This window comes from Numida meleagris, chromosome 1 (genome assembly GCF_002078875.1).
Source record: "Numida meleagris isolate 19003 breed g44 Domestic line chromosome 1, NumMel1.0, whole genome shotgun sequence".
NCBI lineage: Eukaryota > Metazoa > Chordata > Aves > Galliformes > Numididae > Numida > Numida meleagris.
In genome coordinates, this window is record NC_034409.1 from 136,860,847 (window position 1) to 136,932,578 (window position 71,732).

The window sequence follows — 71,732 nt, forward strand, 5'->3', positions numbered from 1 at the left end:
GATTTTGAAGTACGTTTCCCCAGAGTAAAGCACCTGCCAAAGGCCTGACCTTGCAATTGGTGACCAGAAGCCCCGGGCCACCTTTGCGTGCTGCAGGTTCAGTCATCAGCAGATGCGAGCAAAGCCAGTGGTATCTTCTCCAGATCACAGACCACTTTGGTCACAAGCAAGACCAAGGCTGCAAGCCTCCCTGCCTCTTCCCAGCCCAGAGAGAAGACGATGTACTGGCCTTGAAATTTTCTTACTAGCTGGGAGGTGTTTGATTGTATACAGCTGGCATTTTAAACACCACAGAGCAGGCAGAAGTAAGCTTCCGACAGATCAGCAGCTGTTAACCAAAACCAAAAGATGACACCCTTAAATGTGACAGAGACTTTTCTCACATGCCATTCTGACCCACTATGTACGTGCTCTTGCCATACACTCGCAGGCAGGAAATAAAGCTATTTCAACCTCCACCCTGATGGGAAGGAGCTAATCTGCTCAAGACGACACTCGTGAAGAAATGTTTAAAATATACTCAGTAATACTAATATACTTCCTCATTCACTTGGGAACGGTCTTCCTCTGTACCAAACAACCATGAACTGGGTAGGACAGAGAAAGCCAACAACCAAGCACATAAACAGCTAACCTTCTAGTTCTGAGAAACGATGCCAGACGCATCTGTAGGAAGATGAAGGAGACCCAGCAGAAGAACCTGCAGAACTGGAGATATGTACACTATTCAGCATCTGTGTGGGACACTGGTTGGGAAGCTCTAGGAGCAGTATGAAGTGTTAGCCCCTCCTCCTTACTGCAGGCAGAAGAGACACCCCGCACCTCATTAGCACTCCTTCGTGCACTTTGTATTGTACAAAGGGAGTTCATCTTCCCATTCCACCTGTGCTAGCTATGAAAAAGAACTATAGAAGACAAATGAAGGAGAAAACTTCCTCCTGCAGCTTCTAGGTAAAGCAGCAAGGTCTGCGATGCTGCTTGTTAGTACATGAAAGCTCACATTAGAATTCACAGTAACAAAGTCTCCATATTAGCAGTACATATCCGCAGTGATTTTAATAGCACAGCTTCTGACTCTTACAATGTAGGATCTGACATAAGAAGACAGTAATTTCTTTATTAGCTACAAATATAAATTATACCTGGATTTTCTTTTTTTTTTTTAAGATTAAAAAAAGTACCATGCATTCTGTCTTCCAAAGTCAGAATCACAAGGGAAAAGATGATAACCATTTGAAAGCTGCATAGATTATACAAATAGATCATTTCCACGTAACATGAAATGGCGAGTCATTAAAAGTAAGACTTCTCCGAAACTGTTCAAATGATTGTCACTGCCAAATGTTCCAACACAAGTTGCATCCGGAGCCCTTGGAAAGTGGTACATCCTCCTCCATCATTTCACTCCCGTTCTCATACACAGAGTTTCCCAGAAACATTTAATGCGCAGGAGACTCCGTGGCGTATTTTTGTTTTGGGGTTGTTGTTGGGTTTTTTTATTTGTTTTTCCTTCCACATAAGCCATTACAGTCTATTTATTCTTTGCTTTCTCCTTTCTGGTGCGCTGCAAGCACTGCACTTGTTACCCCTCTGTTTGCCTCCCCCTTTTTCTGCCACGTAACTGTTCAAGCACAACAACCAGATTTTGTCCTTTTGGCCGGTTTGTAGTCAGTAATGTCTACAGTCTGCGGTGGCCCCTCAGCTTTCTGCCGTACGATTATTGGTACAACCATGTCAAACACAGTTTCAAAGAGGTAGTCCACCTTATATCCTGTTTTTGCACTGGTCTCAAAGCACATTTTCTCAGCTGCTGGAACATCCTTCTCATCCAGCATTTTGTATTTCAGTATCTTCTTATAGAGCGCAATGGCATCTTCCATGCGGACTTGCTTTCGCACCTTCGAGCTGCAGCCAGCAACGGCCTTCTCAGGTCTGTTCTCATCAGGCGGCGAAGCACAGTCATCGCTGAGGTCCACTTTATTCCCAACGATAGCAAAGATGCAGTCAGCACTGGCACTGTCCGTCAGCGCCAGGAACCTGTCCTCCAGCTCCACCAGGCTCTGCAGGCTGTTCACGTCATATGTCAGGATGACGGCGGCTGCTCCTCTGCAGTACATAGATCCCAGGCCATGGAACTGCTCCCGTCCTGGCAAAGGTTTAAATGCAACATAAGTTAGCGTACAGGAAGCTGCATTACTGAACAAGTTTAAAAGTTTCGGAAAACTTAAGCTAATTTCACACGATGGTTAGTTTTTTTCCACTTTCTTTTCCTTAAGAATGCAACAGTGGCACAGAGCAGCTCAGCTCAATGCACACTAATTCAGAGCAAGAAATCTGTAAAGACGAGCAATAATGAAAGAGTGGCAAAGCAATCACAGTTGCAAGAAGAAAAAGAAAAACAAAAAAAATTGCGTATTAGTTCATGTCCCATGAATGACCGCCTTGCTCACATCCACATGTCCCATTTCATCTATCCAGCCATTTATAAACACAAAGTAAGTTCTGTTGTGTTGAACTCTGCTAGAATTCTTAACTAAACTTGATATATGCTTTCCAAGCACATAGAGTTTGAAAACTTGGATCAAAATTAGCAATTCACTTCTCGGATTTTGAGAGTTGGTGGCAGCCTTGGCTGCAGCAACAACGAGATAGTGGAGTTCAGGATCTTGCGGTCTCGTTTAATATCTTCATCAATTACCTGTATGAAGGGACAGAGCATACCCTCTGCAAGTTTGCTGATGATACAGAGCAAGGAGGCATGGCTGAATGGCAGCACAGCCTTCTGGTGTGTCAGCAAGACTAGACAGTTGGGCAAAGAGGAACTTAATGAGGTCCAATAAGGCAAGTGTTGAGTCCTACACCTGGGAGGAATAACCCCACAAATCCATACAAGTTAGGGGCTGACCTGCTGGAAAAGAGCTCTGCAGAAAAGGACTTGAGTGTCCCGGTGTACAACAGGTTGGCCATGAGCCAGCAGCGTGCCCTTGAGACCAAGAAGGCCAATGGGATCCTGGGATGCATTACAAAGAGCACGGCCAGAAGGCTGAGGGAGGTGATCCTCCCCCTCTACTCTGTGCTGGTGAGGCCACATCTGGAGCACTGTGTCCAGTTCCAGGCTCCCTGGTTCAAGAAAGATGGGGAACTGCTGGAGAGAGCCCAGTGGGAGTCTACAAGGGCCTTGAACATCTCTCTTATGAGGAAAGGCTGAGAGACCTGGGGCTGTTCAGCCCAGAGCAGAGGAGGCAGAGGGGATCTTATCAACACTTACAAATATCTAAAAGGCAGTGGTGAAGTGGAGGGGGCTAGGCTCTTTTCAGTGATGCCCAGCGACAGGACAAAGGGCAACAGGCACAAACAGGAACACAGGAAGTTCCATCAGAATGTGAAAGAGAACTTCTTCCTTCTGAGGGTGACAGAGCACTGGAACAGTCCAGAGAGGCTGTGGAGTCTCCTTCTCTGGAGATACTCAAAACCTGCCTGGACATTTTCTGTGCAACCTGCTCTAGGGAACCTGCTTTAGCAGAGGCTTGGACTAGATGATCTCCAGAGGTTCCTCCCAACTCCTACAGTTCTGTGATTGTGATTTTGCAAGCAGTTTAGACCTGTGCTACTCATCCCCATTTCTTACATACACTGGCTTTAAAGGAAGAGACTGCTGGTCTTTAGTATATGGCATGGTATATATCTGTCCCACCATAAGTACTTGTACTTTTTTAGTGCATTAAATGCAACAAAATGAATCCTAATTTCACTTTAACCATAATTTACTTTTCAATTTACTTGTCTTGATCATCACTCAATAACTGATAATTAATAGCAAAATGTTTCTTCCTCCTCATCATTCAGTGAGTATCTTAACAGCACTTCCAGCTAAGCCTTGCTGGTCTCCTTCAGAGCTGTTTCTTGGAAGACAAAACTGGGAAGGAATCAGTGTTCATCAGTAGTTGCAAAGGGACTATGGGAATGAGAGGCAAGACAGTGTTTTCCTTTCCTACAGGGAACTGCAACTTTCCCTATACATCAACAGCATATGGAATTTTGCTCCAGCACCTTCACTTTTCTTCCCAAAACTTGATGAAGAAAAAGATCAAATGCACCATATTTCAAACAGCCATCAGGGCCAACCTTCGGTCACTACCACACAGAACTGTGACTAAACAAAGAAAAGGAGACAGCCAAGAACATGGCTCCAACTACACTCTTTCAAACATTAATCATCATAATGGATCGACTCTTTTCACACAACCTCTTCGCACAGATGAGGATGCTCAGAAATATGAAAGCCTTTGTGTGAGTAAAAACAGTGGAATCTTTCAGGCTGGTGAATGACCAAAAAAGAGTATAAATGGATGTCTATAAATTCATGTGTAGGCGCTATTACTTTCTCTTAATGCAGAAAATGAGGATATCTCAGGGAAAAAAAAAAAAAAAAGCATACATGTAGTTAAATACTTTAAAATACTTCCTTACACAGTGAATAATAGGAAATTACTGTCATATGATATTTCAGCGGTCAACAGTTCAATGAACGGCGTTCAGGAAAGCGTTAGGCTTTCCTGAGGTTATAAGTTTCTCCATAAGTTTATGGAGAACTGCATCTAGGCAATTTTGTGTAACTTCAAATTTGTTTTCCTCCAGCAAAAAGAAGTTCTTTAACCCAGAACGTGGAAAGCAGAAAAGAGGCTGAAAAAGAAAACGAAAGAGATGCTCTTGCTTGGTAAGGGCGAGGCAGATGGGGGGTGTAGGGGAGGTCACTGCTCTCCCACTCTTCACTCGAATCCCACGTCCACATTTGTGCTTTCAGTCGCACTACAGCTGAGTCTTTAGAAGCCTCCTATTTTTCAGCAGAAGTCTCTGCCGTGACCTACTTTGTTTTCCTCAAAATCCCGATTATACTGTGGTCTGGAAGCCACAATGGAACATACATTCTCCCTGTTCTCCCACTTGAGATGCCTAAGCTATAAAATCCAGCCCCCAAAATCATTTGCTACAGCAACTGAATAGTAGAACAATACTATTGCTTGTTTTATACAATTTGTATGCTAATCTTATCTTGTACAGCATAATATAAACTATGACACAATTACATTCTAACTACAAACTGACTGTTTCTACAACTAGCATATTGTTGAAAAGGGGGGGGGGGAAGCAAAAGGAAGAATTTGCTTTGCATAAGGGATTAATTATATCAGAGGAATTATGGGCAGTCTTTCTCACTCACCCACACAACACAATCTACATAAACATGCAGAAAAATGTGTAACTCATTTCTGCTGCACAGTCTCCTCGTACACATGGCTTGCAGCACTCAAGGGCTGGAACACTCTTGTAGGCAGAACATCCCCAGAACCGCCCAAAGCATTTAAATTAGTGTCTTAGCTATTCTCAAGGTGTCAGTCAGTATAATAAAAGTCAAAATAGCATCAGACATAATGCGAAAAATCTTAATGCACAGAGTCACAGAATCGTAGGGCTTGGAAGAGACTTCTGAGAATCATCAAGTCCAATCCCCTGCTAAAGCAGTCAGCCACCCCTTCTTAGGGCTGGTTATTTCTTGGTCTGGAACCAACAGGTCCCACTCCAACATGTCTTTTTACACAGTCAACTCACTTAAACAGTAAACACCGACTCCAAGAATTAAGCAATTTCACCACTGCAAAGAAAGAAGAGCAAGAGAGAAGACTGGTGGAATGATATCAAATAATTACAATCAAAGGAATTGCAAGTACAACCAAATCAACCACAACGGAATAATAACAGGGAAACTTTTAAAGCCAAGCAACCAAAATTAATTTCCATTTTTCGTTTTCATTTTCACATTTTGCCTTATTTACAGCAGTTTAACAACCCCTGTAGGCATATTATTATCTGAAGCAGCATTTGTATTTCAGAGGCTCTTCCAGCAAGTACACGTGGTGGAGGCATCACACACCCACGACCAACACAGCCAAGGAGCACTTTCAAAATCCAAACTGACTTCAGTACCACAAAGTTCATAAGGAATCTGTGGGAGAAAGAAGGGAAAAGCAGACCTCGAAGGAGGCCAGGCTGAGAAATAAGCAAGGCTCAATTTGAAGACTGCTAAGAGCTGAGGTAGAGGCCCAGGCTTAGCCAGCCAGCCTCTCACAGCACCCTGCCTGCTGCTCCTTGGGTGAGAGCCTAAGCAGCCTCTGAAGTGCTGCTGATGTTTGAGAGGGCAGAAGATATCCTCCAGACAGATCTGAAGCCGTTTCTCATCTACCACCTCTTCAAAGGCTTTCACTGCACCTTCTAAAGCAATGCAACTTCCCACACATACTCCCAAGAAATCCTCCACTGGAAGAACAAGTTTGAAATCTCTCAGTGTTAAGCACACAGAAGAATGCAAAGCAGTCTGTTACCTTAGGTCTTGAGGGAATAAAACACCACAAAAAAAAAGTGATGTTGTTATTCTGATGGCAAAGTCTGGAAGGAGCCTGAGTTTCTGAAGTAAATACGTAGAGTGGAAAAGTAGGCAAACGTGAGAGGCAGAAGCACATTAGTACTGTATCTAAAATTAACAAGAGTGCAAAACTGTCAAGAAAGTTTTGGGGACGGTCCACAGAATCAGATCTCTTCCAGGGCTTTTCACTGTAGTTTAAGCAGGATTATAATCTAAACAGAAGTTGAGAGGAATTAACACAAACATAAGGTATCCATTAGGTTTTCCCTTTTGATTTCTAATTCTTTTTTCAAAGAGGGTCTGAATCCGAGCATGTACAAAGTGAGACAGGAATTGTGCCCTAAGGAGATAACCAAGACAGGAAAAAAGAAAAAAAAAAAAAAAAAAAGAAAGTATGATACCCACAAGACAGCTCAGAGAACAGCACCAGAAAGAAATGAGGATTCAGCTGCAGTGAGAAGAAGGTTCAAAGGGTGACCCTGACGCCAGTGAGTTGCTTCTGCAGGACCATCCGTGTGATCACAAGTCTAGACAAAAAAGATCCTTCTTTACAAAACACATTTCCTTTTGTTTGCAGATAGAGCAGTAAAGTTATGACCCTTTAAATGACATTAGGGGAAACAATTTGGCTAGAAACCGAGATTTCTGTTTGTGCACGTACACTAAGCTATATGCAGACTATCAAAAAACAAGCAATAATGTCCTTGAAGGTTTCAGGAAAATTCCCCTGTCAACAAGCGACCTGAGCTGTAGAGTTCTAACACTGATGAAGTTAAAGTTCTTCACTTCTCGTTCAATACTGAAATTTATTCCTTCTAGGCAGTTTTATCACATTTCCCTTGAAGTCGGGAACTTTATTAAGACGAACTGGACTGTGCTTGTGGTTACCTGGGATAAAAGTAAAGCTCTCCATCACAAAGGATTAGCATGGAGGACATAAGTAGGAATTAGTGGAAACAAATGAGTCTGAAAACAGTGGATAGCTCAATTTTTACATACCCAAAAGCTGTTTGAATACATGATTTCCCGATCCATTTGAAATGCCAACATTTGGTTTTGCTCCCAGACAAAATACCCTATAGAATAAAAGTCTTTGGGGGAAAAAAAAAAAACAAAAAAACAATCGGAACAAAAACATGAAGCCACTGAATGTTGAGTAACCAGAACATTCATTTAAGCTCCACCTTTACCTAGCAGAATACATTCACAGTGTTATATTATAGAACATAATTGTGCGTATGGAAGCTTCAGAACACAACACAACAGACCTCACACTCTACTGAAAATCAAGATGCATTTATTTTGTTACTACTCATTGCTCAGAAGTTAATCAACATTCAAGGTGTGAACTGTGTCCTACTTCAGGAGCTACTATTTAAGTTATTAAGTTGAAGTATGGATACCTCAGCCAAAAAAGAACATAATTTAAACACGGGAAATTACAGATCTTAATACCCAAAGGGTCTCACTTTCATCTTGCAAAGTAGAAAGAGTTACGTGGGGAAGAAGAAAAGAACAGCCGCGTTGGTTGCGTGAACAAAGAACAAAGGAAAATTATTCAATACATCTCTGAAGAAAACCCACCAAAACCAAACAGCCAAGAAAGAGATCTCAACGTAGAATGACTGGGACAAGCCTACTGCATCTCCAAATGTAACTTACTCTAATTGCTAAAGTCAGATATTTGTCTCATATTAAAGGAAGACTTAAGAAGACAAGAAGAGTCGCCCTTATACCTTAAATCTCTACATGGGTTGGACTCAATGATCCTTATTGGTCCCTTCCAACTTGGGATATTCTACGATTCTATGCTCTATGTTTTTGACTTAAAGACAAACATCAAATTCTGAAAGAGTCTGAGGTTACAAATATCCTGCAAACATCCCCACTCTATAAATACAAATCATTTTAGGCCTGTAAAGCTCTCTTTCTGCACAACAGCCATTGGGTGTGAGCAAGAAAGCCACATGAGCAGGAGCAACCACTCACCTCTTACTTCGGCAAGACAAGAAATTGGGATCATGATATCTGGGTGATCTCAGTGTCAAAATCTTGAAGGAAGACAAAACTGCCCTGGCTCTACTCAGATGATGAAATGGTATGTTAATCATAGTGCATATACAACACTCCTTTAGCGTGTGAATTCTAAAAGACACCTTTCTAGTTTACAACTATAAAAAAAAAAAAAAAACACTTCTCTTTCTGCAAGAGAGTAACCGCTCAGGCACTGTTTTTGGTGTCTGGTCTTTACTAAGTTATTTTCACACTTAAATGACTTAGGAGACAAGGTTCAGCATCAGAAACCATACAGTCAGCACATGGGAGTTTGCAGCCGCTGTCACCCTGAGGTATTCATAGACGACAAGTTTGTGATGTTCAAGGTGTGACTGGGTCTGAGCAATAGCTCAGAGATGGGGGAAAAGGCTCCCTCACTGTAACCTGGGCCTTGTTAATGGATCTGCTGCAAAAGAGGAGGCCGGACAGCCCTGAGTGCATGGGACATTGCCCTCACATCAAGTATCAGCACAGCAGCCTGGAGATGCTGCCAAGGAAAATGCTGCTCCTGGTTGCTGCAGGAAGGATTTGTGCAGCCACTTCGGAGCTTACAGGTGTAGCGTTCCTTACCTCGGCACCACAGACACACCAAAAATAATTCTTGCTGGCTGACTATATTCAAAAGAATCGTTAAGAAAATGAATGGTAAGTTTTGGTTCGCTATTTGCCTGCTGTTTGCAGGCTATATGAAAAGAAAATTGCAATATCTGTATAAAAGCAATAACTCCTCCATGCTTCAGAGATGCCCATGCTCAGATGAAATACTGATGAACTCATTCATGAATCTTTACGTTAAAAAGTATGTGAAAGTGATAGGTGTACAACTGCATTCTGTTTTTCTCTTAATTGCTTACAGATTACATTTTCATTATTCTGCAAAGAGGTTAGGATCAGCTGAGATGTAGTGACTACTTGCATCTATTACTAATAAGGAGATAGAATAATTGAATAAGTGCTATTTATTGCTACAGTAACAGTAAACAAAATGATTCAAGGGAAAGAACACCTCTCCTATGAGGACCAGCTGAGAGAGCTAGGGGTGTTCAGTACATTCTATAACTAAATAATATTAATTCATTTAATCAAAAACGGCTATAACCTGATTTCTTTGCCTACTTCTTCCTCCTCCCCTTTAAATATAATAACTAAAAATAACTGGTACACCATAAATAACTTCTGCAGCACATGTTTCAGAAGAGATGGTCAAATACGAAACAGGTACAAGATTTTGCCCTAAAATTGTAGCCATGTCACATACCTTCTAGAACGGGAACATTCTCTTAAGAGGATTAATAATTTTATAATATTAACATTTCTTATATTTCTTTAGAGATTCAGGTTCACTCCTAGCCTTTTACAAAGGAAAGTCACCTTACCAGCAAGCTAAAACAAACAATAGCAGCAACTGTGCTTAATTTGTTTCTCTTCTTACGGTTTCCATGCAGTAAAAGTGCTCGTAACTGTATTTTGGCTTTGTTTCCTTTTTTACTACATGCACACAGAGTGATAATAGCACAGCCACTCCCATGACAGCCCTCACCAGCTGGGGAACTGTCACCTCCATCCTTCTGAGGACAGCACTTCCTCCTCAAGACTGAAATGTGCCAACTGGTCAAGCAGTTTCAATCAACTGATTAATGGCTACTAAAACATCAACTCGATTAGCATTTCAGAAGTGATACTGTGCCACATAATTCACATAAAACAATTATTTCAAAGAAGTTCACTTAAATGGCCCTTTTATTGTTAGGGCAAATAACACAGTGGAAAGGACGTGGAAAACCACATCCACATAGTGCACCCTGAGTCGCATGCCCTAAGGAGCCAGTTAATAATCTACCAGATCATCTGAGTTTCGGCTGAAGATGATGTCTTGTTGCAACAAAAAGGCACGCACAAAAATCCACTTAATAAAAATATCAAAAAAGAAAAAAATGTTAACTTTTGCTACAGGGTTAGTTTTATTTAGTACCCTCTGAGGTTATCTTTCTAGATGCTCACTAGCAGAAGCTCCAAAATAAATGCCTAGTCTAACATTTTTCTGTTATGCTAAAGAAATGACTCAAAAGACACGAGCTTAACTCACAGCACACCTTTGAAGAATCAACAACAGAAAATAATGGGTAAAAGTTTGCTCTGGATTGTTGCTAGGTTTTGGGGACTTTTCTGTTTTGGTTTTGTCATGGTTTCATGATTTTCGGTTATTGGTATTCCACATCATAACATTATGTAGTGGATGTACCTAGTTCTCAGAAGAGAAGGACTACCACAGTCCCCACAGTACTTTTCCCCTCTGTTACCATTTTCCAGCCGGAGGGAAAAGATAAAAGCTCGCAGTACAAAAACTTGCAGATCACGAGACCTCGTCCCTTTTTCCGCCGTCTCTCATCTTGGCAGCACATTGCTCTCCAGCCGTCTTATCGTCGGTAGTAGAGTAAGGCCTACCTTGATTTTGGGACGTTCTCTCTCTCTGTATTGGATTTATCAGCTTAAATTGTAATTATATTGTATTATAGTATGTTGTTTTGCATTCCGATATCTTATTTAGTAAATTAGTTTGTTTCTCCTCAGATTGTTGCCGCTGTTCTTTGCTCTCGGGGCCATCTCCTTACCCTTTTCCCTTTTTCCCTTTTCCCGGGGTGTGGGCCCATGGATCCCCCGTCCCCTTCGTCACGGAACCGGGCCGAATGCCCGTAAACCGTTGGTTTGTTTGTTGTTTTTTTTTTGACAGTTAACAGTGTGACAGGAAGAAATGAGATCTGAAGTAAAAGCTTCTTATTCTAAAGGCAGCTAAAAGTGGGTGCCTAGCAGCTTACATCTGTGCAGCGCAATCCACCATTATATCCCTCAGAGTACGCTAAGTCACAGAAGTATTAAAAAAGCTGATTAAATCCTCTCATCCACACCTCAGATATAATAAACATCACTCAGTCATCTTTTCAATTCTTGTATTACTCAGTCATATTATTCAGTTTCAGCCAGGAACTCAACCCAGCCTTGAAAATTTTCATTCCATAACTGGCAATGAGGACTTCCATTTACTGGTTCCCAAAGACAGAGCTATTGCACACATGCATAGGAGGGAAGAGATGGAGCTAACAAAGGAGAGAGGAAAGAAAAAGATTCACAGAGTAAAGTCAGAGATAAGTAAACGTAATCCCCGTTTGAGTCTCATCTCCTGCATAACAATAATGATAGAATTTCACTAGCCCTCACGTTGTGATGGAGGAAGAATTTGTATTTCATAAACCAGCCAAAGAAGTTAATATCCCACAAATTAACCTGCTATATTTCAGCTTTCAGACTGAATTTTTTTTTTTAAGAAGTTCAGGAAACACCCTCTTCCAAAAAAAAAATGTACCTTCCTGTATTACTCTACAACCAAGGCCACAGAACAGTGTCATTAAGGCTGCGTGGTCACTTAAATCCTTCACAGCTTTCTTCGCCCTCTACACTTCATAAACTTCTCAGAATAGCTCTTGGGCTCCAGGACACCACAAAATATCAAGAGTTCAGTTTGCCATCTGCTACAAGGTCGATGGACTTTGTAAGAAATACATACTGTTGCCTGAACAAAATCTAGATTGGTCATCAACTTGCAGCCTTCACTTGCAACCTTATGTATTTGTTTAGGCTGCCTATTTTTGTACAGAGGCTTACAAGTTGAGTGTCTTTGGACTAAGTGCACGTTCATGATATCACGCTAGGAAGGCCTTCACCAGCCAAAGGAACTGCACAGCTCCTATAAAAAGGATAAACGCTATCAGAGAAAATCTCTCTTCTCTAAAAGATTTAGACCCGGAAATGATTTCAACTTTTCTGGGGCAAAATGGAATCGGTTCTCATGAACACATACAAAATTATTCTTGTAGCTGATGAGAGTAAATGAAAACTTAGCCTTCTATTAATATAGCCAAGTCCAAGCTTCTGATCTCACAAGAATTTTAATTTCAAAATCAAAGTCCCCATAGACAGATCAATTTTCTGCATGCTTTTTACCCAAAGATTTAAATTTAAATCATAAGTTATTATAGCACAAAACATTACATAGAAGAATGTTCTTAACTGTAGTATTCAGCATGCTTTTTGCCAACAAAAACTTTGGGTAGCCCTGCAAAAACAGCCATATTTGCAGCTAAAGATCCCACTGACACCTCTATCACTGCATGTAACTTTTTCATTTATCTAGACAAGCCTTATTTTCTGAAGCCACTCATTTGATTTACTTCTCTTGATCTGTGTTTAGTCTTAAAGTGAAGAAAAGAACCCCAGAAGCTTTGAGCAGCTCACATATTTTCAGCTGTCTGGAAGCACAGTGCCTTGTAAATGAAAAATAGAATTGACCTTGCCCTGCCAGCCCAGCAAGCATATCTTGAGTGTATCTGCAATACAAACTAGAAAAGAAAAAAAAAGCCTGCAGTATTTATCTGTTTCTCTACAAAAATGGGATGTTTCAGAGGAAGACTTTTCAGCTAAACATTGAAGTCTGGCAAAAGAAATGAGGCAATGCCAGATTTTTGCAACATTATCATTGCATCTAAAAGGGAACACTCTACCAACTCCATCAGTACCACCCTGCTAAAACTGGGGTGGAGCACATGAGAACAAAAATTAGGAACCTCTGTACAGCTGTACTAAAGCACGAGCAGGACAGCAAGGTTGAAGTTAGAAATTTGACTTTGAGTAAGTGAACTGTAAGCATCAATGTAAAATTCCTTTATGTTTAAAAGACAATTTCAAATTGCTACTTAACAAAAGAACTGGTCATTTTGCAAATGACCTTCTTAAAGGAAGGCTTGATTAAAAAAGCAAACCATCAGGAGGAAAAAAAAAAAAAAAAAAACCACAGCAAAGGACACAAGGAGGCCAGTTACATAGGGGGGTGTGGAACCACTCCGGCCATGCAAGACAGCCCTGGGTTGTGCAAGAAGTCCTTTCTGCATAAAACCCTCTGGAGTGCTGCTTTGTCACCTCAAAGAAATGTCACTCCAGCAGAAGAGCAATTCATTTGCCACAGGATTCATTCTAAAAGTAGCTTGTTTTCCTTCCCAGTACCTGAAAACTGATACTTTTTCCTTACAACTGCTTCCCGCAGAGGAACAGGCACCACAGATCACCCCACCTCTGTGTGTAGAGTTTGGTACCAGCTCCTTATCTGCAGAAAGGAGATCTTCAGAACCCACAATCCCTCTCAATGTTTGCTCTCCAAAAGGAGAAGGTGGTCCTTAGCTCAGGCAGGAATGCACGGCTGGGTTTGTTTTAGCACAGCTCAGGGACCTGGAGGTCACTCCACACACGTTGGGTATTTCATATTGCTCAACAAGGAGCTGGCAAGTCAACTTGGCTTCCAATTCGCTCAAGCAAACATTGATACAGGTGTGATATTTAAAACAATAATCAGAGTTGGGTCGGGTTAATTGAGATCACCCTCCTTTTCAATTAAATCAAAAAGCCATCTGAACCCCTATTAGCTCTCTGGGAAGACAGTTAGCAAGTCGGTGTCTGCCTATTCCCTCACAGATGAGAAATGCTTCCTGTTTTTCTTCATTTTTATTCCTGTTTTAAGTTCACCTGGGTTATTCAGCCTTCTCATTAGATACTTTGCTTTTGCCTTAGTTCTTTTTACAACCTGTTTTTTAATCTTCAAAATTCCCCATAAAGTTTTTTGTTCTTTTGTTGTTGTTGTTGTTTTTTTTGTTTTGTTTTGTTTTTGAAGAGTAACCACATACACACCAAGTCGCTACAGTATGATACATCATACCATTTTTTGAGTGAGGAAATACCATAAACTTAACAAATATGTGTTAATTAAGGACAGCAGCACCACCCACAGCATGGCTTTGTTTGGGACAGACACTGGCACCCTGGAGCATATAGAAAGGGATGCTTTTGCCCTGAATACATTGGCCACGGTTTCTTTTGGAGATGAAATTACTTACCAAATCATATCTGAACAGTACCTCAAGCATTACTTCCATAAATCTTTTATCCTACCTGTGCATTTCCAAGTTCATTGGGAATAGGCAACAGAAAGAAGAGGGCTAAAATATTTCCTTATGAATGAGCTTTTACAATCAAAAATTAGTGCAAGACAGCAGCTGAATTCCAGTAGTCACAACTGTTCACCACTGGGGAAAATAAATAAATAAATAAAAAACATTAAAATTCTGAAAAAATAGAGAGACCAGGCTTCATTTAAAAAAAAAAAATCGCATTTGGGGGCTGACATTCCTTTTTGTCAGTAGTGACCTTCTGCATCACATGTTGTAACACTGAGAAATGATTCCTGCACACATGAGTAAGACAATTGTCTGAGCCGCATGAGGAAGCTGTGGTTATCAGATCAACAGCAGGCATCCAAAGATGGCCTGCCCCAGCACATACTTGATATTACCTCTTATTTCAGGTGAAATTAAACCCCACTGTAGTAGATAATTGTATGTTAGCTCCTGGTTTCTAGCACTTAAGATTGATTTTTTTATTTACTGATTCAGTGGTTGGCAACCCTGCCCATGGCAGGAGGATGGAACTAGATCACCTTTGAGGTCCTTTCCAACCCAAGCCATTCTATGATTCTATTCTTCAAATTGCCTTTGCTAGCAATTTGAAAAACGTTAAAGTCTTGCTAAATGGGTAGAAGTAGAATGATTCTGGAAAGCGAATAAAAATCAACTCTTTTTTAAAATGATAAACTCATATTAGTAACAGGGGACATAAGCCTAGTCTCACTCAACAGTCATGCTCTTCATTATTTGTTTCAATTCAACATCAGTTCATTTTCAGGTAGATTCTCAACTAAGAACATATGCAACTCATTCATGCAGAATTTATCCTCAAGAAAACTACAACTGCTCCTACCCACCACCAGCTTCCGTTCAGCTGAATTCTTCCTCACCAGATGTCTCTGGATAGCTGCTGCTCATCAGGAGCAGGAGAAGTCCCAGTGACCCAAAGGGCTATCCTCAGCAAGCACCAAAAACAGGGCTGTGCCAGACAGCTGCCTCCTGGCTCCTATGGGAGAGGCTCACCGCATTCAGATAACCTTTATCACAGGGCACGAGGCTTCTGCTCTCAGAACACATGCTGGTGAAGATGTGGCTTTGCATTTCCAGCACTTCTTCCTTCTAGTTCCACTTCAGGCTTCTCTGTCTGGACTCATCAGAGCATATTTAGTACTCACTGTGAGGAGACATTAATTAAAGAAACAAAAAGCATAAAACAGGTACACTAAAAACTGATTTTTTCTTATTAATGTTACCCAGCCTGGAACAATGGGAGTAACACTAAAAACTTTTTTTCACTTTAAAGTAGATGAGGCAGCATCTCCAGGTTAAAGAGAAGAGGCTACATCTAGTCCATGGCCACTGGGCCTCCAATGTTTAACAGAAACCAAGAAGTTGAGCAGGATGACACGGCAAGGGCACAGAATGTTAAAAGAGGAAAGGAGATAAGGGGAACAATAGGAGCATGATACATAGAGCTATCTGCTGTGGGAGGGAAAGCTGACGGCCTACAGAAAGTCTGATAGAGTGCTTGTTCTCATAAAAATAAAAATAAGAAGCAATTATATGGTCACGGGCCAGGGAGGGGTGAGTGGTCCAAGACATTTTCAGTACCACTAAAGATTTATTTTTAAGTAAGCAACAGCCTTTAACACCTTCTCAGAGAGGATGAAAAAAAAAAAAAGCAAGCCTCATTACACCAGTTATTTTTTAAAATGTGTCCCACTTGCGCTGACCCAAGAGATTTGATGATCCCTTTTACAAAGCTTGGAAGGTGATGACTCAACTGCGTAGAGCTCTCTTTGCTTGTTTTGTGGTTGGTTTTTTTAAATCCATAAACCACTATAGATTCTGTCACAACTCCGCTTTTTGGTGTTTTGTTTTTTTTAGATGAAAGAAAATGTTTGCTGTCTTTGAGAGCAAAAAGCAGCAGAAGAAATGGAAACAAATAACAAACTAAAAACCCCCTAAAATATAACCAAGAGCCTTCTTTCTTTCTAACTTCAGCAGTTAATGAGAGAGTAACAACAGATTTGTACACGCAGATGACAGACATCACTTTGAAGAACAGAAAGTGAACTTTGAGAACTGCCACTGCATAAAGTGTCGCAAGGTGCAGCCAGACAGGGAAGTCGGGCAGCCCAAACCCCTGGGGACACGGGAGGAGAGCTCCATGAAGGTCAATTCAACCAGGACACAACACCAGGTGTGCACGTTTTTACACTGCTGTCGCTTGGTGCACTGGGAACGTGACCGTAAGCAGGTATCCAGAGTTGGTTGACTCCATGTAAAGGAATTATTACATATTTCAGACATTTCTTTGCTTTTAGAGGTTGTTTCAATGTGCTTAACTTTTTCTTCACATCTTTCATGAGGTGTACTACACTTCATTTACCTTGCCTCACCTAACAAGCTGTTTCTTTGAGATGTCTAGTTAACATTTTTACAGGAACAACATTTGCCTGAAAGCCTAAGCCATCCTTTCCTTTACAAATATAATTAAGAGAAGAATAAAATCTCAAATATTTAAACATCTACAGATGAATAATTCATATGACTGAAAGTTCTTCAGTAGTCATCAGCTGCAAATGGTAAAACAAATACGTCCTTGCTATTTCAGCAGTACTAAACCATTACTTTTAAACAAAGTACACAAGAGCAGCTGGATGACTGGAAAACACCTTTTCTCTGTATTTTGTTCTTAAGTACAAAAACCGTGGTTAGGAATATTAAATCACATAATGAATTACAGAAAGAAATGCCATTGGATCAACTGAGGACAGGAGAGGCTGAGGGAACAGGGAGTATTTGTACCAGATACTTTTTACTGAACAAAATTATTCCAGTCTTAAACTCATTAACCTGCAGACCAGGAAAAAAAAAAAAAAAAAAAAAAACAATGATGGTATTCTCTGTAGTTGAGGACATGATGAGTTATTCTCATGACAGAAAAAAAGAAGCATCTAAAAGAGCTGAAGCAGTGGGGAGAGGTGGGCTCTCACTGATAACAAACAGAAAGAACCTGAAAGCACAGAAGCATTAATTCACAGGAAGACAGTTTCTGACTTTAATCAGTTTGAGTATTGGAAGTTATAAACAATTCTCCTGGAATCCTGTACATGAAGTTTCCACCACATTACAAACTAGACTGAGATGTATTTTTCCTCTAATGAACTTGCTGAAAAGGAAGAAGTTCAATAGACATTTTTGTCCTTTTGCTTTATAAATATAAAACAGTAATAAACTGGAGCTCAGACAGGTCTTCAGACTGTCAGCAGAATCCTTCCATGACCGGCTCCTCAATTGCCCATTCAAAGGCAACTTCAACTCTAGTCAGCTTCCGAAGAGATGGGACAGATACAGCTGAATATTTATTCACATCTAATGATCTACCTCCCCTTAAAAACAACGTTAAGAGGATCTCTTCTGGATTTGTTTTTTCCATACCAAAATAGCTTAATAGTGTTAGAAACATCTTGTATACGCTTATTGAGTTGGCTGTCCTAAGAGATATTGACCTCAATCTCCTGTGCTGAATGGAGCCTGGCAATTTGCTTACATGGACAGTTTTGGTCGAATCTAGAGGGGGAAAAAAAAAATAATTCATTTCCTTTGACCACCTCTGCTCTCAGCAGAACTACTTGGATAAACTAAGTTTAATCACCAAGTTCAAATCTCATTTTCTAGAACTGCACATCTGCATATCAAGTTACGTACTGTAACAAGAGCAAAGCAGGGAAAGTAATTTATAAAAGTTTGACATCTAATGATCTTATCTCAGGATGTTCTGCACAATGTTCCCCTGAAAGAAATCTAATCAGTCAGACTTGGGAGACAACTATGACTCTTTTTATTCCATAATTTCTAACAGCTCCAAATGTATCCACCACAGACTCAGTATCTTTCCTTATGGAGACCCAAATAAAGGTTACTTGTTTAGATGTTTTGCAACACTACAGCATGACTCAGACAAGGAATGACCAAGTTCACCTTCAGTTCAGCAGTGAAACAATGCCATAGGAAAAATCTCCTGGAAGCTCACATGGCTACAGGCTTCAACACAAGACCGTACCAAACAACTGTTTTGCACCAGACAACTAAACTATGATATGTAATTGCAGTGTGAAGTAAAAATACGCAAATTAGCTCAACTACCAGGAGCAGCTCAGCCAAAGCAGTGTCAAACTGACTGTGAGCCTCCCTAGGTTTGAGATTTGTGCACCACAGCGTGTACCTAAGTGTAGGATGAAACAAGAAGAGCATTCAACATACACAAGTGCTCAAATGGGAAAGCTACAGAACTAACAACTAGTTGGCTAACCTGCACCACGCTCAAAGTAGTTGGAAAGCTATGGAACTAACGAGTTGCCTACCCATACTTTAAACACCCACTGTAACCTTCCTTCTGAAGGAAAGAAGACTACATAGTCAAGAGAAGACAACACCACAATCCAGACTGCCTAAGTTCAGGTACCTAAACATACAATACTAATTTTAAGTAACTATTTGTTTTTCATTCTGGTGCCTGGTACCTCAGAAATGACCAGAACTGTACAAAGTAACTCTACTTGATGCACATTCACCTGTATGTTACAACAAACTAAGGTTTCTGCTGCTCTACATACCACTATTTACCCAGCTGAAGAGAGAATTATGCAAGGGGAAAAAAGCATCCCTTAATGTTTCATCCCCGTGTCCTCCCCTCCACCCTAACACTGTTGAAATAGGCAGCACAGGCATGCAGATGACCGATATTAAGCTCAAAATGAAGAGCATAATAGGGCATTAGTAATTTGCTTTATTGCACAGAATAGCTATTTAAGCCTTTGTGCATCCCCAACTAGTAGACTAATTTACTGAAGCAAATAACTCAGTTTGTGGACATCCTTCTGAAATTTTCTCCAATGTTTCCCACCATACTTCTGATCCACCAGGAAGATGAATTTTCATACATTTGAAATTTCATTTCCATTGCCTGTCTAGCCATTTCTCTCTTACGCCACTCTCTCTCTCACAGATTTTGTTGGTATTGTCATGAAGCAGACAGTATCACTTAAATTTCACCTTTCAGCCATCAATTCAGTTTTGACAGCGATATCTGTGAAATGCACCTCTTACTTCAGTAAGCAGGGAAGGAAGGATGCAATGCCAGAGACACAAGCTCTTCATTATGAAGATTCTTGTACTGCTCCAACCTAGGATCTGGGGCTTTAAAACATGGGCTTGTACAAATTCATATATATCAGGCAAAGCCAAGAAGCAAAATTTTCAGGTAAAAACAAGAACACGGGCCATGCTCCACAGACTGGACATGAATACGTACTTGTTCTCTAACACTCAGCCTCACTTCAGCCCAAATCAGAAAACAAAGACAACATCTTTTGTTACAGAAGTTGAGGTGGTACCAAGGACTCTAACACTGCAAACCTCAGCTACTGCTCAATGAACATGAGCAATGTAGTGGCACAACACAACACAGCTTTAGCCAGGCACAAAGCTCAGGTTACCGATGCAATGTGAAGAGTCTCCTTGAACCATAAAGTCATTTCCCACTTTGGCTAGACCAGTGGAGTCACATTGCCTGCTATTATTAAATACCGCATGCAAAGCATGCATTTAACGTGGGAGTCTGAATACAAAAGTTACCACAGAGGTTCAGACATGACATTCATCTTGGCCTGTATCAAACACACTGAACAAAACAAATGGCTTACCCTCCCCAACAACTTGCCACCCAGGAGTCTGTACTAGAAATAAACACTAGAAACAAAATTGCTCCTTCAATAAAGTGAGATAGCCGTAGCTGAGTAAACAAAGTGTGTTAATTTTATCTCCCACTTCTTGTTGTTTTTGTCCCCCCCACCACCACCCCCCCCCAGTTCCTCGTCATTAGGTATTTCCAAATTTTTACTGAATTTGCGCACAAAAGCACTTTCTTCCAGCAGCAGTGAATTTGTCGCCTTTGACTTCACTTGCATACCCTTATGTTCTTACCTTGGGGGACATGAAAAATAGAAGCTCCTTCATGACTTTCTCTGCACAGTTCGTAATTTCTTCACATTTTTAAAATCACCTTCCAAGTTACTCTTCTCAAACAAGATTCATTTCAGAAAAAATCCCCTAGTGCAATGTTTCACAACAACAAAATGATGCTTCTATGGATGTTTTGAAAGCTACACCTTCATTCCTGCTTCTGAACCTGCTTCATAGGTTCTAGATACAGAGCAGTACTCCTCACTAAAAGACCCGTGATGCTCAAGATACTTTTTGAGGTGCTATCTCCTACATCCCTCCAACAAACAACCTCCTCCAACATACCTCATTGCATGTTGATCAAGATCTACTCTCAACTGCTACTGTCACCCTACCCCCAGTGCAGCAAGGCTTTTCTCCTGCCTCAGGGTCACCTTCAGCTTTGATTAACCTAAGTAACCACCTCATCTGTAATTTCTTCTCTCCCCTCCATTTCCAAAAGCGAGAAACAGCAGAATATAGAACAGAGTTGCTAATGTCAATCTTCCTCCTTGTAAAGAAAAGACATGTTTTAATTCTACTGTTTTGTTTCAGCATGACAGAGGACCACAGTTCCTTCTTAACTACAGCCAATTTTCAAGTTGTTCACACCAAGTAACTTTAGCCTCTGGGGCAGCAGGGAGACCAAACTATCTGGGCTAGTCCTGTACTCCAAAGGAGTGAGTCACACACCAACCTATGTTCCTCCTGAGAACTTCACCAGTCTCCTGCTCCCTGGGAGAAAAACGTGCAGAAGGAAGCGCACATCTACACAGAAAGAAGAATCAAAGTCCAGAGGCACAAAGACTGAATGAGGGAGGAACCTGATACTAGTCCACTACAGCTAAACTCTACCTCCCTGGTAGCTGAATACTCACAGAAGAAGTGAAATCAATTCTCCCATTCAGACAGCTGGCTTAAGATGTGAGGAGGGAAATAAAGGAATTTTGCTTTTCCAGTTAACTTTTATGTTTCCTCTTTATCATGCTGCGTGACTCTCTGTTGGTAAATTCAAAAGGCAGCTTGTCTTAAAATGCAATCATTTCATTCACAAAGTGAATTTTATGGCATACTTGTGATTAATTTACTGGTCTGCTGCTTTGATCCAAGACACCAAAACAGGAGACACTGATAACTAACAGTTAAAAAATCTTGCTTCTGGGAGCATCACTAATTTGTTAGATGAACAAGCATCAAGTTAAAGAGACCAAAAATTAACACACAAATGAGTTCTTCTTTCTGAAATATTAAGGCATCAGAAAATGCACCTGAAAACACTCCCATAGAATTGTTATTCTTATAGTCCATGCACTTTTAAAAGCAGAGCAGGGCTGAGGCCACCAGAACTTTAGGATACGTTTGCAGTATCAGAGATAAAAGGCTACATACTAGCTCAGCGCTGCATGCCACTGACACCCAGCAGGAAGTTTTGGATTACTTTGTAACTGCTGTCACCACTGTCCACAAAATGTTATAGATATATATAAACATATATAAACACACATATATACATGCACACATCCTTTGACGTCCTTGAGTCTCCAACCTCCAATTCTTTCGCAGGAGGAACTTATTCTGGATGACGTTGTTGCTGAAGTTTCTTGGTTATGAAAATTATTTCTTCAGTCATGCCACTAGGAAGGTCTCAAAGCATACACTCGAGTGCCTTAGTGACAACGTCTGTATCTAGCAGAATTGTTCTCTAAAATGCACCACAAGTTCACAGTTTCTCCGTTGGTGGTTTTTTTTTTTTCATATAGTTTAAGCACATAGTTTTGTTTGGTTTTGTTTTCTAAATTCTTTTCAATTAATTGACTCAAACAGAAAATATAATTTGTAGCATCCACTCCAAGAAAACAGCCACACTGGGTCAGACACAAGGCCATCTAGCCAAGCCTCTGACAATGGAGAAAACAGCCAAGAGCAGACGGCTAGAAGGAGCATCAAGAACAAGGCAAACAATTCTTCTCTCAGGTACTCTTCCATGTGTAGCTTATTTGCCTCCATGTGTAGCTTATTTGCCTCCTTGAGTTGGATGCAATATCCAAACGACTTTTCTTAATCATCAGATCAGAAAACTGGAAATGTTGAATTATTTACTGGGAGCATTTACATTAAAAAGAAAAAAATCAAGTCTGACAACTTCTGCACACCCATTTTACAAGGCTTGCGGATAAGAATATGAAAGATATAGATTAGACTAAGAAGCTGATCTTTCCAGGATAAGGATGGGTGTGAACACAGAGCCAAGAGAACACTCCCATCTAGAATAGTTCATTTGCTCTTCAGACTTAACTTGGCAGAATGTGCACATTTCCAGGACTTACTGAGCAGTAACAATACAGCAGCATACACTCTAAACCTTTTAGCACAGTTTTAATAATTTCGGGGAAAAAATGAGAGATATTTCTGAATAATAGATCAAGAAGTAATGCAAGATCAACAGTGATTAGTAAAACTGATACATATGTTAAATAATTCAGATCAGCACTCCAACTGTTGTAGTATTAACATCCACATATACTTAACCCTCAATCCATCACTGCTACTGTGGATAAACTCATCTATCACTCAAGTGGTCTTTTCCAACTTTAATGATTCTATGATTCTATTCTATGAAGCCTACTACTGTCAAAAAAAAAAAGTTTCATTGTATTAAGGCTTACCTTGTTACAGCCAGCTGCCTAATCCATATCAGAATAACAACTGTCCAAATAGAACATAAAATAGAGAACTTATATGTAGGTAACTGCTCAAAATAGCATTGATAAAAGAAAAGAAAAAACAACCACAACATTCACATATGGAATACAATGTGAACTACGAAAATTAGACCATGCACTTACAGAATCACCAAGGTTGGAAAAGACCTCCAAGATCATCCAGTCCAACCATTCACTTACCACCAATATTTCCCCACAAGCCATGTCCCTTAGTACAAGGGAGACATTACATGTTATAAGTACATACAAGTACAGTTAACTTTGTATAACTGTACATTTTGCTGGAGCACTGAGCTAATGCAGCAGTTACAGCCAAGCACCCCCTCATTTTCTAGTCCTAATTTTCTCAATTACTATGTGTTCAAGTAAGCGTAACAGAACGCTGGAACACTGCAGGGCTAAGACAGACATCTGGTGTTGGCACTCAGTATTCAGGAAGGTAAGACAGGTGCAAATATTGAACTGTAATTCTCTCACATTGTGGTGCTAAAGTATTTCTAATCTCCTAGATGATCTTTTATTTCTGGAACTTCTACCCTTCTGCAGGAACACAAGTCACCAGTGAGACCACCCGAGAGCCAGCACCTCTAGAAGGCAAGGGAAAGGACAGCAGGCTCAACACTAATTCCCAGCAAGAGAGGAGAGTGGGGACCACGCATTACGGCATTCCCAGTGCTGGATGCTTTTCAACTGGCTCTGCCTATGTGGACTCAGAAGTCCTGCTGAGGATCGGGAAACTGCAGGAGCACTCACCGTGGGGTGTGAGGGAACCCCGACTGCCAGGAAGCAACCAGCTCTGACCTAGTGCTCCAAGCAAGAAGCCACCTGGGTGCTTCACCTGGCTGGCTGAAAGGAAGCTCGGGGGATCCTCCGGCTTCTTGCTCCAGCCTCAGCTATACTATATAATAATACACTGCAAAATTATATAAGTTTTAAAAAAAAAAGGCAGATCATCATAAAGGAAATCCTCTTGGTGAGACGGGTCTTCAGTGGAGCTACTGGTAGAGAGCTTTCATCACAGTAATAGACTAAGAAACGCAAAAACTAAAGCCCAAGTAGCCAGATTTCCTACACGTCTCCTCCTCGCCCTCCAAAAAGTCTCCACGCAACTCTTCAGCAGTTTCGCTCCCCCTCTTCCTCCTTCTCAGCTCCTGGCACAGGAAAAGCCATGTTGGACTAGACTGTGACACGAAGTGACACAGCAAGCGAACTTCCCTCCCCAGCGTCCCCGAGAGGCACATGGAACACCGCAGGGCTGCAGAACGTGTCAGCTGCGTTCCTCCCGTTGCCGGTGAGGAACCGTCTCGGGCGGGCAACGGAGCCCTGCCCCTGCAGCCTCTGCAAGCCGAGGTCGGGGCGTATAGGAGAAAGTCCATCCCGCCCACACAGCCCCTCGGCCCACCTGCCGTGTCCCAGATGGAGATGTTGTACGGCCCCCACTGCTTCAGGTAGAAGGCGCCGCCGACCGTGCTGACGGTGTCCTGGAAGCGCCGCTCCATGTAGCGGTGCAGCAGCGACGTCTTGCCCACGTTCATGTCCCCCAGCAGGACCACCTTCCCGTCCGGCTTCTTCATCGCGCCGCCGGGCCCCGGAAGCGGCGGGACGAGGACGGCCGCGCCACGGGCAGCACCGACTCGGGGCTCCGCCGGAGCCGCCGCCGCGATCCGGCCCCACTGCGCGGCCGCCCTCGCTGCTCCTCCCACTCCCCCCGGCCCGGCCCGGCCCGGCCCCGCTCCTCCCCCGGCCGGCACCAGGGGGAGGGACGCGGGCGGGAGTTGCGCGGGCCCGGGCCTCAGGCTCGACCCGGCCCGGCCGGGGATTGCGTTGCCCGGCGGGGAGCGACGGGCCGCGGTGTCCTGCAGGCCTTCGGCCAGCTGCCGTAACTCAGCCCCGCTCCAGCCTGGGGGCACAGCTGCAGCCACCGCATCCCCACAGAGCCAGACAGCCCCTCCTGAACCGGCCCTCCTCCTGCCAGCAACTCAGAAAACTTCCTGAGAGGACGTGGTGGGAGTGGGGGTGCGGGGAGAGCGGCCGGAGGGAAGCAGCTGTCAGAGTACGCTGAAGAGTTACTACACGATCAGCTGCTGATCTTCTCCAGGTTCCACTCTTTCGAATGGCAGGCACCGTGCAGAAAGAGAAAGCAGGAAGCCCGTACCAGCAGAGGGATCCTCGTTGTGTGCGCTCCTACCTCATGCACTGATTTACTGTCCACATAATAAAAACAGACCTAAAAGCTTAAGTATGATTATTGATTTACAGCAGTGCTTCCGCTACTAAGTCATAGCGGTTGGAGCACTTAAAATAATCATCTCTGTATTTTAGCAAGGTTCTGCTGTACTTGAGTTGCTACTGATGTACCGCTGAAATGTAGCTCTTTCTGGTGTTAAGAACAGATATCAATAGCTTCTAACAGTGATACAGAAGAGTTAGGACAGAAAACAGATGCAGTAGCAGTTTTTTAGTTAATAATAAATAACATGTACTACAAAAAAGAGAACACAGTGCCCTTAACAGATGTTTTCTGCAGTGTCTTGAAACAGAGACCTGTATCCCTGCACTTTTGAGCTTGTGTGTTTCAGGCTAACAGGAGTCAGTCGGGGTGAGGACTCCTGTGAGTGTCACCAGCAGCTCCCAGTGATGGCAGTGTGACTTTCGAACATTAACTAGATAAAGGAGATCACAGATTCAGGCAGCCCAATGGGCCTGGCACCACAGTACATGACTGACTGAGCCAGGGATGCACGTTACAACGTGTGTTGTTCAAGTCAAATAGCTCACGATACACTGTAATGCAATATAGATAATAACAGAGCTTAGGTGACAATATTTGGGGCACTAAGAGCCTGTAATTTGCTCTCTAGCCCTCAGATGTATAGGCTTGTTGCAAGATAATTTCCCAAATCTTTGAGTTTTGCTGGAAGGTCCCCATGGTGATAAGTATGGGCATGAAGAACATAGAAAATTACTTGACAGGAAATCACGTGAAACACGTTCCTGTTTGGATAGCAGCACACCTAGGCAGGCTGTGGGCGTTGTCTGGATCTTTGTTTTGTTTTGGTTTTGGTTTTAGAGCACCTGAGGATACCATGTAATTACAGTGAGGCTGCTCATTACCCTTCCTGGCAGTGTGGTGATGTGGCCACCATGGTTGGTCTCCAGATGGTTTGGAATTTGAACATTTGGGACAGCTTATGGAGGTGGGTGGCACATTGAATTCTCCAGCTGATTTCTGTGCTACAGTAAAATCCCCTCGAGAGCAGGAAGGTCAGTCTTGTGTGCCAGCCAAAAAACCTGAGCCAAGAATCACTGCAGTGGCACCAGAGCAGCTCAGCCTTTCTTGTATCCTGCAGTATGAAAGCCGCCTAATTTTGCTGGAGAAAATTAGAGCCTGTTTATTTATTCCCTTGCCACATTTCCCTAAGTATGTCCTTATGTCCCTAAGTATGTCCCTATGGCAGGACATTGTCCTTTCCACAGGCCCCATTTGGTCTCAGGGCGACAGGTGTTTTGTAAGTTCCCATGGGGTGAATTGTTTGTCACAAAACAGGCTTGCTTTTTGCTGAGCTGACCTTCTTTTGGGGACAAATTGAGCAAGTGGTGGAAGGTATTTGCTGCACCAGCCACGGCTCGAGAGCTCCAGCACGTCACGAGTGTGCTGGGGCCTTGCTGTTAAGCACCTGTGTTTACCTCTGTTTTCCCTCCTTTCACAGTGCCTCTGTCTCCTGGAGTGTTGAATCCCACCATCAGTATGGAAATATTGTGGGGGAGCTGAATGGGACTGTTTGTAATGATTAAGGTGGTGCTGACAGAAAAACACTGCTCTTTAAACACAGACAAATCCGTACAGCAGGGCCATGTGCCTCAGTTATCCCAAGAATGCTAGTCCAGGCCTTATGAACACAGGAGGAGAGCAACAAGGAAGGCCTGGTCCTCAATGTAAGAAGGTGGTGGCACTCGGCTTTGCAAGCTGCCCTTAGTAAGGTATGAGGTCACTGCGTGACCTGCGAACAGCCAGCAGTTTTTGAAGTATGGCAGTACCTGGCTTTGTTTGTGCTTAATGCCTTCCTTTATGACTTCTTTATTTGAAATGAGCAAATAAGTGTTCATGCTCATTAAACACAGGCATTCCCACTCATCATCCCGTGAGCAGCCCTAACTGCAGCTCTCTTTAAAGACAATCTCTTTGAAGCTGCAAAGCTTAAGAGAGCCATCCATTGCATCGCACTGCCCCACGTATTTATCCTTAAATAGACTAGATTCATGCTCTTCACCCCATGGGTCAGTCTACAGCGTACCTTCCCTCACCATGGGAAATTACTTCATATGAATATTTAGCCCACTTTCCCTATGTTTGCAATTCCCTCTTTTCTCCCTCACCTTTTCCCTCCCCTTTCCTTATTTTGAGGCCACCAAGCTCCAGATGCCCACAGCCTGGTGTTTCAGGAGGTGTCCCTGCTCTGCCCTGCTCCCAGCCACCAACCCTCAGAGCTCCTCAGCTGCAGGCCCGCTTTCTGTCAGAGGTGGAAGGAGCGTTTGGCTGTGGTACTGCTGCCTAGCAGTGTCTGAATCACAGCACACTGGAATGAGACCTGTGAGTCAACAGGCTTGTCATGGAAAATCCTGACTGAATGATTAGAATTTGTCTGTGCTAACTAAAAAGAAAGTCTTAGATGAGAAGCACGAGGCCGCTTCAGCTGTACAGTCACTGAGATGTAAATTGTGCCCTGGGGCTCAGATGAATAGAGATGCAGATAAGACTAGGGACTCAGAAGGAACTCCCCACCCCAGCCTTCTGCAGAAAGCTGGTTTAGCCTGAGCTGGTAAGCCAAGGTCTCAGTTTGAGTTTCTTCAGCAAGGAGCGGAGCCTGAGTCTGTGAATAGCCAGAACTAGGCATAGGGTAAAGGGAGCTGGGTTGCCATGGCCGCTCCCGCATCCAGTCTGGCTGCCTCCTTACTAACCCTCCTGCTTCACCAAAACCACATGGGTGGATTGTTTTGTGTTACTGTGTGAATGCATCAGCACTCTGCTGGTTTTTCTAGACTTCCCGCTATATATATATTAAATAGGTGTTAACAGCCAATCTGTAAATGTAAGAATGGAAGAACATTTTTCTGAATTTCAGATGTCTCGGTGTAAATGTGCTCACCAAATAACATGGAGATATAGAATCAGGGCCTCAGTCAGAAAGTAAGCAACTGTGGTTCAAAGCAATCACACAGCCAGCAGTTCTGGCAAGTGTGCAACATGTGAGTTTGGCATACACTTCTGGTTTCTGGCTCTAGCATTTAAAGGTCTCACTGAACTCCACTAGCATAGGATAAACCAAGTCTACCTTACTACTGTATTAGTCTAGGATTTAAGAGGGCATTGTGTGTGGAAGGGTACAGAAATTCACTTTTCAGTATCATGAAAGCAATTGAGTTAGCTGATAGTAGTAAAACAGATTTTGATCTAGTTCTTATAAAATCTTTGAGATTCTTGTATCTTGTTCATGACAAACAGGTCCACATCCAATCATAGAATCCTTGGAGTTGGAAGGGACCTTTAAAGGTCATCTAGTCCAGTTCCCCTGCAATGAACAAGGACACCACAGCTAGATCAGGTTGCCCAGGGCCTGATGCAGCCTTGCCTAGAAAGTCTCCAGGGACAGGGCATCCACCACCTCTCTGGGCAGCCTGTTCCAGTGCCTCACCACTGTCACTGTAGAAGACTTTCTCCTTATATCTAAACTTTATCTACCCTCTTCAAGCTTGAAAGATATACATGAAGACCTACATTAAGACCTACAGACCTCAGCAGCACACTGGCGTGAATGTGAGTGCAGGCCTGGCAGAATCAGATGGCACAAGCCCGGAGACTAATAATGACACGAGCCTAAATGAATGTAACCTGTGACCCTTAAATGTGAAGTTATTTTCACAGCACAGGTTTCTGGCAGTTGGAAAAGCTTTGTTTTCATTTGCAGTACTGTCACATTATATGTATTATCGTTATACCTCAATTCTAAGTCATTTCTTTATGCTCTTGAGCCATAGCCACTGCACTTCTTTATGAAGAAATTGTGCCAAGCTCGTCAATCCTGCTGCTGAATGGGCAGAGAAGGCCACTGAGGAGCGCTGCAGACTCCGTTTCAGGGTAAAACCAAGTCCCACCATCAGTTATGCTTCCTCCCGCCTCTAGCTATGTTGCTACATTTTTTTATCTATCTGGGCTGGATGAGCTGTAATTACTTTTTCCCTTTCCCTTTGAACTTCTGCCCACCCAGACTGCAGGGTGAGCATGACTTCTCCTCTGGGCACTAAAATTGAGGATAACTTCGTTGAATTTGGCAGTAAAGACAAGCTGTCCTCTCTTTACATAGAAAGATAACATTGTAACCTTTGAAGCATGAAACGATCACGTGAAATGGCATTTACAGCGATGATGTCTCCTAAAAATGTGAAAGCCAGTCATGGGTTCTTACTTCACCCACCTAGGTCTGACCCTTGGGTTAGGTACTCACCAGATATTGATGAATAGTAAGATTTATTTAGAAAGGAGACCCTGGCATAGTGAGAAAGATAAAGAGATTAACGATTCAGTTATATGAGTGAAGATGAGAGTTGGAAATGAGGAGAAAGAGGGATGATCAAAGTGAGATTTTGAATATGCAAATATCATTACCTTTTGGGAGGGGAGGGAGGGAAGTAGCACTGGAAACTTTTGCTCAGGTCTGTGGTCTTCAAATCAGAAACTTTCTGTGAAAAATTCTCAATTTGCCTCTTCGAGTCCTAGTTTACAACTAGAAAAAAAGGTGCCGTGGTAGTTTTGTTAGTAGCAGCTATTTCTGTAACAGAAAATAACACAATGTGAAAGAGGACATCCTGGCTGACTTCCTCTGACCTGTATAAAGAGACCAAAAAGCAAACAAATAAACAAAAACCCAAGGGACTTTCACTTTACTAGGCACTATATATGTCCACAGAGGCCTACTAAAACAACTCTGCATTTTATTTATTTGTACATAACATCATTACCTTTGAAACTCTGCAATGCTATAATAACCTGTGGAGAATTTATATAAAATGCTGAATTTAGAATTTCCTATTTTTTTCTGTGCTTTTAACCATATATACATATATACAGTCCTTTACCTCACAGTGTTTCAGGGAGTGTCTTTGAATGTCAGTTCTAAGGTGAGCTTCAGTTTCAGCATGTCGAAATTTGCTGTTGATGAATCCTATACAACTATGATGTTTGGCTTTTCTGCTTCCTTTTCATTAACGAAATTTTCCATCGTTAACTTGGAAATCTTATTGAAGTCAATGGAACTACTCATTGCAAAGATATAAATAACCATGATGGAATTTGACCTTCCACCACCTCAAAGGAAATATTCTCCCATCTAATTACACAGACTTATTCCTGCTCTAAATTCAAGAGCTAAAAAACTTTTAAAATCTCCTCTGATAAACGATGTCTACTGTTTGCGGCTGAAATCCAAACTTTTTTTTTCCTGCAGCTCTAATACAATTATCCTATATATCGTACTGCTATGGGAAAATTTGACACAAATACCAATTGCTCATGCTGTGTATTTTTGGCACTTTGTTTCTGAGTTGCTGTGAATTGCATGCTACTGTTTTGACACCTTTTCAGACTGTAGATGCTGCTGTGTTTCTTGGGAGCCTGGGAAATTACCTAGAAATGAAACTCGTTGCTGCCGATTTCCTCTATAAAAGCAAGTTGCTGAAGTAATTGCTTTGGTACTTCCAGTTCTGGCTTCAGCTCTGAAAGCGCTATTTGAAAAATTGCTTGCTTGCTTCCTTTTCCATTTGAAATGCCAACCAGGAGGTAAGTGTAATGGCAGTTCGCTTTTCTTTGGCTCTTTAGTTATCAGTAATATTCAGTATTTTCACGATGTTTTCATTTTCCGAGCTTTGCAGAAGTGTAACCCTCTGTTCTGTGCTGATTTACACCTCTGCAAACTTCACTGCAATGTTGCTTAAATCTCTTGTGGGAGCAAATCAGTTCCATATTTGGCCTGACAACACTGATCAGTTCCAGCAGCTTGGAGCGTAAAGTATTCTAACCTTCCTTCACACCCAGAGGAAGCAACTCTTAAATCAGAGAGAGAAATTGGGTTCATAAAGGGTGGGAGAAGGAAAGGAGTGGGGGAATAAGAAGCAAAATGCCTGGGGAAAAAGTTCCACTCTATTAGGAGGTATTTTTTCATAGAATGGATCCTTTTAACATACTGAGAAAACGGCTTCCCTTCTGCAAGGGAAAGGAAGTTACAGAAATTACTAATGCTTGTTGAAATTTAATCTAAATTCCTAATTTAAGCAGAAGAGCTGGGTGAAACTCATTCCAGATTTAATATGTTATAATCTAATTGACTTCAAATACTTGCTTGTGTCAAAACTGGTCTGTTTAAAGAGCAAAAAATAACAAAGAGTAAAGAACACTTCTAGAACATACTGGAGATGTTAACTTAAGATATTATTATTGGAATGAGCCTGTTCCTATTTAATTCCAATAAAGAAGCTTGTAATTCTCTAAAGCTCTGAGGAGATTACTATAAAATAACATATCAAGTTTGCTATTTTAAAATTGGAAAAAAAGGAGAAAATTAATTTAATAAAGACAAACAAAACTGAATGGCAGAAATAATTGAAACAAAAGATTTTTTGTCCAAAAGTGAAGGCAGAGGATACAAAGTGTAAAATGAAAGCTTCCTTAAGAATATGTACATGGAACACAAGAATAGAAATGAGTGAAAAAAAAAATGGGAATATGCACAGAGCTTGGAAGACATCGGGTCTGTAGAAAAGGATTTCCATTCTTAGTGAAATGGCAGATTGGGGTTTCATAGCCTATTGCTGGTCAGCTGCTCAGAAGAATTTTCTCAGCTCTTACGAGCACTATTAACAGTTAAAAACAAATCTAGTATACAAAATATATACATACAAACATTATAAGGTTATGCTAAAGTTAGTGAAGAAGGTTTTCCTTGATTTTTACATTCTAATGTTTTTGTTAGGGTTATACATTGGCTGATTTCTGGACGTGCAGACAGAGGATAGTAACAAAAGGAAATAAGAAACAACCGCATACAAATGCAGAAATCACAAAGAACATTTCTTGGCTGTGTTCTTCAGAGCTGGTAAGAAAAAAAGTTAGATAAAGTAATGGAAATCAGAAAGCCAACAAGCCACTTGCAGCCACTTGCAGCACGTACTAGGCAAGAGAGCCCGTATGCTTGCTGCTTTCCCACACACGCTTGAACTTAAATAATCCTCACCTCTGTGAAAGGAGCAATTTTGGGAAGCAGCCCCTAAGCCTCTGCGGTCACACGTAAACACAAACTGAATTTTGGGTTGGCTTGTCTTAAAGCATCAATCTAAAAGCTGAGATGGAAATTAGTACTTATTGCCCTGTATCATATTGGATATCAATCAGCAAAATATTCTTCACCAGAGGGTGGTTGGGCCCTGGAACAGGCTCCCCAGGGCAGTGATCACGGCCCCAAGCTGCTGGAGTTCAAGAGATGTCTGGACAATGCACTTAGACATAGAGTTTGAATTTTGAGTGATCCTGTGTGGAGCCAGGAGTTGGATTCAGTGCTCCTTATGGACCCCTTCCAACTCAAGATATTCTGTGATTCTCTGATTTATGAGATGCTGAGGTTTAGTAGTGCAGTCAGGGCAGGAGGTGACTGTAGAAAGGGGTTGCAAAGGTCTCCTGGATTCTGGGCTGACTCATCTCTAATATAAACTAGTGCAACATGACAGCTAACATCTGTCAAGGCTTTATTTTTCAAGTTTTTAAATAACAAGATGTAAGTGCCCTCTTGCTTCCTTATTATCTGCTGCAAGGGTCATAAAACTTGTGACAACATGACACAGCTAGTTGAAAGGAAGGAAGAAATTAAGCAATGTGGATTTTAGGAAGTAGTATAATTTACAGTGGAATGAAGCAAAGAAATGTAGAGATCATATTTAAAATTAAAGAAGTGATAAGGTCCTGCAATAACTGTGTAGCTTGATCAAAACCTGCATGAGGGTAGTGTTTGACCACTTCCTCTGAGTTAAAGAACTCAGAGAAAGTAGAAGTAACTGCCTCTCAGCCTTTCAACAGGAAGGCCAATAAGTAAATCAATGGAGGGTAATTCCAATTTGGATAGACCTTAAACTCTTCTAAGTCTTCTTTAAAACTAGAAATTAACAACAACAGCATCAAAAACAGTAGGGACCAATCCTAGAATGATGGAGTTTGAGTCAATGCTGTAGGTCTTATGTATCTTAAACTGTCTGATAGCAGTGGCGACTTATTGTTTGGGTCTTTGCAGCTTCCTCCCATTCAGTCTTCTATTTCTGAGAGGTTTTTCTGTCAAGCTCTTATTAGGTCTCCCTGGTAAGGCAGATGGCTTCTTGCACCCCACTGGTTTCCCGCTGGAAATAAAATCAAATCACAAGAGGCTACAGAAATAAGTGGTGCATATTTTCACTGTGTTAAAATAAACATTAAGTCTGAGCCCACAGATGTTTTCAGGTGTTCTGACCCGGAGTTTATCAAGCACTTGAAATAAACTGTTAATTATTAACCAGTAAATGGAGGCTGGGATGGTCACATTCTGAGATCAGCTATTGCCTAGGGGTAAAATGACCCATGTCCTTGACAAACTATGTTTCTGATTGTAGACAAAAAAATAAAATAAAATAAAAAAAAAATCAGCCTCTTCATTATCCATCAACTGTTTATGTATGTTAAGTTTGTTAAAATAATATGGTAAGAAACACAGCGGTAGAAGTAACTGCGCACCTGTGTGTACTGCTGGGCCTTCAGTTTTGATAATGTTTATCTGAATTTTCAGAATTGCTTTCTAGCTTTCCTTAAAGTTGTGGATGGTATCTGAGGAGCTACAACCCTCCATGGAAAGCATCCTGTGGGAAGCATCCTAAAACTGGAAGTTGTTCTTTTTGCAACACAAGGGATATTATATACCTGTACCCCAAGAGCAAAGTAGATACCATGCCAGCAGCTTCATGAATCAGGCTGCCTAAACACATCGTTTCCATTCTCTACAAATCCATCTGAACTGAACCATGGATACATGCTATTCTTTGTCCTGAAGTCACGGTCCTCTGCTCAGGAGCGCTCCTCTACACTGGTGCATCCATGATGTTCTTTCCATCTATTAGCCATATTTCTTTCTCTTTGTTGCCAGATCACGTTTGGACATATACTTCACAAATGCTGAAGACAGGTGTTTTCAAAGGCCTTCTGTAGAAGACCCTGTCTGCTGATTGTAGGTGTTCCCAGGGTCAGTTACTTTACATTTATTGACTGTATGCATTTCTAGCATGTTTTCCACTTGATAGTTATATTTTTGTTTCATAAAAGCAGTTTGGCTGTCACAGTCTGATGCCTAACCAAGTACTGTCACTCTAGAACATCAAATCACCCTCTTCTCCCTAAAAGTATTGTTCTTTAAAGGTGTTCCTAAGTGGAGAAAAAAAACCTAGCACCATTTACCCAGACTTTTAAAAATCTCTAACAAGATTGGCTAAATGAGGTCATCAAATACTGAATAAGTCAGGGGCCATCCAGGAGAATGTAGTAAACATTCTGCTAATTTCTGCTGTACAGTTTTTCCTTTGAGAGTTCTTGTTTCCCATCTGAACTTCCAGATGCTTTTGTTTAAACATGCACAGTAAAATGTTAATTTGGAATGAATTAAAAATTTGCACATGATACCGTAGTTTCATGGTTGAATGCTCTGGGTCCTTTCCTTGATACCTTTTCCAGTAAGTAAGATGAAGGAAAAAAAATCCTTTCCATGTGACACAAATTATGACAGAGAGAGGAAAGCTGAGTCAATATATCTTTACCCCATACTACTGCTAGCAGAAACCTGTGGGTGGTAATTATGATAGTGTGAGCTACTTAGAGCTGTACCCATGAATTCGGCTGCAATGTAGGCATCCTCATAGAGGCGTTTCTATTTTGGCTAAGAAAGTGGGGATTTTAATGTGTTACATCAACTTCCTCTCTCTGACTAAGATCATTTTTCATCAGAAGCTGAAAGCAGGAGCTCTCTGCTCCCATGTGCCACCCCTTGTGGGTGCTTTACAATTTTCAGGGTTGCATCCAAAATCACGGGAACCTTGTGTGACCCTTGCCTCCTCTGTCATGATGTGAAAGGACATCATCATGACCATAAGACGTGTCAGAAGAATTGTCACTTTCTACACGTCTAAGGGATTTGAAGCGAGGGGTCTTTGCGTTAATCTGCAGTGTGAGTTGGTGCACAGCCCCATACTGCAGAATGTGAAGGTTTCGGGAATTTACATTGCCATGTCAATAAGCACAAACTGGTCCAAGCACAAATGGACACTTGGAGTATGGTATTGCCAAATCTGGATGCTTAAAATCTCGTGTCCTTATTTCATGCTTGGAACGCCATACATGGCCTTTTGCTGTCCTTTTTTTCCATGTAGAATAAAACTTGATGTTCAAGCAGGAGGGAGCCACAGCAAACTTCATCTGGACAAGTAGGGAAATCAAGACAACAGGCAACACCATGCAGCATACGTGCCCCAGCAGCACTGGCACAGCCACCATGCTGGTGGAATTACTTCTGAAACAAACTTTTACAAAGGAAGAAATGATTGTCATTTGTCCTAGACACAATTTTTCAAAGATCACATGCACATAGCACGTGTTATTAGTATTTACATTACAAAGCAGGATAAAATCTGCTGAATGGATACCTGGGATATTTGTGATCCTCGACAAGTTTGAAAAATAGAAGGCAGTTTCTGGAGATGAGTACTGCTGGTCATGAGGGCACAGGGGCAGAGGATGTCCTGGTTATGCTGACTTCATCCCTTGCAAAGGGCAAGCAACAAGTGGTAGCAACAAAGGGAAGGACATGAGAGCAGAATTTGTGAAGAGAAAAACCACTGCCTGTAATGAACCAAAGCTCTGGGTATCTGCTTTTAGAGGGCAAGGTGTGTGAGGAGCGGCTGAGGCCCCTCGACGTGCTCAGCCCGGAGCAGAGGAGCTGAGGGGAGGCCTCATGGCGGCTGCAGCTCCTCACAGGGAGCGGAGGGGCAGCGCTGAGCTCTGCTCTCTGGGACAGCGACAGGGCCCGAGGGAACGGCATGGAGCTGTCAGGGGAGGGGCAGCTGGGGGTTAGGGAAAGGTTCTGCACCACAGGGCGGTGAGCGCGGAACACGCTGCCCAGGGCAGTGGGCACGGCCCCGAGTGCCGGAGTTCAAGGGGCGTTAGGACAGCGCTCTCAGACGCAGGGTTTGAACGCGGGGTCGTTCTGCGTGCAGCTCCAGCCCCGCACCGCCAGGTGGCAGCAGGCCTTCTCCTATGGGCTTCGCCACAGCGCCGGTCACTGTGGCTTCGGGGTTTTTTTTCGTTATCGGTAATCGTTAATTAAAAATGAGCTCCGATTCCCGTGCCGAGGCTCCCTCGGGGTCTCCAGAAGATCAGTCTGGGACGCTCACTGAATATCCATCTGCTCAGCGGCAGTGTTCGCAGATGTTTCACTGGGACGGAAGAGTTTGCAAGCTGAAGAGCTGCAACTGCAAGCCTGTGCGTATGGACTGCTGAGCCAGCAGGAAAGTGGGTGATGAGAAGCGAGACAGACCCCTGGATGCCAACATCCCGGTGCAGACCTTTCTTCCAGAAAACCCCGTGACCACAAGCCAGCCCAAGAGGAAAGGTGGTACTATGGACACAACTCAGTGAGCTGCAGCATCACAGAACTGCAGGAATGCTGTGACAGGTAGGGACCAGCATTTATCCTATTTAGATACAGCTCTGCTACCGCTGCTCTGAATATGTATGATCCCATCCGCAAATTAAACTGAAAGCTTATCACAGCACAAAGCACTTGACGAAGACTAATGATTTGAATGTCGGAGACTGCCCACATTGCTTACCCTGTGGGAAAGCTCTGCCGATAAGAGCTTTGAAGGTACTGTGGTGGGGATGGAGAGCCTCTTCCCCTGGATAGTCACAGCAGGAGCCCACAAGTCATTTGTATTGCTGTCACACGATGCTGAGATGTCGACATGCGCAGGATATTGTTGTGAGCATTCCTTGTCACATGCCAGAGTCTGCCACGGTAATAATCTAGAATGGCCATGAATCTAGAAAGAAAAGATTTAGGGGGCAGTCCTGAATTGAAAGAGATGTAGGGAGGGTGTACTATTTTATAGACCATTAATGAGATCATCACTTGATTTATTATTTCCCAGAACAATCTGATACCATTCATCAGAAGAATACCATTAAGGCAGCAGTATGGATGTCCAGCTTGGTGGAAATGATTTCTCGTGATCTCTGAACTGGACAAAACATTGCTGGCAACTGATGGCAAAGGACTGGTCGCATATCCCACCACCAGGTGTGTGCTGAGCATCCTGCACAGCCACTGTGGCCTTGTGGTTGTCACAGCAGCACAAGGACTGAACTGACTGGGGACTCACAGACCAAAATGAAACCCCTACTCACACCTGCTGTAAGTGGATGCCATGTGAAGAATGCTGAGTGCCAGATACCTTGGGTTTCTCACAGGATGCAAACAGCCACCTCCACATTTACGGCACTGGAATTGTGGAACTGGAAGGATTTTCACCCTTCAGTCATTTTTTTCCTTGATTTTACTGCAAGTTTTCTGTTATGGAGTACTCTTCGTAAGGATACGTTACATGAAAAACAAAAGAAATGTAATTGCATCCAGAAAATGTTCACATGTGCGGTCCAATGCTGTTAGTATCACACTAATTTTCCTGGAAAACTTGTTTGATATTTGTTTCTGATGAGCACAGGGGCTGACAGCATCTCTTAAAGGCATGGAAACAAACAACTCCCTTTCAAGCGCACCCTGTATTCATAGAATCATAGAATCATAGAATTAGCAAAGTTGGAAAAAGACCTACAAGATCAACCATCCACCTACCACCAATATAACCCCACTAAACCATGTCTCTCAACACAATGTCTAGAAGTTTCTTGAACAATTTCTTGCATTGTGCTGGCACACTGCCTCCCCTGGATGGGTACGTAGCACTGGATGGCTGCCTCCTTGCCTGCAGTGCTTACAGAGCCTTCACCTTGCTCAGATTACCTGAGGGTAACTTCTGGGCTGGTTTGTGGCTTTGGGATGAGGAATTCAGCCCTCGTCACTGTACATAGCCTGTGGGAATGAGCAGGCATATGGAATTAGGCTGCTGGGAGCAAAAGGCACCAAGAGAGCTTTCAAATACTCTATCAGCAGTCAAACAATGTTTTTCACCTGCACATCCCTTGCTTTCCAAATCATGATTTATATTCAGGCACACTGTGTATATGGAGTAACAAAAGTCTACACATTGTTTCCTCACCTACCTTGGAAATTACCTCCTGAATGGACTAAGTACTGTGATAGCAAGAAAAAATACTGCCATTGGTATGCTAAGGAAGTATATAAATAATTCTGAGTTAGCTGTGGTTGAAATATCCTTAATTCAAATCTGCTTAGGGTTTTTTTGTTTGTTTGCTTGCATTGCAAAAGTCAAACTAAAGAAGGAGCAACTGGGAGCAAAAAAACCTCCATATCTCCTTTGATGCCAGCTGTGGTGCTGAGAGCTTTAGATCTTTGTTTTTTTCCTCTCATCTTTAATTAAGCTTAATGATAGTATGTGGTTTCTCAAATGTATTTTAATGGTGCAGGTTGCTCTGGGCGAATAAAAAATTTTGCACAGCTATCACAGGGCTCTGCCAGCCCCGGGCATGGGAGCAGCACTGCACGGTAAGTATTACTCTGTTATCTGCAGCTAGCTGTTAGAAATGCTCTTCCAAGCTGCAAGATGCCTTCTTTCCAATTTATCAGTGATGCTGCGTGTCAATGGGTTATTCAAAAGAAGAGCCACTTTCACTTCTGCTGAACTAAAATGCAGGTGACAGGAAAAATTAGTTATTTCCAGACTGAAATAAAATACCTTCGGTTCCTGCTTGCTGTGCATCGTGAGTCTGTTTGCACCACGCTGGGAACCAAGGGAGCAGAATGTGATTCAATACAACTAACAGGATGTATTATTTTCAGGTGCATGAACATGAACTATTGGTTCATTCTTCTTCTTCCTTTCTCTCTTTATCTTCTTTTCTCTCTCCTCTTCTTCCCTCTTCAACTGTTGATTCATTTGCAACTATAAATCATCCTGGCTGGAAATTCTGTGTAAGCCATTAGAAATAAAGACATGAAGTGACCAGCTGAAAAGCCAAGGAGCTGCAGTTTGACAACATTTTCAATGTTGTAAATGCTAATACAACCTGAACAACTTCAGTGCAACAACTACTGCTCTTCTGAAAAAATTAAGCAACTTTTTAATGGGGCATTTTGAAGCCAGTAGAGTTACATCTATTTGACAATTGAAACATCTATGAAGTCCAGATAATATCACATTTTGCATGAGCTTCTGGGAAATTACAAAAGAAAAGCTGTTTGGTTTTTTTTTTCCATATTGAAATGGAATAATTGAACATTTTCAGCCTGGAGGCAGCAGTGGTATATATATTAGCACAATAATATTCAATTGGTTTGAATTCTGTCAATTAAATGAACACAGTCCAGCTGCAATTAATAAATAACATAACATACCATAAAAAATCTTTTTTAGAAAATAATGTTCAGGATAACTGTTTTTACCTGGATACTTGCAATTAGATCTCTATATTAGTAGAATTAATGAGAAAGACTCTATGTTACATCAGGCCAAATTCATAGCTGTTAAGTCAGTGTTCTGCAGGAGATTCTGGCTGATTATTTCCAGTTTTGACCTCCCTGCCCCAGCCTGATAGATATTTACATGTTCATTAAAGGAGCAGAACTGATGAGCTTCAAAGTTATTTTCCTTACAAACTGTAGAACAAAATTTCAGGGGGAAAAAAAAAAAAAAAGGTGTGTGTATGTTTCTCTAATAAGAGTGTTCTGATTCAGGATAGATAATCTCCAGGACAGATAATCTCTTTTTACGTAATCATGAGAGCGGGCAGGAAAAATGCACCCAATGTAAGCCATGTACATTAATCAAACCATGTGCAACCTGAGCTGCTGAAGAAGTAACAGAGAGTTGCAGCGGGCAAAATGCATTGTAATTCATATTGATCAAAAGAAACTATCATATGTCTGTTTGGCCAAGTCACACAGGTCACTTTCTGAAGGCAAAATGAAGTAATGATACAGTAACTAACATATTTAATTTGTTTTTCGTTTCTCCTATGGTCACCAGTCTTTCAAACCATTCATTAAATCTCTCAAAGCTACGTATATAACAAATCTCTGATAGCTGAGGTAACAGACTGCTCATGTATCTGAGCAGAGGATCCAGAATGTCTATATTAATTTTAGCAGGAGCAGTTCTCTGCTGTTTTCCTTGCTCTGTTGAACACTCCTAATTTTGATTCATTCTGTAGGCATTTTAAGCTGAAGGCAAATATATATATGTGCGTGTGTAAGAAAAGGTTATTGCAAAGTCTTCATTAACTCGCTGGGAATGTGCCTGCCTGCTCAAAACCTTTGGAGCCGCTCTCTTCTTTGTTATTATTCATATTCCCTCCCTATTCCATCTCTCAGTTCACATCTCCAATAAAAACAATAATTCAGTCCAGATCTTCACTTTTTTTATTTCACATTCTAAGAGGCACTTGAAACAAGCACATGATAATCACATTACATAGATCTTACTTGCATGCATTTTACATGTTTCTGTCAATGTGCTAGTGGTACTCAGTGTGGTTCTAGAATGTTTGCATATAAATTACACTGTTAGTCACCCCTCACTTTAGTACAGAAGCAATTCATGGAACTATAGAATCACAGGATGACTGAGGCTGGCAGGGATACCTGCATCCCTCTGGCCCAATCACTCTCCAGCAGGGCCACCCAGAGCAGGGTGGCCAGGCCCATGGCCAGGCGGCTTCTGGAGATCTCCAGAGAGGAGACCTCACAGCCTCTGGGCAGCCTATGCCAGTGCTCCACCACCTACACATTATTGGTGTTTCCTGAAGTGCAGAGGGAACCTCTGTGCTCCAGTTTGTGCCTATTGATGTTTGTTCTAGCACTGGGCATCTCTGAAAAGAGCCTGGCTCCTTGCTCTTGCCACCTTTCCTTCAGGTATTCATATACAGTGATGGGATCCCCCTGAGTCTCCTCTTCTCCAGGCTGAGCAGTCCCAGCCCTCTCAGCCTCTCCTCACAGGAGAGGTCCTCCAGTCCCACCTTGGTGTCCCTCCATTGAACTCACTCCAGTATGTCCATGTCTCTCTTGTACTGGGCTCCCAGTACTGGATGCAGTGCTCCAGGTGTGTCCTCACCAGAACTGAATAGAGGGGAAGGATCACTTTCCTCCACCTTCTGGCAATACCTTTCCTAATGCAGCCCAGTACATCCTCACAATTCTTTGTGGTGAGAGCAGTCTGCTGACTCCTGTCCAACGTGGTGTCCACCAAGACCCCATGTTCTTTTCTACAGAGATGCTTTCCAGCCAGGTGGTAGGTAAAAAAACCTGCCTCTGCAGGGTCTGAAAGAATTACTTGTGACAGATTCTTTAGCTCCCACATCTTTGTGGTATCAGAAAGTATAGAAGACAACAGTAAACAACCCTGGTCTGTCTGTGCCCACATTGCAAGAGCTTCCCTCACCCCAACCCCATCTCTCTGACCATGCAATACTCCATTTTCTGTGCTTATCTGGCCAGACATGCTTCTTCTCCAAACCATTTTAGGAGAGTATTCTGAAAAACCCAAAGCATTTATTCCATGCTACCTCAGCTTTCCAAGGAATGAAGAACAGATTTTTTTTCCTGGCTCACTTAATTGCATCCGTAGAAAGTGTAAAAAGAAGCGTCTGTGTCCCCAGCCAACCTCACTGGACCACCTGGCCAGTGCAACTGTTCAGTGAATGAGATCCCCTGTGCAGTTCTGCTGAGCTCCTGTTACCACCAGTCCATTAAAAATAAATAAATAAATAAATAAATAAATAAATAAATAAATAAATAAATAAATAAATAACGTGATGAAACTATGTGAAAGTCAAGAGAAAGTTTTACATCTGGAATAAGAGTTTTACCATATTATTACATAGTGTTACCTGACAGGTTACTTTCTTTTCTCTCCATGTCTGTACTACAGTACTTTGAGTTTGTGTTTTACTTGATGGGGTTGGGCATTGATTGGGGTTTATATTTTGTATGTCATTGGCCAAGTGTTCAAGCCAACATACTCGTGATGGCATGCTCATAGTTTTTATTGAGTCTCTTATATGTCAAGCAGTGTAAAGCACGAGCAACTGTGACCAGCTGCACTCCCATCCTACACCATGGACACCAAAAAATGCAGAACCTGCAACTTAGCAAATGGAGGTATTCCAGGGATTTCAAGGAAGAAACTGGATCCTTTACTCCATGAGGTAGCTGAACTGAATAATACTGTCAAAAGATTTTATGGCATAGTTGGGTAAAATATAGTTTGAAAAAAATAACTGCTTATCTTCAACTTAATTTATTTTTTCAGATCTATAATATTTTGCTAAATAATTGTACGTGCACTTTATGATAAATGAATAGTTTCATTAACTCTAGCAGATGATAGTACACTTCAAACTTTTCCATGTACTGGTCACTGGAACAATTCAGGTTTAACCTCATTCTAGACTGATAGTAATATCTCCTGCTTCCTTTCATCTGCTGGTTTAGATTAATGACAGTACAGTTCCTCCCACCCCTTGGCTGTCAAGTTTCTTTTACAGCCTGTTGTGTGAAAGTTCAGCCAGTAAACAGTTATCCTGGCTTTCTCTATCCTTTCCTTCATTAACTGGTCAGAAAGCTGTTAATTTGTCCTCAAATCATAAGCACCTCAAGATTTTGTCATTCTCAATATTAACTATTACTTTCATTAATTAAGATTGGTCAATATATCTTGAAATTTCTATAGCACAAATACAGTGTTTGTATTATTCAAGATAATGCAAAAATAAAATATCTATAACTTAACTGGTATGTCAATGGCTAGAGTTAGTCAGGGTTAAGGTTTCATGCCAGTATTGCCTAATAAATGTGAGAAGATCACTTGTAGATATTTAACAAGTCAGCTGTTCCATTCTTTATCACTCCTGGATGTGAGCCATCCAGTTCTGATGGTTACTGTAAATGTCTATCTCAGGTCTTTCCAACATGTATTTGTATGACCTCATGCTATTTTTGTTACCAGCAAAAAGGGATATCCATGCATTGAATTATTGGTTGCCTAACTTTTTATGTGCATTCCTTCTTTTTAGGATGACATATATCATCTTTTATGGTGCATTTGCTTGGTAGTTGATTATAAAAGGAGCCTACAATGAAGATCTGAGACTAGGTGGACCTGGGGGTCCACATAGACAACAGGTTGGCCATGAGCCAGCAGCATGATCTTGAGACCAAGAAGGTCAATGGGATCCTGGGGTGCATTGAAAAGAGCATGGCCAGCAGGTTGGGGGAGGTGATCCTCCCCCTCTACTCTGTGCTGGTGAGGCCATATCTGGAGCACTGTGTCCAGTTCTGGGCTCCCTGGTTCAAGAAAGACAGGGAAATTCTAGAGAGTCCAGCAGAGGTCTGCAAGGATGATTAGGGGCCTGGAGTGTCTCCCTTATGAGGAAAGGCTGAGAAACCTGGGGCTATTCAGCCTGGAGAAGAGAAGACATAAGGGATCCTGTCAACACTTACAAATATCTAAAAGGTAGTGGTCAAGTGGATCCGGCGAGGCTCTTTTCAGTGGTGCCCAGCGACAGGACAAAGGGCAACAGGCACAAACAGGAACACAGGAAATTCCATCAGAACATGACAGAGAACTTATTTCCTATAAGAGTGACAGAGCACTGAAACAGGCTGCCCAGAGAAGTTACGGAGTTTCTTTCTCTGGAGGTGTTCAAAATCCTCCTGAATGCTTTTCCTGAATAGCTCACTCAAGGGAACCTGTTTTAGCAAAAGGGATTGGATTAGACGATCTCCAGAGGTCTCTTCCAACCCCTATGAATCTGTGATTCTGTCTTTCTAAATACTTTACTTTCTGACACCTAAATTAAAGCAAATGAATTCTACTCTTACCTTTAACCTTCATGAGAAATGCACTTGCCAAGAGGTTTTGAGCATGTGCAGAAGTAAATGCACATGAACCTTTTCACAGTCAGTGGTGTAACTTCAGATCTGATTCCAGCTGCAATCAAAAAAAGAGATTGTTGTGTCCCTACATCCTCACAAGACATTAGTGTAGAAGGAACATGACAAAGGCACTACAGTTACCAAAGAAATTTCTAGTCCACTCACACTCCCGCAGAATAATAACAGCATGATCAAGCACATACTTGAACTGAAGTGTTCCAGTTCAGACTTTATAGTAGCTAAAAAGAGGATGGACTGTGTTTGCCGTCATGACCTAATGACTACAGTAGCCAGGACAAAAGAAGAAATTCTCTTTTCTTTGGCAGAGAGAAGGAACAGACAGCTGCTGAATGGGTGTAGGTTAAATCACCACAGCTATTTGAACCAGTACAGGTGAGTGAGAGAACTACAAAGGCCAACACTTCTTGGCACAGTTCGCAATTTTTTCTTGGGAAGAACTTTTGCACTGGCCCAGTGAAAATAGTTCAGTAAGAGGTCAAAATGTAGAACCTCAACAAAGAACAAAAATCTCTCTTGCGCAAATCTCTGAAATTCTAAATGGCATTTTTGTTCTTTCTTCAAAAAACATCAAATCCTCCAACATCTTGACAAAGCTGGCAAAAATATTACTTCCATAGCAACACTATCTACAGGTTCAGAGCAAGACCCAAAGCCCTGGCTATGCTGAACACTGGACAGCACCTGTTACTTATTCCATTAATCTCACCTCACCCTCAATTTAGGGAGCTAACTTCAAACTAGAATACTACATGTGCATGAAGTATTATCTTGGCTGGTAAGCATGACCAAGAGAAAAAGGGCCTGTCCACCTGGGAAGAGTATAGGAATGTTTTCAGGGCCTGTAGGGATGCAATAAGGAAGGCTAAGGCCCTCTTGGTATTAAACCTCACAAAAGAGGTAAAGGATGACAAGAAAGGTTTTTTTAAAATATGTTAACAGTAAAAAAAAGAGTAGGGAAAATGTGGGTCCCCTACTAAATGAGGTGGGTGCCTTGGTAACAGGGGATGCTGAGAAGACAGAGATTCTGAATGCCTTCTTTGCTTCAGTCTTTAATGCTAAGACTAGACCTCGGGAATCCCAGACTCTGAAGGCAAGAGAGAGAGAGTCTGTGTAAAGAAAGACTTTCTGTTGGCCGGTGGATCTGGTCAGAGAGCATCTAGCAAAAATAAATGCACACTAATCTGTAGGCCTCGATGTGAAACACCCATGTGTGCTGAGAGAACTGGCAGAGGTGACTGCTGAACTACTCTATCATCTTTGAAAGATCCTGACAAACAGGAGAGGTGTCTGAAAACTGGAGGATAGCCAGTGTCACTTCAGCCTTCAAAAAGGGCAAGAAGGAGGATCCAGGAAACTACAGGCCAGTCAGCCTCACCTTCATCCCTGGAAAGGTGATGGAACAATTTGTTCTGGATGCCATCTCCAAGCAATTGGAAGAGAAGAAGGCTATCAAGAGTAGTTAACATGGATTCACTGAGGGGAAATCATGCCTGACCAACCTGATAGCCTTCTGTGATGTCGTCACTATCTGGGTAGATCAGGGGAGAACAGAGGATGTTGTGTACCTTTGACTTCAGCAAGGCATTTGACACCTTTTCCCACAACATTCTTGTTATGAAACTTAGATAATGTGGGATGATGAGTGGATGGTGAGGTGCATTGAGAACAGGCTGACTGGCGGAACTCAAAGAGTTGTCACCAATGGCGCAGAGTATGGTTGGAGGCCTGTAACTAGTGGTGTTCACCAGGGGTTGGTGCCAGGTCCGATCTTGTTCAACATCTTCGTCAGCGACCTGGATGAAGGGATAGAGTCTACCCTCAGCAAGTTTGCTGGTGATACAAAGCTGTGAAGATTGGCTGACACACCAGAAGGCTATATTACCATTCAACTAGACCTGGACAAACTGGAGAGTTGGGCAAGGAGGAACCTGATGAGGTTTAATAAGAGCAAGTGTAGAGTATTACACCTGAGGAGGAATAACTGCATGCATCAGTACAGGTTAGGGCATGACCTGCTGGAGAGGAGCTCTGCAGAAAAGGACCTGGGAGTCCTGGTGGACAACAGGTTGGCCGTGAGCCAGCAGTGTGCCCTTTTGGTCAAGAAGGCCAATGGCATCCTGGGATGCATTAGAAAGAGTGTGGCCAGCAGGTTGAGGGAGGCAATCCTCCCCCTCTACTCTGCCCTGGTGAGGCCACATCTGGAGTACTGTGTCCATTTCTGGGCTCCTCTGTTCAAAAAATACAAGGATCTCCTAGAAGGAGTCCTGTGGAGGGCCACAAAGATGATTAAGGGCCTGGAGCATCTCCCGTATGAGGAAAGGCTGAGTAACTTGTGTCTGTTCAGTCTGCAGAGGAGAAGTCTGAGAGGGGATCTGATAAGTGTTTATAAATATCTAAAGAGAGGTGAGAGGCAAATGGATGAGGCCAGGCTCTTCTCAGTGGTGTGTAGCGACAGGGCAAGGAGTAATGACCTAAAACTTGAACATAGGAAGTTCTGTACTAACATGCAGAAGAACTTATTTATGGTAATGGTGATGGAGCACTGGAACAGGTTGCTCAGAGAGGTTGTGGGGTCTCCTTCTATGGAGATATTCAAGACCCATCTGGGCGCCTACCTGTGCAACCTATTGTAGGGTACCTGCTTTAGCAGGGGGGTTGGACTCGATGATCTCTTGAGGTCCCTTCCAACCTCTGCGATTCTGTGATTCTGTGATCCTGTATATATCCAGCTGCCTAGAAGGACAGCTTTGGGTCTGCAAGTTCTTAAGCCTGGGCACAACTTTGAGCTTATCAACATCTCTCCCATCCCAGAAACTGCCTTGCACACTTGAAGTTTGACAGATCACAGAATCACAGAATATCCTGAGGTGGAAGAGACCCATAAAGATCATTGAGTCCAACTCCTGGCTTCACACAGGACCACCCCCAAATCAAACCCTATGTCTGAGAGCACTGTCCAGATGTTTCTTGAACTCAAGCAGTGTGATGCTATGACCACTGCCCTGGGGAGCCTGTTCCAGGGCCCAACCTCCCTCTGGTGAATGCATGTGTTTGTGCCGGTCTTGCCATGAAAAACTGACCAACGTAAAGTGGAAAGAGGCAGTGAACTACATCCCCTCTTACTTTTGTGTTGATGGCAAATAAAGTTCCCATATTCCCACTTGTCCCATTGGTGTAAAGTATGATTTTAGCAAACTGTCTAAGCACATTCACACCAGCACAGAATGACATGCATGAATTATGTGTTGGAAAGAAAGCATTTACAGAATTAGAAAGCCACCATCTGCACATTTGCATTTTCAGTACTATGTAAACTGTCCTATGGCTTTCTGCTTAAAGTTTCCAGAAAGACGGGTACTATTCTTAGTGCTGGTTAAAACCCTGGAGACGTTTCTCCTAGCTGGATGCTCGCTTAACTACAATCACAGACCTAGATGTTCTTTAAATTTATCGAGTGGATTCCAATGCCAATGTTTTAATGCTTCTCTCTGACACACTTACCAGTCACAAGCTTTACCTTATTAATGATTTGAGACTTGATAGTTCAGCTGCTCAGAACCAGAGACTCTTCAGCGCTACATAGATTCTTTAGCAGCTGTCTGCATGTAGCTCCAAGCTTGTGAGCATTTGGGTGCTTTGTTTTCTCACTTCTGCCACCTGCGAGACAAAGAGTCTCACAGACTTCCAGGCACTCCAAAAATCATTTATTTTTGTTTTAAGCAGAAGAAATGTTGGAAGAACCATGTAAAAGCTAAAAAACAAGTGCTATCCTTCAATCTTTTGTTTTCAGATGGTGTGGCACTGATTCAAGAATGGATAAAGAAGGATTGAGGAGATGTGCAATCATGAATAAAGATACCAAATCAGTTCACAAACACAAAACTGGATCATTTTCAAAAAAGTCAGGTGCACGGTGAGTGGAAGCTGTTCCAAGTCTCATGCTTATACAGCGGCCCACAGATGCTGTACATCCATGTCTGAGCAACCAGCTGTCTTCTCATCAGTATTAAGTGTTCAGCTGACATTAAAGGGACAGACAGCACTAAAACTGAGAGCTCAGAAACTCGAGTGGCTTTTCTGAAGTTTGCTGTGCCAATGAATTATTGTGCACACTTAATTTTTTCTGAAACAACGGTATTACTGAGCATTTTTAAAAAATGAGAAAAATTGTGAGACAAGCCACAGAGCCATGAACAACTCAATAACAATAAAAATATTCCCAAGCAATAAGAGGAAAAAACACATATGAAAACAACATCATAAAATTTCAAGAGATTAGTGTAAGATACAGAAGCTAGACAGAAGCGGCAGCTGAAGGCCTTTGAATACCATCACATTAACGTTTTCCATTTCCTGGATTCTCTGACCTGCTTTGTAAAATAGTTGCAGATTTGCATGTCACATCTGACAGCTCAAAGAACCCGACTACTCTTATATAAGAAACATAAAAAGAAGTTACTTAGTATGATATGTCATATATTAAGTATTTGGTCTAATTTGTCAAAGAGCATCTGGGTCCAGATACCCACTCTGACTCTACCTTAACTGCATACAATAGGGAAAGCCAGATGTTTGTGCTCCTTTTCCTCCATGGAGACTCTTTTCCATCCAAGGAAAAGCTAGGTACATGAGAATGAAGGGGCAGTGATGTAATCCAACTGGTCCCCCAGTGTGGGAAATCAGAGTCTAGAAACCCAGGATATACCTTGCAGGGCATCTGACCCATGGTTTTGATATCAAGGTCAAGAAAAATTGAAGTTCTATCTTAAAGGAATTAGAATCTGACACTAGAAAATATAAAGCATATTTATTTTTAAGGGATGAAATGAAACCCTCCCTGTATTCATTCATCCAGAGCTGAGTAGATTGACGTTTAGATGAAGAGACTAATTTTTATATGACAAGGACTAGGTGAAAAGGATTTCACCGTAAGTGATGGTTCAAAACTGGTTCAAAAGTTCTTTTATTTTATATTAAGGGAGGGAAAGTTTGCAGTTGGAAACTGACATCCACAAAATGACCCATAACAATTGTTTTCAGTATTTTCTTTAGATTTCAAAGCCCAGGTTTTATTCTGTTTCAAAACAGAAAAAGTTCCAAACATGCAAAAATACCAGGATCTCAGCAACTCTCTTTCTAACTTGTGCTAAGGATAACAAATGATTCTATGATTCTGTGGTTCCTCAGTGAGCAGACAAAAGCTATTGAGATGAGGTGAACAGCTGTGAAGGCAGATATGTTCTAGGGATAAAGGATTGTATTGTAAAAGTTGCAAGAGGTTGGAGGGAAAACTAAAAAAAAATAGGAGACACATTTTTTATCCTGGGAATAATCTAATGCGAACTATGCACTGATCAGATTCATTCAGATGTTAAAGTCAGGCCTCGTAGCTTGTGTCTAGTCAGCTGCATACAGCTAAGAAATTTGTAACAGCAATATAAATACTAGTTTTTGGTGCACAGCCCTACATCTTATATGTGTCCTTCACTCTTCTGTCCTGACAGCAAAAGCATAGCATCTATATTCATGATCTACTTTTGATTATTAGGTATATTTATGTAAAATAACAGATCACTGCTTTTGAGGGCAACATTTCCGAAACATCTGCCTGTGCAAACGCTTGTAAGACTTCTCTTTCATATTTACCTCACCTCACACTCCTTGAAATCACCTGTTCAGTCCTAGAGAAGCTCAGTGCAGAAGAAGCCAGAAATTTAGAGGGTTCCTCTTTTTTTTTAGAGGGTTCCTCTCTTTCTTCCCCAGTCTGCAGCTCAGAGACTTGCTGAGCTAAAGGCTGCATCCTTGCCTCTTTGTATCAGATTCTGCCCTCCATTCATTTCCTCTCCATCAGTTTGCCTTTGAGTCCCAATTTATTCTATGCTGTTTTCTCTCTCTCATGAATTACATTGTCTTCATTTTCAAAGACCCTCCTACCATGCTTGCAGTTTATGGTTGTCCCTCATTCTCTATGAAGACATTGATCCCACTCACCAACTGGCTATTACCATGCATACCTTTGGCACTTCTTCCCATTCAACCACCACATATGGGAGAAGAATGTTGTAAACACGTATACAAGAAATGCATCAGGCTTTTCAAAGCTTTCCAGCAAAAACCTTGAAACTCTCACGCAGCAGGTATGCTGGAAATATTGTTGCTCCCAGGCTGGCCAACAATGACTTCTTGATTCTCTACATTATCCTGACCGCTTCTCTGTATCCACCTGATTGTTTCCTGTTATACTGGGATTGTAAATTTTTCTGGGTTCCTGTTCTTTTTCCTTGTTTTACACAATTTCTAGTGCAATGGGGTCCTCGTTAATACGTAGGACTTCTAAGCACAACAGTAATTATGGATAAAGATTCTGACAAAACACAGCAGTTCTTCCTGTCCTGATATTGTGGTGTCTCTGTCCAACAAGCTTTTTGCTGTGTGAGTAGGTAAGAAGAATCACTTTCAACCATGGGCAAAAATTACCTGTGAGATTTAGGCACAGTTTGAATGCAAGGAGCTCAAGACAAATTTCAACCTGAAAGTGATGCCTAGGTTATAAGTCAACCAGAAGAGCTGTGCTGTCAGTAATGATTACAAAGGGCATAGAAAAGAGGAAATCTTTTGTCAGATGGATAGCAGAGCACAGTGATATGTATGGGTTATGGGAAAGGAATCACTTCTCTTTCAAGCATTCTTGCCTAAAGAGAAAGAAGATCAAGAAAAAGGAGTAGATTCGTAGCATTAACCGGGCTGCTCTGCGTCTGCATTAGCAGTGGGCTATATGGCAGTTTTTTCCCCATCTGGAGAAGTGGCCCAGAAGTCCAGGCCCAGAAAATTCACTTCCTGGAGGGACCTGATAGTAACAAATTGAAAGGTGTGCTGTTGCAAGCTGAAGGTGATTCTGCAGTCCCTGTAATCCAGTTAGTGCTTTTGTAAAGAAACGCTTCTATGGCACACTGCCAAAGGACAATGAGAGTCTTTCAGAAGCAGAATTTTGCCCAGAACAGATGGATAGAACAGCCTTTAGTTGCAAACAGAAGCCTAACAGCAGCAAAAAGGACATGACTGTGTATATAAACAGTGGCACAGACAAAGCTGATAATGCTTTCAAAGCTGACATGCACCAGGAACACCTTGCGAAGGGAACGTGCAATGAGCAGTGAGGGACCAAATGCTTTCTCATGAAGGGCAAGTGAATTATCTGTGCATACATCCTCTTTTGTTAGCTGATCACATCTACTCTTAGCCACTGCTGTTAAGGATTCATATGTTCACGTTTTATGTTGATCTGCATGATGATACTGTATTTCCAGAAATGCTCTGTACTCATCTTATGTTCCACTGTAAAAATTCATTAGTAGTTAAATTTTTGCACCCTTGTGCAATATACCAAGACAATTTGTAACCTTGTTAGTAAAGTCAGCAAAGAAAGAGAGAAGTTGCGATAATGTCACTGCGGGTTTCTTTGGGATGTTAGTTTTTTGTTTTGTTTTGATTTGATTTTTAACTTCTAGGCTGAGCAGAGGTTAAGATAAAAGAGAAATACATGAGGAAAATGTCCTTTCCCTTGTTAGAAGAGTGAGCTATACATACACATACACTCACTGGCACTATAAAATTTCTTTCTATCCTCCTCTACACATTCCACTTCTACTTCATATCTGTACAGTCTGTAGGGTTGCCATGCCACATCTTTTTGATTCATACAGTTTACTGCAGATAAGAGTGGCTATATATCTAGTTACCCTTGTCACACAGCCCTGAGTCCTACAGCCCAGTCCATAGATGCATCATCAAGGCTGTGCCCCTATCAGCCAGCCTGGATGAGAGATTCTGAACAGAGGAAGGTTCCAGGGGCAGCTGATGCTGTGTGTATTTCTTCTTGTGTCTGCCATGTAAAACAAGAAAGTAAATGAGCAGCTCTGGGGACATGCCCTTTCTGGACATTCAAGAAGACTTGCACTAAAGGATGCATTACACTCAGCTGTCCCAGCCATCTGGCATGTTCCTGTGTGGGCAAAAGGGCACATAATTTCCCCTTGCCAAAAAAAGTTACAAGAGAGATGCGTGTGGCTCCTCTGTCTTCGGGGAACCCAGAGTATCCTCAGGTACCCCAGACATCTGGAAATGTGCCAAACAGACTTGCGAAAGTTTAAGAAGTACCTTAGCGGCAGCAGGAGTGGGCCTTTGACTGACTGGCCTGGTAGATATCGAATTTAAGATGAGCTCAGTAGCTCTCCAGGCCCCAATAACTCTAAAGACTTGATCTCCATTCCTTGAAATGGAAGTTGAGGTATGTGGCTCACAGGCAGTTACCTACATTTAATAGCTAAATTTAGATGTCTACAATCTGGAGCTGAATTACACTCCACATTTCCCGTCACAGCTCACGACTTGGCAAAAAATACTCAGCCAGAAGCATCTTCTGAAACAATTTGACCTCCTTTATTCCCACTTTTTTCCACTACTCTGAAGCAGTCCTCACACACCTCCACAATTAGGTCATCCTTGTCACTTTGACCTCTAATTCTGAGTCTTTTCACTCACATTGAACAGGCCAAGAGCCTGTTTTTGAAACAGACACGACTCTTTGGAAGCCCAGAAAAAAAACAAACAACTGTACCTCCAGACTGCCCCCACAGGAGATGTTTGTAGATTAATGCATCAGTAGGCATCCTTTGGGTCTTCGAGATCACAGAATCATTAAAGAGTAGTTAACATTAATCTTATGGCTGGTAAAAGAGTCTGAGAAGCCTTCTGCCCTCAAGAAATTAACTATACCAGTGACTAAACCTGGCTCAACAGGACGAAAAAAAAATGGAGGGAGAAGGACACAGACAGGGCACCCCTAAGGGGGGGTCAAGGAAGCACATGCAGAAATACACGCTTGGCAGAACAACTAATAACCTGAAGCACCTGTTAAACCTGATAAACTATTTTTTTCCACCAGATGTTTTCCATAACTGAGGCCAAGCTCTTTTCACTGGTGCCCAGTGACAGGATAAGAGGCACTGGACACAAACAGAAGCACAGGCAGTTCCATCTGAATATGAGAAAGAACTTCTGCACTGTGTGGGTGACGGAGCACTGCACAAGCTGCCCAGAGGCTGTGAGGTCTCCTTGGGAATCTCCAGCAGCCGCCTGGCCATGGGCCTGGGCACCCTGCTCTGGGTGGCCCTGCTGGAGAAGGAGTGGGCCAGATGGACACAGAGGGCCCTGCCAGCCTTAGCAGTTCTCCGTGTTTGTGTGTAATGGCATTATTTATTGTTTTTTTCTTGAAATGACGTGATATTTTTGAAAGGCGACTGTTGCTTGCATCACCAAAATGAATTGTAACAGGTCAGCAGCTTTAATAAACTCAGGGAGGGAAGGAAGATCTGAGGTCTCCAATTTGCCCTACAGGTATCAGAAGTACAGTTAAGCTCAGACTCGCATCACTTCTTTTTCCTCGTTGAATTTGATAAAACTGCTTCTGAGCCCGATAAACACAGGGCAGATTAAGACAGTGTGCACGGCTGCAAATGAAAGACATCACATTTTATCTCAAAAGAATGGCATTCCAGTTGGTGATTTTCCTAACCAGCAAACTCCCATCTGCACTGAAGCATTACAAAAGAGCACTCCCAGAGAAAAAAACAAAGGTGATTAAATTTTCTTTCCAATGATTTCTCTGCCCATTACACAGTTTCTTTGTAGAGACGGTTCTGAATGCCTGAACAGAATGGGCAGCTTGTTAAATCCTTTTTAGGTTGCTGCAACCTTAAAAACTTGTGCTGCTTCAGTTGCCTGAATGGATACAGGGCTGATCGCTAGAGGCCTTGAGAGGTGACTTTTTGCCTGTGCAAGGGGAATCTTCCTGCTTCTTGTGACAGATGAGTTGATAAGTGACCAGATAGGGATTACAAGTGACAATGGAAGATGGGAGCTTGGTGTGCCATTATATCACAGAGACCAGATGGAATTTTTACTGAGGGAAATGTACCTTCTATTGCTCCCTGAGAGTGGATCAAATAAGTTCAGCAATAATCTGCTTTCTGTACAGCAGGTGGAAGCCTTCGTGGCCACTTGGAAGGCAGTGACTTTAAAGACTTCTTTACAGCAGGTAACTTGCCATCTGACTGTTGGGATGAAGGCAGCTCACAGACTATTTCTTTGCCCCTTTGCTGTGGCCCACAGAAACTGCCCACCTGTGGCACATTTGCTATATTGTATGAAAATGCACAATAATGCTGAAAATGTGCAAGCCCGCCTGCGCTGCTTGCTCCACAGCAACATGTTATCTTGCAGTCAACATAGTGCTGAGATACACTTCACTTCCAAAAGGAAATGCAGAGCAGGGAAAAGTCTGAAGAAGAGGGATGTGCAATTACAGAATAGAGAGGGTGAGATGTCTTGGGAGCTTTACTTGCAGAGTAGAGGTACCCGAAAAGGGTTTTTAACCCTCTTCCTTTCTAAGGAAGTGAGTGTGGGCTTGTAGAGGTGTGTGAATACAGTAGGAGTTCAGCTGACACTGCAGACTGAAGATGATACCTTTAAACAGTAGTACTGTCCACTTATTTCAGCTCTGCATCCCTAGCAAAGTTCTCAGCTCACTATAGTTCCAGAAGGGACGAGCTTCTCTGTGGAAAATTGTTGGCCAAATGAAGTAATTTAAAATTGTCATAGGTTATTTGGGGTTTGTCAGTCAGAAATAGGTACCGTTTCAATTATCACCATAGGACTAAAGTAATAAAATTCCCCTGCTATCTCAACTTCTTCATGTACCCATAGTTATAGTTATATAAAGGTGCTTCATAGTGGGATAGCTATTCCCATATTGAGAGGAAAATCATCATTCCGATGCCTCATCTTTATAATGACATAGTTACATGCACCATAGAACTCCTACCCTATTTCGGCTTTTATTTTTAAATGACACTCCCCTCTCCAAGTAGGATTAATTACACCAGTAAAATTTGCAGGGCTGGCCTCAGCATTGAGAAAATGAATTGTTGCTACTCATGCATTTCTACAGCTGTGGTAACAACAGAAAGAAATAATATGTATGCTTATACGCTGGCTTTCAAGTAGAGGATACTGTAATGAAAATCATGTATGTGTGCTAAATTACAACACCTGTACACTGAAGAGAAAACACATTAAGGACTAGGGTGTATTTACCATGTATGAGATCTCAGAAAAAAAAGTAACATGAACAGCTCTCAGAGGGAGAAAAGAGAACTGCAACTTTCCCCTTTGGGCAACAAAATTATGCAGAACTCTAGAAGTGGCTAGAGGCAAAGACATCACCCATGGCATGCAGCGATCTGAGACTGACAACAAATGTAAGATTTAGATGGTTATGGGGAAAGCTACAACAAAGTCACTAGAAACACCTGGGGACACAACTGCTGTAGTTGATATGATGGATCTGTGGGATGACGAACAACATATTACAGGAAAAAAAAGAGTGCAAGGTATTTGAACAAGGCATTTTTCAAAGCTCAAATCCCTTTGTGGATATAGCTTGTAGTCTTCTTCTAGCTGTCATGTCCAATACATACTGTATTTTTCCTGGACTGAAGTGAAATATGTCAGTTATGGTAAAGCCAATTTATACTTTACAAATCTGTCCATCGTTTTGAGTGTCGGTATCTTTCTTACATGCACAGAAAGCTGTGTTTTGTGTAAGGGGCTGACTTTTGCATATCTACAATTGATAAGATGAGGCAAAGCTCCCATGCTCAGCTGTAACACAACTGAAATGAAACATCACATACCTACTGAACATTAAAAGAGTGATATATGAGATTTAACTGGGTGCGTGCGTACTTGTTACCATTTACCATTCTCTTCTCCTTCTTCAGACCATGTGACATTCCTGTTCAGTAAATGTTATAGGGATGCCAAAGCATATTGATATTTTTTTGTACCCGCTGGTCATTAATTCATTGCAGCTGCCCTCTCTAATGAATATAATAATGCACAGAAGTGTCATGACAAGAAGAATTACTATAGCTTCAGGTTGTCTTACTCATCAAAAACATTTAGTTTCTTTGCAGCTCAGAGAGACATCAAAAATAACAGACTAAAATTTACAGGGTATAAAAACCTGTTTTGTCCCGTAGTAAGATAAATGCAGTATTTGGTTTAAAACAAGCTAATTCCACTCACTTTTATGGCAATAAGTTGTACTGATCATAATGTCTGCAGGATTGGCCCTTTATTTCTTAATCTTAACACCTACCCCACTACGGTCTTCTCTACTACTACTAGCAATTCCAGCTCCTACTATTTAACTAGGTAAGTGTTCAGATGAAATTAGGAGTTCCGACTTTTTCGTCTTTTTGTGGTGAAAAAATGCTCCCACATTCCCATCCCAACAACAACAAAAATGTCTCAGGTTATACTTTATGGGCAGCTTCAAGCTACTCCTGAGCTCTTTCATTCCCTCAGTCCACAGAAATGTTTAAACTTTCTGTAGCGGTTATTAATGTAGATATGTTTTCTGACCTAAAATGGTGATTCCTGTAAAGGTTGACAATTATGTGAATGGGGACTGCAATGAAAGGATGTTGCAAGCTCTGCTGTTGCCACCTGCTGTCCACGTTCCCCTAAGAATGGCCGGAACAGGCAGGACTGCACAATCCAAACGAATGGCAAGGATCGAAACGTAGGCACTGAGTGTGTACAAAGTGATCAGAAGTAGAAAGGAGTGAATGAGTGGAGATTCAGCAGGAACCCACAGATAAGAAAGAACAGTGGTCCAGAGTGGTCAGTTTGGAGGTTTCTACATCTAGCTTACAGCCCACACGTCACCCCCTCTATGCACATACATTCTGCTCCCAGCAAGCACATGCTGTCAGTGACTGCAGCCACCTACTACTAAGTCAAGCCTCCAATTGCCTGCCTACCTAGACAGCAGTAGGAAACTCTCAGGTAAGCCATTGATGGGCAGCCTTTCTTTGCAGTAATTACTGCATTAATGAGGAGGCTCTGTTGTGTTGATAGTGTGCTAGAAAAAGGGTTGAATGCTAGAGCTGAAAGCTGACATCAAGAGCTAGGGAAGAAGGCGCAATACTCAACAACAGGTGAGCAACGGGACTCGCAACGGAGCAATGATTTTGTCCAGCGTATGAAAGGAAACTGCACAGTCATTCCCTCCCTCCATGTGAGAGGAGACAAGCAGACAAAAGGACAGGTCTGTTAGAACAGGAAGCTCAGTAAAAATGCGCAATTATATCTTTTCTCCTCTCTCTTTTGTAGGGCACAAAATACATTCTTTATGGAGTATGTAAATAATAATAGAAAAGGACAATTTTGTTTGGGCAGCTTGCTCTGGTGTGTGGCAGCCCTGCTCATGGCAGGGGCTGAAACCAGATGGGCTTTGAGGTGTCTTCCAGCCCAAGCCATTTTATGATATAATTCTACGAAATGTTGTCTGTCTTCAACATATAAATTAAAAGCAACCTGAAAGGAGGTTGTAGTGAGGTAGGGGTCAGCCTCTTCTCTGAGGTAACAGTAATAGGACAAGAAGGAATGACCTTAAGTTGAGCCAGGAGAGGTTCAGGTCGGATATTAAGGAAGAATGTCTTCTCAGAAGGAGTGGTGAGGCACTGGCACAGGCTGCCCAGGGAGGTGGGGGCGTCACTGTCCCTGGAGGTGTTCAAGAACCGTGCAGATGCAGCACTGAGGGACATGGTTAGTAGGCATGGCGGGGGTGGGTTAGTGGTTGGACTTGATGATCTGAGAGGTCTTTTCCAACCTTAATGATTCAATGATTCCACAATTCTAATTATGCCAGAAGCTTTGTTGAGTTATTAACAAGTCTTTCTCAAAATACCTGGAACCATCAGCCAGAAATTAAAACTGTTTTGAGCTTTCAGATGTCTCATGCATATAACCCCACCAGTTTTTCTTGTGTTTTGATTTGCTGTGTAGATTAAGCAGGTGCTGCAGGACCAGCGATGAACACTAGCTGGCATTCCCACTGCCTCTGGTGGGTTTTAATGAAAATAGTACAAGAACACCGCTTTAAAGTGATGTATTTGCGATATAAATAGCACCTTAGAAATTAATCACGCTTGTAAATCAGAGGTTTGCTCCAAAAAGCCCGGTGAGATGAGGGATGCAAAGCGCTTTTAAATGCTGGGAGCAATAAATACGCATGGTAATTCCTAAATCTTTTTAATTGCTGTCAGTTACAAGGGCTGGGGAGACAACCTGAGGGCCAACGGGTGGGTGCACTGCCCGGCACCTCTCCCCTCGGGAGGGCCCCGGGGAAGCAGCCCTGCAAGCAAAGGGGCTGGGATCGCGCGTCAGGGCGGTGGGCGCAGGCCGCAGGCGGCGCGGGGAGCCCCATCCCTTAGCGCGGCCGTTACCCCTCAGCGCGGCCGCCATTGGCTGCCGCCGGGGGGGGAGCATGGCCGCGGGGCGCCGCGGGGAGGCGCGGAGCGGAGCCGGGCTGCCGCGCCCGCGTAGGCCGGCCCCGCGCTGCCCTGCCCGGCCCGGCCCGGCCCCGCCGCGGTGCGGAGCCGGAAGCCGCGCGGATGATCTGGGTGCGGCGCTGGGCTGCGCGCTCAGGGGGCGGCGGGAGCTCCGCGCCGTGGCCAGGTAAGCGGAGAGGCCTCCCGCGGCGGCATGTGCGGGCGGGCCGCGCTCGGCGCGGCGGCAGCGCTGGCCTTGGCCGCAGCTGCGGCCCTCTGGCTGCGGCGTGACGAAGGTACAGACATCTCCGCGGCGGGGCTCTGGCGAGGAGGGGGTGGGACCTGCCCGTGAGGCGGGGGCCGGGGCCTGAGAGAGCCCGGGGGGAGCGGAGCCTTCCGCCGGCGCGTGTCAGGAAAGCGGGCGGAAAGGGCGCGGCCGCCCCACGCAGCGCGGACAACGCCGCCTGTCCGCGGGCTCGCACCTGCCCCGAGGGGCGCCGAGCCCCGGCGAGGGGCTGCCTCGTATCGCGGGGCCCCTCTGGCCGCCGTGCGCCGAGCTGCAGCGCCGTGCGTGCGTGTGCGTGTGTGTGTGTAGGGATCGCACTCCACTGCGGCGGGAGGGAGGGGAGGAGGAGGGGGAGGAAGGAGGGAAGGAGGAGGGCGCTGCCATGAGCCGGGCCTCCGCGTGCCGCCCGCGCCGCCGTCCTGCCGCCCCCGGAGCTGCCCGCGGCGGGGGAGCGGCCGCACGGGGCTGAGCGCCGAGCGGGGCGGCGCGTCCTGCCCGGGGGCGGCGGGTCCTGCCCGCTTCTCCGTGTTCTCGCCGGGGCAGGGCGAGCTGCCGGAGAGGCTTTGTGCGTGACGGGCTCGGTCGGTGGGTGTTTTTTGCCCCCTTTTCTGCAGGTGCTCGCTGGAAAGTTTGGCGGGCGGGCGGCCTGCGCTGGGATGCGGGGCCCGGGGCCCGGCTCCCCGCCGCCTCCCGCCGCACCGTGGCCGGGGCTGCCGTAGGCGCCCCCTGGGAGCGCGGAGCGCGGGTATTAACCTCCCCCCCCGCTCCCTCCCGCCGCCCCCCCGGCACCTCCTCTCTCCGTCCCTCCCTCCTCCTCCTCCTCTCCCGGTGCGCGGCCATTGCAGTGACCCCGGCCGGCCGAGGATGATCACGAACACGCGGGGCTTCTTGTGGTCGGACCTGGAGACGCGGGCGCTGCTGGAGATCTGGGGCGAGGCGGACGTGCAGTCGGCGCTGGACGGCAACTTTCGGAACAGCCATGTGTACCGGGACGTGGCGTGCCGCCTGGCCGAGCTGGGCTTCGAGCGCACCCCGGAGCAGTGCCGCATCCGCATCAAGGGCCTCAAGCGGCAGTACTACCAGGCCCGGGACGGGCTGAAGAAGAACGGGCACGCCCGTAAGATCTGCAAGTACTACGACGAGATGGACCGAATCCTCAGCTGCCGGGGGGGGCCCGACGGAGCCCCCGAGCCGCCGCCCCCGCTGCCCGACGATACGCAGCCCCTCGGAGGGCCGCCCAGCCCGGGCACGCTGCACAACGGCCGCGAGAACGACCTCGAGGCGGACGAGGACGCCGGGCTCGAGTCCCCCCGCGACAACTTCGCCGAGGACTCCGGGGAGTGCTCCTCGTACGGCGAGCGCCCCATCAAGGTGGAGTGCCCCCCCTTCGCCATCCCGGTGCCGCCGGGAGACGGTGAGTAGCGAGCGGCCCCCCTCCCTCAGCTCTACCCGGGCGGCCCCGGCCCTGCACCTTGCGCGTCCTCGGCAGCCTCGGCCCCGCGGGAGGGGAGGGGAGGGAGGCAGCGCCGGGAGGTTCTATTGGTGTTCAGCGGTGGGGAACCGAGGGAATACTGGCGCAGAGCTGAGGACGCTGTCCGTAGCGCTACGCGAGGACGCGGGCGTCCTTTTCGCCCACGGGTTTTCCCGTTCCCTGCAGGTCGTGTGCCGTTTCTGTTAATCGGTGTTCTGGTGGTGATGGAGATCCTACTGAAAAATCTGCTTGTTGTTGCAGATGGGGCAGAAAGAGAGGGGGGAGCTTTTACGTAATGAATTGCTTGAGTTCTTCCATCAGCACTGCTCCAACTTCAGCAGGCACGCAGACATCAGCCTTCACGCAGCGCCTGCCCCTTCCTCCTTGTCCTTTCCCCGCAGCTCCGTGTGCAGGGGGGGCAGCGCTGTTTGTTTGTTTTAAATCTAGATTAACGCTGGGCTTTAATACAAACATGAACCTGTCTTCAGCGGTTGACATCACTGAGGCATCAGCCAATTGGTTGACGTTTAACCAACCTTCTTTTTACACATAAACCCCATCAAAGAGTTGTTTACACTCGTGTGCTTTTGAAATGCAAATCCAGAATGCCAACAGACTGAAACTCAATTTAGATTAATGTAATTACCTGCAATACACAAATGAGCCTATACTATTTAATAGCCTTCGCTTAAACCGTTTTAGAAGATCAAAAAGGCTCCCATTGTTGAAGTTTAGTACTACAACAATTAGAAGATGTCTGCGTGATTTTTGTGCTGCCTTTGTAATATTATAGAAGGCCATGGGTATTTTTGCTTAGGTACTCTGAAATAAGAATGTTTGAAATAATTTGAGTTTGCATTGAAGGAGCAATAACGTTGTGACGCGTTAGGTCCGTGTTTCATGGGGGGATTTTTTTGCTGCTTTCTTCTCAGTCCTTCAGAAAAATAAATCTCTCTCCTCTTGTTTTAGGCTTTAAAGAAATGAGTGCTCCGACAGTTACCCCGCCTCTCAGTCAGCCCAAAAGATCAAAAAAGCGCCATGCAAATTTAACGTTGGATAAAATGATGGAGAAATTCCTGCAGCAGAGCGTGGATACAGAAGAAAAATTCTATAGATACGAAGAGCAGAGGCTCAAAATCGAGGACAAGCGTCGTGAAGCTGAGCATGCTCGAGAGCTACAGATGCTGCAGATGTTGGGACAGATGTTGTCGGGAATTTCTTCTACGGTATCACAAAGATCACAGTCTATACCAACGAGTCCACCTCAGAGAGCAAACCATCGTTCATATGGGGATAACTTTAATTATAATGCTATGACAGCAGCACTTTCTCCACCGATAGGTACTTCCTTCCATAGCATAAATAAAAGCGAGTTTTTTTTAAAGTTCTGTGTGAAAGCCCTGTTAGTAAGTAGCTTTTGAAAATAAAAGGTAGTTGGAATTATTTAATATTGTGGTCAAGGTGTCTGTCTGATGTAAAACGGAATTAAAATGTCATTTGTACCATTGTACTGATTATTTAATATAGGTATATTAGTTACAACAAATTCTCTTGACTGGATTAACACTTCTCAAATTTTATAAGCGTTGGGCACTTCTTTCCACGTTCACATCTCCGTAAAATGAAGTTAAGGAAGTTTTCTATATAAAGGCAGGTGGGAAGGGGAAGTATGTTGTAGCAGAAGTTCTGCTCTTGCTGAAGTTAACAGGCCTGAGTCAGCGTGTGAAGTGAAGGATGTGCATATGTTTTGTCCTGGTTGGGAAAGGAGTGGCATTTTGCCTACACTCAAAAAAAAAAAAAGTCAAATGTTAAAATCCAGCTTCTTGAAAACTAATTTCATTAAGTAAAAATGACCGGTCTCCTCAGTAAATATCGCATTACTGTAGTAGATATGGTACAATATGGAAACATTGGCATTGCTTTTTATTCTCTACCGGTTCATTTATGAATTCTTTGGGGGTCTGAATCTGATTTTACAGAGAAAGACAAAGCACATGGTCTAGAATTAATTGCACAGACCTTTTCTTCTGTACTACTGGCCCACTGCGTGGGCCAGAAGCTGATGATCAATCAGATACTAGCATTTATTACCAGACTTCCTAGAGCTGTGGTTCTGTTTCATTTACGTGGTCTCTTTATGTGGAGGTATGCTGTGTGGGCAGGAGGAAGATGGGTATTTGGCTGGAGCTGAAACCATAGCGAGCCCTGGGTGGTTGTCGCCGGCTGTGCGGAAACAAGTCTCTTTGGTTTCTGAACTTCACGCTGCTGGAAAGAGAAATTGTGGTTTGAAAGGAAAAAAAAAAAAAAAACCTCCCAAACTCATGGCATTGAATAATAATCCCACACATTGGATCCTAAAAAGGTGCACGCTGATTCCTGAGAGGATCTTGGAAGCTTTACTGTTCCGCATGAAATATGCTATGTGTCCCTGTAGATGGGTCGGGGACTGGTTGTTCAGGCCTGGCAGGGGCTTAGGCTAGGTGACCGGCTTGTTTTCTGATTGGATAGTTGGTCTGCAGAAGTCCTCAATGCCTGAAGACTTCTATAGATAAATTACAGCAAATCTATGGATTCTGTGTATGTGTTGTCTATGAAAGGAAATCTAAAATGCTTTAGAAAATCTTTGAGGAAATTGTTGGATGTTCCACACTGGTGTGACAGTACCTACAAGGATTTACCACTGCTTTTAAAATGTTTTTTTGCCAGAAGTTGGAAGAGTTTTGTTATCTGTAAAGGCTTGACACTACGGCTTAGTTTCTTTTGCTGGATTTCCTTATGCAGGTGTACAGTTGTATTGCACTGTGCAAAAATGCATTGCATGTATCCCACTGTATTAAGAGAAACTTGAGTTTTGAATCTTTTAAATGGTGAGGGTGTAACAAAGCATTTGCAATGAAGTGCTAAATATGACGCTTCAGGCAACACATCTTTTAAGGAATTAGGATTTCAGTTGTTTGTAGCTAAATGTTCCTCAGTGTTTACGTAGGTAAGCAGGAGTCTATTGAGAATTCCTTTCTGCGCAATTCTGTTTTCTTTCTGTTCATTACATAGTTGCTTATATTTACAATAAAGAGCAGCAAAGAAACAGAGGACTTTCTGAAATCCTCCCGAGGTGGAAGATAGGTGTGTTTCTCATGTGGTTGAAAGCCAGTTTATGTACGAAGTGTGATTCAAAGAAAATAATCTGCCCTATTTCCAGAGATGAGTGTTTTGTTTTACTCTGGGTTGCTGCAATGCTATTTTGGCCATAGTCCAAAACAGGGTGGATTTAAAAAAAAAAAAATTATCTCAATAGGAGTGGAATGCCTGTATTATAGAAGGATTTTAAAAGCAAAAGATCAGCCAGGAGTAGTTATCATTAAGGAACACTAAAGCGTTCTGTTACTGAAGATTAGCATGTCTGGTTTAGGTTTAGATTCTCCGGAGGATGGAGAAAAAGATGCTTTCTGCTGATAGTGCACAGATGCAGTTTTTCCTGCTTAGTACGTTTTTCTTTCATTTTCTGGCACAGTTTTGGGGCTGGGCTTACTAAATTTTGTACAGCTGGAAGCTAGGACTGTTGTGCGAGTTATTTTTTATGTAATTATCTGTTAATATTTCGCAGTTCCTTGAAAGCTTCTAAGAAGTTTTGTGAGAAAAGAAATGTGGCTGAAGTGTAGAAGTGGGCTTCAAAGAAACGGCTCTTCTGAACAGACTTTGTACAGATATGAGGAGTTGTGTTGAAGTACAAGAATTTATTCTTTTATTTTATAGCTGACATATTGTTGATACAAGTACTGATCTTTGAATTTGCATTGCCTTAGGTAAACTGTTTAATACTCTTTAGTTATAATTGTTGAATATGTTTTTCTTCTACATTTCCATAGTCTTTTGAGACAGCAATTTGAATACATAGCCTTCTGAGTGTATAGTTGGTTTAATATGTAGTTTCAAATGTAACTTCGCATCAGAGGTCGGTAGTTGCATTCTAGCTAAAAATTGTTTGTGGTTTTTGTAATGCTTGCAGCTAGTGCAATGGATTAGAGTTTTGCAGAAAGACTTCCATTATGCTTCATATCCACCTGCCAAAATAAAGCAGTGAGATAGGCCCCGAGTCTGCTAAGAGGTGGAATTCTATAGGGGAAATGGAAAAAAAAAAAAAAAAGGTAGGGTATCAATATGGAATGTGGGTTTGGCTGTTGTGTACTTGTTTCCTGTCCGGATATGTTTAGTGCTCACTGAGTGTACCTATTTCAGTTGAGCTGAATTATGGAAGCGATTTGAGGCTGAACTAAGAAGATAGCCTTATGAACGTTTTGCAACTTGAGCTATTCTGGGGGGTTGTTTCTTTCTGTACTTGAGCCCTGAGACTGTGAGCAGTGGGAATACTCACCGCATCAGACTTGAAATGTATGTAAAAAATGATCGCCTTCCCTAGTTACTCGGTGTTTTAAAGGCCTTTAGGTGGTAAAGCTTTGGGTTTTTCCAAGGATGTCAGTTTGCATATCTTTGTGTGACTTTGTTACTGTTTGAGTACTTAAATGCTGATGTTTAAGAAAGAACATTTTTTTAAAGTAATACTTCTTTTTTCAGTTATAGAGAGATCTTTTTCACTGCACCGAAATCACACTCTAAAGGATATGGAGAATATTTTTCAACTGGTACGCAACGTTATCCCTCCTCTAACTGGGAAAAGGCATAAAGGTCAAGATGGACGTATAGGCATTGTTGGAGGATGTCGAGAGTAAGTTAATCAGAAATTTGAGTGTTGTTTCCAAGAGGTTGCAGATGTCATTACTACTTGTAGAAGCCATTTAAGCTTGTCTTATATTTAAAACATGAGTATTTTTCAGAGAGCTTTACTGGTCCATCATCACAGTCTTTCTTATGAATGGTCACGTTGCTGTAAGGTCTTGACACAAACTTTTAGTTGTGAATGTGACTGAAACGTAGAGTGCAGTTTGCGTCTGTGTCTACCCTCTCAGTCTTTTTTGACCACGGTAACACTCTACGTTCAGTATTAATATATTTTCCCATCCCATGGTTAGGTTATAGAAGTAAGAGAACTAGAATAAGACAGTTGGTCTTCGTTGTATTTTGGTATCTTGGGAACTAGATCTCTTAAGTCAGGAATAGAAGGTTGTCGAGATCGTCTTACTGTACGCTTTTTATTTTGATGAATTGTGTTGTTTACTAGATTGTATTCATATCCTGATTTAGGTTCTTGAGCAATAGAAATAGCATGCTTCAGAAAAAATAAAAAAGAAATACTATATAGATCAGTTATATTGATCTGGAACTAAAACATCTGTTTCTTGGCCACTTTCAGTAATGTAAACAATACTTTGAAGAAGCTACTACACCTTCCTGTTTTTAATTTTCCCCTTTCAAAATAGAGGTGGCATCTTTCTCCTATAAAAGAGATCTGCCATTCTAGAAAGAGCAAAAATGTGCTGTATTGGTTAGCCTGGAATTAGTGTTTCTTTTGGTCTACTAGGCTTACCTCTTGGCCCAAGCAGGCATCTCTGAGGGTTATTCTGCCTGTATCTTGCTCTTCAGTCTTCATAAAGAGAATTCAGGGCAACTGGAATCCCAATTTAGGCAATTTGGTTATGCATCTAAAACCAAATGGGAGTGATCTAGGTCATGGATCTGAGACTTGGCTTGAGAACAATGCTCGATTATTGTTTTCTTTTATTTGTCTGTTTTCAAACTTTTGAAGTTGATTGTCTGAGAAGAGTTTGCTTTTTTACGTCATGATCTTCGTAAATTTCTGTGAAGAGATCAGGTGACTAAGGGGAGATCCCGGCTCCTTTGAAATTGAAGTGAAGTTTGAGATTGGGTTCAGTGTAGCAGGATTTTTATCTGTCTTTGACAGCAAACTTAAGGGAAAGCTTTTTAATTTGCCTTTGAATTTGAGTCTTCTGTAAGGCAGACTGATTTCCAGATTGTCTAACCTCATGAATGTGTTTCCTAATCAAAATTGTTTTTCATTTCATTCTAGATACACAGGAGCACCATATTTTGCTGCAATTACAGCTCTCAAAGTGGTACGTGTTCTTCTATACCAATCCAAAATGAACTTTTCATCATTTATGTTGGCTGAGTGCCATTTTTTAAAAGCATTCCGGTCTGTGCTGTTCTTGAAATTGGAGTTCTAAAAGGTCTTCTATTTAACAAAGAAAATGGTTAGTTTTGGATTTGTGGAAGTACTTTGTATGGATGTGTCACTTGCTGTTTCCTCTAAATATTTTCTCTATATAAGGTGTAGGAAGAGATATGCCAGAAAATGGAAGGTTTTAGAGAGAAAATTGTTTTATCAGAGGCTTGGGTAGTAAATCTGAAAACTTGCTTAAGTAGCTTCTCAAATAACTTTAGGTTAGTGTTTAAAGTTGCATTCTCAGTGTTGCAGTCAGAATTCTTGGTAAGTGTTGAATGAAGTGACTTTCTTTTGAAACGTACAGCTTTAGGCTAGTGAAATTCTAAAGTGCTATTAGTCTAACCATTGTTGGTTGAATTCAGTGTATCTTTTTAATAGCACACTTTATTTACATTGTAATCTTTAGCAGAAGTATTTTCCAGTTTTTTTTTTCCTGGAAGTGTGAACTTCCTTATTTTAGTGACATATTAAAGGCTAAAAACAAACTTACTGCACACTACGTAAATACAGTGGTGATTATTCAAATGTATACAAATCATGCTTACATAATACATATGTTGTTCAGAACTCTGTGGTCAGTAGTTTCCATTCATTGTGCTTCTTTCATAGGTTTGTTTGAATAAGTGGCAATTCAGTACTTATTCAGTATTTTCTCCCCCCACAACCTACCCCTCCCCAAACACGCAGTCCCTCGAGGATTTAAAACTGAAATTATATCATTTAATAATCTTCCATAAAATATTAAAAACTACTCAGCCTTCTATTCGCTATGTGTAAATACAGAAGTACATTATGGGAGTCTCCTATTTAAGTTACTTGGTCTCAGCTCATTACAACTTCACAAAAGGAATCATAGGAGCAAATTTATGAATTGCTTAGTAGCTTGAAACGTTAAATGTGTAAGTAGTAAAGCAGAGGGGTGCTTTATTAACCTTGGGAAATTTCAACATGGAAGACAGCAGATCAGGTTTCCTACATATTACGTATTTTTAAAGTGTATTTGTGATTTTTTGAGTTGATAGTAGAAGCTTAAGACTAAACCCGTCGGCTTCGTTTAGCTGAAGGGAAGTTGTTGAAATTGTGCCAGACTTTATCTGATATTCATTTGGCCCACTGAGTAAAAATGGTAGGGCTGGAATGGTTCTCAGAGATTGCCACAGCTGTATTTTGCAAGTGTAGTACCTTGCTATTTTCCTTTCTTAGTGTAGCTTGTCTCTTGTTCAGCTGTGTTCTCTTGCCTTTATTTCTTATTGTGTGTGTGATGTTTTAATCTTTACCAATCTGCAAATGAGAACCATTGCTCAGGTGAGTAAAGGTTCAAAATCTGTGTTTTCAGTAGTCCTACTGGTGAGAAACAGAAGAAAATCTTTTGGAAGTTAGATAAAAATAAATGTTTAAGTTCTCTCTAAAATGCTGCATGTTATGCTAAGTCAAAATAGAAAAAAATGAGATAAGTTTACTTTAACTACTGAGAAATAGGAAAAGAGGTGAATTATTTGCTGAATAAGCTTTGGAATTGTGAAGTTGTTGCTGTATAACTGATAATTATTTTTGCAATTTTTCTTTTCAGGGTGCGGATTTATCCCATGTGTTTTGTACCAAAGATGCAGCAACAGTAATCAAATCATATAGTCCCGAGCTGATCGTTCATCCAGTTCTGTGAGTGACTTACCTTTTGTTTAAATGCGTGAGTCAGGAATACTGGTTTGAATGTTTCAGTCTGACACTTGATTAGTTTACACTTGCTCTCGCGTTTCTTCATAAGCGTCTTGCATTATTAGATACACAGCTGCTGCTGGGAATAGAAGGCAAAGATTTATTAACAGGAAGGTGAAGTTTAATAACCAACTGTCTTAATAGGGAAGATCCGTTTGTGCTCCCCCTGAATTTGAGTTCTGAAATATGTCACCGATGGTGAACTTGAAGTGGATAAATTGTTTCAGTGAGGTGTTACAGTGGTTACAGTAACATGGTGTTCTGTTTGATACCATATGACACAAAAGTGAAAGAAAATCTTAATGGGAGACTTAGCTGCTAACTTTAGTTGCCTTGGTGAGTGCTACTTGGAACACAGCATATGGCTGTCTTCTATGGGAAGGGTTGACCTTTCCTTGAGGGAAGCATTTTTAGGGTTCTTGGTATCTGTTCTTGATAGCTGTGGTAATGGAAAAGTTTGATACAAAGAAGAGAAGCAGCATAATCAGAAGTCAATAGAGGTGACTATGAACACTATAAATTTATGAACAGTAAAATTTCTGTTCATGGGGAACCAAATTGTGCCTAGTAGGCACAAATGGAGATTTTTTTAATATGTAGGTTGTCTGTGTCATCTGTGGAATTCAGATTTCAATGAAAAATTTAATCCTTCTATTTGCAAAGAGAACTTCTGAGTTTAAACTTTAGCTTTGCTATGAATTCCTATAGATGTACAAAGTATGATGAATCTAGCAGTTTTCATACCCGTACTGTGTTAAGACTGAAAATCAATGATAATGTCTATGACTTTTATTACAACTCTGATTAATTTCACCCAGGCAGCTGGCTAATTGTGTGAATCTGTGGTTCTGTAAACATTGCTTATATGGTATTAACAATGAAAAACAATGCAAATATCAGAATGCTCAGTTTATTTATTAAAACACTTCTTTTTTTTGATCTCTGAAAACAGTCTTCTTCAGTTAGAAAGGAAAAAATCTTGACTGACTGTACTGAGCCCAGGCTTTAGCCAAATTTACACAAACAGCCTATTTTTCCTGCAAAATACTTTGTCTTTGATGTCACATTTTTATATGATCTTTTCTGTGTAGTGAAGCAGTTTGAGTCCTGCTAGCACTGCTGGCCGCTCTTGATTCAGAGCCTAATCTCTTACACAGTCTTTGTACTTTCTCCTGAGCCACGCTTCATGCATGGGAGAAACTCTGGGTGAAAACCACTGAGCGATGTCATTGTTTTCTTTTGTGTCCTTCCCTAAAACTTTGCTTTGTTATAATTTCTCTGTGACCCTTCAGAGTAACTAGGTAGCTGTTGTACCACTCTCTTATTATGCTAATCATAATTATGGCCCTGTGTACTTCTCAATTCACTGTTTGAACAGCTTGGCATTTTGCCAGGGTTCAACTGCCATTTTGTACAGCCAGAAGTCTGACATTTTATCATCTCCTCGGCGACTCGGCTGCTGCTACCTTTCTGTACAGCCTTCACCTCAAGGGGGATCACCTTAAGGAAGGAACATCTTTTCGCTGCTGCCCTCTGAATGTAGAGGCTCTTCTGGCTCATTAGAGCTGCTGCAGCTGATCTTTGGTGGCAGGACTAGCAGAGGTGTGTGAGAGCTAGATGTTCTGCTAGCCTGTTTCAGGTCCTTGGCAAATGCCTGTCGCTTCAAGGGTGTCAAGAACATTATGTGTGAAGGATTGAGTAGGATTGCAGAAGGAGAGTTTTGAAAACGACCATCCCTCTTGCAGAATTACCAGGGTAATTCCCTGTGGCCACAGCTGCAGATCGTTCCGGGATTCATTTGTAGTGTAATGTCTTATGCTAGAGACACCCCATGATGCAAGTTTCTCTTGTGATTTATCTTGTGACTTCATTCTGTGTTCCTCTGTGTGAAGGTAAAAGAGCCAGGACTGCACATTGCAGCCTGGGATTTGGGAAGATAACAGCTTTAACACCTGGCTCTGTGTGTCCTCACCGCCTGAGTTGAATAATGTTAACTGTATTTCTAGGAACAACTAATGGTCATTATTATCTATAGCAATTTTTCCTTCTCATTCAGGGATTCTATCAGTGACATCATTGATGATTTGGTACTAATAAAAGTAGTAATAAAAATTTAACCAGCTATCCAGCTCAATATTTTTTGCTGACTGACTTTTTGCTTACCTGTGGAGAACTAAAAATTACAGAAGTCAGGGTGCTTTGGAGAGTGGACTGCACTATGTCTTAGTCATATCTACCTTGCTCTTCTTACCACCACCTGTGTTTTGTGCTACATTTTTTTGTGTGGTTTTTTTTTCTGTTATCACGTTCCTACTGTGAACTTTACACGAATAGAGACAAGATAATACTGAAATGTGAAAGCCAAGTTTTACTGCAGGCATGTCAGTCCCTTGCCTTAGGTCAGGTTGAGGAGTCTTCTTCGATATCTGCCTTGAGTTACCTTATCCTGTCTTCATAGGCCAGTGATCACAGAGTTGAATGAGCTTTATGAACCCAGTTGGCTATATTTTAAAAGAAGACAAAACAAATCTGTTCTGTCAGATTGCCTCTTAGGAAGACTTCTTCATAATTGTACAGAATTTTTCTTTGGCCCTTTCTCATTCAAAATGTGGAGAGGAGATTCAAAAACATTGTTCCTTTGTGGAAGGAGGATCATAGCTTTTGGTGTTGTTAGTTAAGAATAGCTATTAAACACTGTGGGACTGACCTCTCTTTTGAATAATCTGCTGGAAGGGGTGAAAGAATTTTTAGTCACTGAGGCAAGTCAGGGAGAAAGCACAGGTTGCTGTGATTACCAAAAAGACACCTCCTGAATGTCATGGTTGCTGGATCCTTATATACCTGCAGTGATAAAAACATGGATAGACTGTGTGATCTTTATCTGAAATCACATTTAGACAGCAGCCTGGCTAGGAATCACATGAGAAAGTTGTGGGTTTTTTTTTTTTTTCAAAGTTCTTAAGGTGAGATAAAGGTCAGTTTGCATGCGTGCTGACTCAGAGGAGTATACTTAAGCTGTTTCTAATCATGTCATGCAGCACTGTGGGCAAAACTTGTTTACGGACCTGATTTCTATGTCCAGTGTTCTTGGGAAGAAAAGCTGCTGCTTCTTTGCTTTGTGCTGCCAAGCGAACAGAAGGAAGGAGATGCATTCACCTCATACTATGTCTCTTTCTTCCCCATTGTTGCAAAGGTCCTTATCCCAGGTGAAAACTTAGAGATGTTTTGTCACCTCAAAATAGAGATGGAGTAAAAGATTTTTGGTGTCACTGTGGCAAGTGGCTCTGTTCTTGCTGCTTTTTGGTACG

General features: G+C 42.5%; 2 protein-coding genes and 3 long non-coding RNA genes across 12 annotated transcripts in view; 3 read left to right on the forward strand and 2 right to left on the reverse strand.

The window, feature by feature from the left end:
- On the reverse strand, positions 1,029–24,913 carry RAB20 (RAB20, member RAS oncogene family). The gene is made up of 2 exons (XM_021415229.1): positions 24,616–24,913; positions 1,029–2,146 (listed from the first exon to the last, which is right to left on the reverse strand). The coding sequence occupies exons 1-2, from the start codon at positions 24,785–24,787 to the stop codon at positions 1,626–1,628; spliced, it is 693 nt and encodes a 230-aa protein (XP_021270904.1). The 5' UTR covers positions 24,788–24,913; the 3' UTR covers positions 1,029–1,625.
- On the reverse strand, positions 14,126–15,506 carry LOC110407483. Its single transcript, XR_002443911.1, has 2 exons — positions 15,372–15,506; positions 14,126–14,604 (listed from the first exon to the last, which is right to left on the reverse strand). It is a non-coding gene; the product is annotated as an uncharacterized LOC110407483 (long non-coding RNA).
- LOC110407486 lies at positions 28,859–36,296 on the forward strand. Its single transcript, XR_002443912.1, has 4 exons — positions 28,859–29,349; positions 30,853–31,047; positions 32,237–32,359; positions 34,070–36,296. It is a non-coding gene; the product is annotated as an uncharacterized LOC110407486 (long non-coding RNA).
- Positions 36,348–40,861, forward strand: LOC110407492. Its single transcript, XR_002443916.1, has 2 exons — positions 36,348–36,997; positions 37,473–40,861. It is a non-coding gene; the product is annotated as an uncharacterized LOC110407492 (long non-coding RNA).
- Positions 58,794–71,732, forward strand: part of NAXD (NAD(P)HX dehydratase) — a 52,081-nt gene continuing 39,142 nt past the window's right edge. Inside the window, exons 1-6 of one of the 8 annotated variants that reach the window (XM_021415262.1) lie at positions 58,794–58,999; positions 59,944–60,512; positions 61,539–61,910; positions 65,142–65,292; positions 66,553–66,598; positions 68,279–68,367. In XM_021415262.1, coding sequence (XP_021270937.1) covers positions 58,809–58,999; positions 59,944–60,512; positions 61,539–61,910; positions 65,142–65,292; positions 66,553–66,598; positions 68,279–68,367 — 1,418 coding nt within the window. In that variant the 5' untranslated portion in view covers positions 58,794–58,808. Of the gene's footprint in view, positions 59,109–59,943; positions 60,513–60,681; positions 61,459–61,538; positions 61,911–63,911; positions 64,052–65,141; positions 65,293–66,552; positions 66,599–66,717; positions 66,737–67,860; positions 68,014–68,278; positions 68,368–71,732 lie in introns of those variants that run through there. The other 7 variants (XM_021415270.1, XM_021415280.1, XM_021415296.1 and 4 more) reach the window with 7 other exon arrangements.

What these genes read in the sequence shown, in the direction of transcription:
- RAB20 (XM_021415229.1), bottom strand. Translation starts at nt 24,787, where the DNA reads ATGAAGAAGCCGGACGGGAAGGTGGTCCTGCTGGGGGACATGAACGTG. An exon ending in CTCCATCTGGGACACGGCAG is followed by an intron (nt 2,147 to 24,615) that starts GTGGGCCGAGGG and finishes AACCTTTGCCAG; the next exon opens with GACGGGAGCAGTTCCATGGC.